This window comes from Phaethon aethereus (genome assembly GCF_964289735.1).
Source record: "Phaethon aethereus genome assembly, chromosome: 6".
NCBI classification, from domain to species: domain Eukaryota; kingdom Metazoa; phylum Chordata; class Aves; order Phaethontiformes; family Phaethontidae; genus Phaethon; species Phaethon aethereus.
The window spans coordinates 20964369-21036457 of NC_138580.1; the positions used below are offsets into that span (position 1 = coordinate 20964369).

At 34.5% G+C, this 72089-nt stretch overlaps 1 protein-coding gene across 17 annotated transcripts; it reads right to left on the reverse strand.

The window, feature by feature from the left end:
• Positions 1 to 730: 730 nt before the first annotated feature.
• LOC309406180 (sodium channel protein type 2 subunit alpha) lies at positions 731 to 60313 on the reverse strand (the record flags this gene model as incomplete). Of its 17 annotated transcripts, none has more annotated exons than XM_082001247.1 (26): positions 731 to 2153; positions 3051 to 3321; positions 4430 to 4554; positions 6183 to 6324; positions 7536 to 7589; positions 10840 to 11121; positions 13086 to 13208; positions 19558 to 19731; positions 20752 to 20906; positions 21480 to 21600; positions 31436 to 31921; positions 33976 to 34332; positions 35596 to 35769; positions 38716 to 38954; positions 41578 to 41710; positions 43543 to 43890; positions 47767 to 48060; positions 50879 to 51085; positions 51238 to 51379; positions 52174 to 52237; positions 52540 to 52812; positions 53689 to 53780; positions 54479 to 54607; positions 56132 to 56212; positions 57121 to 57257; positions 59731 to 60313. In XM_082001247.1, the coding sequence occupies 26 exons, from the start codon at positions 59995 to 59997 to the stop codon at positions 961 to 963; spliced, it is 6063 nt and encodes a 2020-aa protein (XP_081857373.1). In that variant the 3' UTR covers positions 731 to 960. The 17 variants fall into 17 exon arrangements, with proteins under 17 accessions (XP_081857373.1, XP_081857384.1, XP_081857386.1 ...); XM_082001258.1 differs by having other exon boundaries at positions 47767 to 48066; XM_082001260.1 differs by having other exon boundaries at positions 6183 to 6320; positions 7532 to 7589; positions 47767 to 48066.
• Positions 60314 to 72089: the final 11776 nt, after the last annotated feature.

Genomic DNA, 72089 nt, shown 5'->3' on the forward strand with positions numbered 1-72089 from the left:
CAGTCTAGGAAAAAATCTGAGCTGTTTAAAAAAAAAGAAAAAAAAAACCCCTCCCAAGTATATTTCAGTGAAGCTATTTTTCCAGTGCAGAAACTGCACAATATTTTTTAAACTGTGAAAATTTTAACAAAAACAAGAACTTGTTCATGTTTAATGATTTGCATAAAAATAAGTCATTGCAGATTCCTGTAAATTAGAGGAGACTTTCCAGGCACATTAATCTGAATGTACATAATCTGGATGCAGCCATACAAGTAGTTATAATACCTCAAATTTAAGAGCAATCCTGAAACGTGGAAGTTCTTAAAATCTTTAGCTTTGTGCAATGTCATATTTTTATTTACACGTGATTGACAAGTGCAGCATGCCTATGCAAATCACTTCTATCTGTACATTATAGAGAATCTGAGAGTAGAACACCTGGTCCTCATACCTCTTTCCCCAACATAAAACCTATTACAAAAATAGTCACATATAATAGTAAAGAACTTGTGAATTAAAAAATGATAAATAAACTAATACTGATTTTGTAAAAATATGATGAATGTAGCAGCTGCATGACAAACAGTGAAGAGAATTACTTTTTATGTGTTTTGCAGTATGTGAAACACAAAAAAGCATCGCCTTGCACTCGTTCCATGCTCCATATTCTCTGTGGAGCCACTTTTTCCTTCATTCTTAGCAGTGTCAGCTGTAGTGAAAACAGTAACCTCTTGTCAAGTTTGTTACCCTGGTTCACAGAGTCACAGTTTGATGATGAAGGTTCACTGTTTTGTTATAGGCACTGACCTTAAGTATATATATAATGTATATATATGCACACACACACACGCGCGCGCGCACACACACATATATACGTAAAAACTGTCAGTTTGGCATAAACCTCCTGCAGGAGTCCAGTTGATGCTTCATTCTCAAAGACTGTAAACTAGTTGTCCCACAAGCAGAATACTTAGATCTTTATTTTTTATTTTCCCTGACATCTTTACTTTTGTAGTTCTTTTCTGCTTTATTTTTTTCATATTTTTCTTTGTCTGGCTTTGTTACACTGTCATAAGAAGGTGGGGAAGTTGTAGAGGAACTCTCATCCGTTTTTTCTGGAGTGGAGTTCCCATTTAGTTTGTCAATAATTATTTCTTTTACAACTGGTCCATCTCCTTCTTTGTTTTTATTTCTGTTATATATACTAGACACCTTTTTAACTTTTTGCCTTAAAAGGTAATGCCTGTAAGCACGCTGAATAATGACAGCAGATACCTCCTCCTGTTTTCGTTTTAATGTGGTTGTAATTGGTTCATAGGAGACTTTAGAAGGATTGGCTGCCATAAACCGATCTTCCATCTGTATTCTGAGGGCGTCCATCTCCCCACTTTCCCCCAAAACACGCTTTGTGAAAGCAAACAAGATGTCAAGGCAGTGAATTCTGTCGCCGCTTACCATGGGTAGATCCATTGCAATAAGCTGGACTTTGTTTGGTTTTGCTATAAGAAGAGGAGGATCTAAGGAAGCTGCAAAATCTGACAGCTTACTGTATTCTATGAATTGTGTTGCATCAGGATCAAACTTCTCCCAGACTTCATAGAACATCTCAAAGTCATCCTCGCTCAAGGGTTCAGCACTTTCTTCAGTAGCAACACTGAAATTCTCCAAAATCACAGCAATGTACATGTTCACCACCACCAGAAACGATATGATAATGTAGCTGACAAAGAAGAAAATCCCAACGGAAGGGTTGCCACAGTCTCCTTTCACAGAGCTCCCCGGATGGTCTTTATGGGGGTCACAGTCTGGCTCCCCACTGTTAAGAATTGGGGCTAGCAAACCATCCCAGCCAGCAGATGTGGTAATCTGAAACAGGCAGATCATGCTGTTGCCAAACGTTTCAAAGTTGAACATGTCATCAATCCCAACTTCCCTCTTAACATAGGCAAAGTTGGACATGCCAAATATCGCATAGATAAACATGACCAGGAAGAGCAGCAGCCCAATGTTGAACAGAGCAGGAAGAGACATCATCAGAGCAAAAAGCAAAGTTCGGATTCCCTTAGCGCCTTTAATGAGACGCAGGATTCGACCGATTCTGGCAAGTCGGATGACTCTGAATAGTGTGGGGGACACAAAATATTTCTCAATCATCTCAGCTAAGAACATACCTAGAGAAAAAACAGTGAATATTTAAAACACCCTTTTAAATTTCTTCATTAATTACCTATAGAAAGATTTATTTATTGCTGTCTCCAAAGCAATCAGTGTAGGGAGTCTATGTTACAGCAAAAGATAATAAAAGTTATTACATTTTATTGAAAGCTGTTATTAAGGCGAAAGCACCTTCCTTATGTTGAAATGCTATCTCGGAGAAGGGAAATAAGTAAAAGAAAGAAGATTGTGGCAAAGTAGCTACTGTCTGTCTAAGCTTTCAGCTATTCCTAAAACAGCCTGAAAAGAGAACTGTCTGTCTTAATTAGTTCTTGAGGCTGCGCCTATTACTACTGTCTTTTATGAAGGACTATATTGGGTTAATTTCTGCAAAATAGTGGGTTTTTTTAACCTGAGGATCTGCACTGTATCAGCACAGTCTCTCTCAGGTGTATCACTCTTTAAGACTTAAGTTTTGTCACATAACTGATTTATACCTTGGAGAGTCATTAGCTCTTAGTTGACAGAAATCTAAATATTCACCAAGACCTTAGTTAGCAAAACCAATTAAAATTCTCACCCCCTTCACATACTTTTCAGTTTTAGCACTGAAAGCAAACTTGTGATTAGTTTGTATGTACCACTAAACATTCCTCTTTATATTTGTACATGTTAATCTAATGTGCCAAATAGTTCCTTTATGTCTTTTGATGTGGAAGACGACAGTGAATCTAATGGGAGAGATAAAAACCTTATATGCAACATTTCATATATTGTATGCTATAAAGTATGAAGATCTTAATCAATATATGTCATATAGGAAATGGAAAATGTCATTCAGTATCATAACATTCTTGAAACAAATGTTCCCTTTTCCTTCCATTAGTTCTTTCTTGAAAGCGAATTGCTCTTACCTACTATGGAGAGAATCACAACCACAAAATCAAAAATATTCCAGCCTATAGTGAAGTAGTAATGGCGAAGTGAAATCAATTTCAGGACACATTCTCCAGTGAAAAGGATAATGAACACAAGGTTAATCCGGGATAAAATTGTTTCCATTTCTTTACTCTGGTCATCTGTTTCTACCATCATTGTGACCATGTTAAGGCAGATGAGTATCATGATGCTGATGTCAAATACTTGTTTGGTTACAAAATCAAAGACCATGCCTTGGAATTTGTTCTGCAAAAAACAAAGATGGAATAAGTTTATACTGTGAAAATATTTGTCTTTACAAATGCCAAATGGGAAAGCAAGTCCCTGCATGATTTAGGAGTGCAGAGCAAGACCCATTCCCAATACATCTCTCAATATACACCAAATCCATGCTAGCTTGTGTCTTTTCCTGTTAGAGTGGATCAAGAAGTGTACCACTGTTGGCTGAAGGGACGGGAAGGGGAAGCAATGCAATAATAATAACATTGACAATTGACATTATTGGTGTAAAAAAGGTGGTATAACTTGATACTCAGTAAGACTACCAGCCAAATAGAAACTTACTTTCTTATCTTTATTCTTAGCTGGTTTTAGAATACTAACCCCCACAGATGTCTGTCTCTTCCTTAAACTAATTCTGCTTGCTGAGATCGTTGAACCGCTGAAGTTACATTTCTCAAACACACCATGACTGCAATATCCTAGTTTTCCTTTAGGACTTAGCTAAATGTTTATTGCCATATGTCTCTCCTTAGAAAGGCTATTTATAAACACTCAGTGCATAAGGTGCAACAAGTATTTTATTTTTTCCAAACATTGTAGGAGTTCAGTAAATAACAGAGTAGTTTCTTCTCTTAGAGATAAATTTATTGTAGTTTATGCTTTACTCCCTAGGGCAATTTTTTATTCTGTAAGATTATCTGCATCTGTCTTTCTCTTTCACATTAGGTGACCACTGCCCCCTTCTGTCTTCAGCAGCAAGGGCCAGTGCATCCCCATTTCCTACAGATTCTCTGGAAGGAGAAAAAACAGAAAATGAAATTTATCTGTGGATAGCAAGAACCAATAAATGATCCAATCAACTGTACTTTTCTAGGACCTAGGCAAGGAATTATGTAATTTATCACATTAACCTTATTAAATCCTACAGTTCATAATTCAGAGAGTATGTTTTTAAATGAAACATGAACAATCTAGTCCGCTGAATTAAAAAAAAGGAGGGACAAATTCTACCTTTACAAGAAAATAAATGGAAGAAATATTTTCTTTCCAGACATACGTTATCTTGTTAGCTAAAACCATATTCCCAAATGAGTGTTTAATATTAGGAGTATTAAAATCAAATCACTCTTACCACTGGCCTTGGTATAGGTTTCTGTGGCTTTTTGGATCCCAGTTTTTTCATTGCATTGTAATATTTCTTCTGTTCTTCTGTCATAAATATATCCTGACCTCCAAAGTAAAGAAATAATATCAAAACTAATTACTATCATGTTCACACATACAACATTTACATACAGTATGTCTGCCTGTAATATAATACTACATTTATATTTGATTTATATAACAAAAGTTATTTTTTCAGGTATTTATAGTGTGGATGCTCATATGCATTCCTAACACACACAAAAATAACCCTTACTGCTGCCTTGTCAGGCTGACGGTTCAGTTTTTCCAGTGTCTTCATGCTCACTTTGGCTGACATGACTAAATTGGTTCTTACTATACTGAAGAATAACTTGCTGATTAGGATATGTTCAGTGTATAGGAGCCTGACTGGTGCCTTACATGTCCTGAATTCTACATAGACTTTTAGGATTATAGCTAGCCAGGTCTAAAAGTGGGCTAGCTTTGAGGCACAAGTTGTGTCAAGGGAGAGTATTTGGGTCTAATCTGAGGGTTTTAATGACAGCAAAACCCCCCTTTGATATAAATTTAAGAAAAGTAATCCAAATAATGCCATAGCAAATTATTAATTAAAACACCACTGGAACCTTGACTAACTCAAATTAGCCTTTGTTTGCAGATGCAAATGCTGCCAGTCAGATGTGCAACTGACTGACTGAATTTCAGTATAAAGTAAATGACCTAGGTCAGGTAGAAGCACAATGTCAAAGTCACTGTCTGTTAAACTGGATATTGAAGACCAAAGCATAGCTCTTTTAAGAAACTAGAGGATATCTTCAGAAGGAAAAATTTCTGTAGTTCACAATTGACTTTTTAACCATAGATTCTGTTTGGTACTGCTGCTTTTTATTTGGTGATCGGATAAAACCCAATCATATGAAACTGCTTTTTCACAGCATACGAAGACTTAGAATGATTCTGAGGTTCTAGTTCTTTCTGGCAGTTGAAGGCTAAGAATTGTGAGGCTTCAAAATATTTTAAATGTGGTTATTTGTATTTTTATATTGTTTAATTTATTTTAAATAAAACTATATGCATTATCAGTATAATTATTTTAAATATACTTGTATGTCAAATGTATACAGAAAAAATTCTTCTTCCTTTTATACCTTTGGTTTATTATTGCTAATAAATTATAGATTGTATTTGTGCCTAACAAGTTCATCTCATTTCTCACAAAAGTGCCAGAAAATTAGAGATTTTTTTTCTTCTCTTATTTGTGTGAGGTCTGTTTGACTTACTTTTAACCCACTGTTTAATCAGTTTGCAGAACTATTATCTGTATGAATGCAATGCCATATTGTACCTTCATTAAGTGTCAAAAGTTTATAAGATTAATTAAAATTAATTTATCTTAATTCTTTAAAGTTAATTAAAAAAGAAACTCTTCCATGGCAAATAATACTATATATAGTCAAAAGAATAATGCACATTCCCTTTTTGCACCTTCATTTTAGCTCTTTCTTACACAATTTGCAAATTATTATGAATGAACTCATGATTGTCCCTCTTTGCTTGTCAAAATGCTGAAATCCAAAGGTCAAAATCACATCCACAGATTTAACACAGATTATGATAAAAAATTAGACATTTTTATTCAAGGACTTGAAATAACTTTTGATTTTTATTAGCTTTACATAAATAAGTTATTGATTCATTGTAGCTAATAATTTATAGCAGTATGGAAATATTTTAAATACTTATCTTCTTTTTTTGTTGGTTGAAGTTGTCTATAATGACACCAATGAAAAGGTTCAAGGTAAAGAATGATCCAAATATGATAAAGATGACAAAATAAAGATACATATACAAGTTGTCCTCATACTTAGGTTGATCTTCTACCTACAAAATATTATAAATTTTATTACAAATGAGAATACTAGATGTAAAAAACAATGTATATAATTTATGAATAGGTATATGCTATCTTAGCTAGAAAAGCTATAAACTGCTCTCAATTATTAAAAAGACCCAACATGTCCATTTGAATCAATATTTGGAGAAGTGGAAGCTGACAGAATGATAGTTCATATGGAATTTTAAAGTAAATGCACACATAGATATGTTTATGTATGTATATACACAAAGTTCCTTGTATACAAGGAAGAAGCAATGTGGGACTGAGAGCAGTTATTAGTACTTAAAATTTTAACAGCACAAATCTAAATACTTTATATTGTGTTCAGTATACTTTCATGCAACAGAATCAATCAATTTTAATGTCACCTAAGTCTCCCTGAAACTCTTTTGGTCTCACATGAGTGTCCTTACGTCCAGCTAAGAACAAATGCTTTCAATAAATTTCTAGTCAGTATATATTTTGTGAAATCCATTAAATTGAGACAAATTTCCAAGGAGGATTTTGTTATTGTCTCGATTCTTCTGTATTCCACATCTCAATGCCTGCACCTCTACTGCACAATGTGCTAGAAGTGTAGAAATGCTGAAGTTAACGACACAGGATGTATTACTCTGGGAGACAAATATCACTGTGTGATGACGGATATCACTAACGTGAGTATAACCTACGTTGTATGGACCTAGTTCAGGCATCTGTGTTGCACTTTTTTGTACAGGGTAAACGTAGTTCTAGTTTTGTAGCCAAGATAAAATTCTAATCCCTAGAAAATTTAACAGATTATATTAAACCTTAAAGAAACAATGAAATGTACAGTTACAAATTATAAACCAAGATTAATATATTAAATATGTAATGATTACATTATATAATCTTAAATTAATTCATACTCATGATTACCAAAGGAAGTGGTTAAAAAACCTCTTTGTTTTTTTCATTAACATGAACTTTTCCAAAAGAAGTCCAGTTAAGTTAAACTTATTTGTCCAAATGCAAAGGAAGCGGGATTAATTTTCTCCACTACGAATTCTAAGATTCATGACATGCAAGTTCCCCTCTAGCCTAAATATACCTGGAAAAAATATGTATTGGTGCTGATTATAATTCTTAATGTTATTGTATGTGTAGCTGTGTAAATTCTGTATTCTATATCAGAATATAACCAACAGAAGATCTTTGAAAGTCTTACACTTACATCTCGTGAATCGACAGCAGCATACATAATATCCATCCATCCTTTGAAAGTAGCCTAGAAATAAAATACAGTTGTTTATCTTCCCTATAAAAATTCATAATGTGGGAAATAACTAGGTCACAGCATTTAGACCTTAACTTTTAATAAAATCATATCTACATTTATAAACCACATTTAATAACACAGGCATAATAAAATATTTTTCATAGTAATACTAGGTTTTTTAAGAAATTATTGTTTAGGTATTCAAAAAAATTTTAAAAATCAGATTCTGAAGGTCTCGGCAAGGGCACAATATGTTTGGAGCTGCAGATGCTTACTTTGCAGGTGAAGAATGGTAGACTGAGATAGACATTAATGCTGGAGATGTTCAAGTAGAATCTACTAAAATCACTCACAGTGACAGCTATTTTATCAAGTTTACAGCATGAATTGATGGAGTTAGCAATACAACTTCTGGACAGACAGCAACATGCATCTGAATGTTTTTGCTATGGCTAAACTGTCATGGTATTTTTAGAAATGTTTTAATCCCACATAACTAAAAGGAATAGACTCTGCTCATAATAAAAATATACATTGGTTCTTGACGATTAAGATTTACAGAAGACCAAAAACTGAACTGTGAAATAGCTGTGATTAACTTTTGTAAAACTTTGGGCTGAGTTCCTATAGAGTCTTTGTCTAGGTATAGAGTAAAAAAGATCTGCCATCATTGCTCTAAGGAGGTGATTTTCATGGACATGGAATCTAATGAGGAACACCATGTTCTAATGAGGAACACCAAAGGGTTGGTGTGACATGCTAATTGAAGTTGTGAGTGCCTGCTCATTAGACAGGGTTTCCAAGTTTATTCACAATAAAAAAAAAAAAAGAGCTAAAAAGCCTGTGAAATGAACAGATAAAGAGCATCCCTCCTGAAGAGATTCGGGAGAGGAACCATCCCAAGGAGTGTATTTGCATCTGTGCTTGCCAGAAGTAGCTCTGGCACTTTGGTACAGTTGCTAGTTTTCACAGCAGAAAACTTGCACTCTGGGACTGTTCATGTCCTACTGAATCTTGCAGTGCAATACAGATTTTCTAAGAAGGTATGCTTGGAGCCAGGCTTCATAGATTATTCTGTTTCACTTGACAATTGGCAGCCATTTGGTGCACTTTGCATAGCCATTATTAGAAGCGGAGCAGAGTTTGATAAGACCAATAAATACAGGAGAAGAGTGGAGGGAGAATGTTAATGGAGACAAGCAGCTGAAGAGATGACATTATACATGCTCAAGGACCTCTTAACTTCTGCAGGAAAAGTAAAGGGCGGAACAGAATATTTGAAAAGGGAAATGATGAAAAGTCAGAACAAAAAGAAGTAAAGAAAGAGAAGAACAAAAGATCCACAGTAGTGATGTAGTAATTAAAGACCAACACTGTCTGGATGGGTGACATGGATGACATTCAGACACAGCTTCAAGACACTTGAAGTTTTCCTTATACATCTTCAGTGTCAAGCGTTGGTAAAAAGATGGTTCACCGTAATCTCTAGTGCAAGGACAGCAATGAGATCTGAAGTCAGAGGATTAGAATCATCATTCAGTACTACTACTCAGCACATAAGAGTCAAGTTGCCTTTAGAGGCAAAACGTTTTAAACCAGGTAGTTAATTTGGAAATGAAGGTCAGCTAGGGATACTGACTTGCTCTGGGACAGAAGGGACAAGCATATCATTCTTCGATAACTCGGTGATATCAGAGCAGTAACAATCCCCATGACATTTCTGACATCTTTTCATAAAGTGAAGATGTATGTCTAGTTACAGACAAGTGATTCTACAGAGCTCAATCATCTAAACATAGTTGCTTGCTTTCTTGCTTGTGTTTTCAGTCAGATATGAGCTATCAGAACCTCCACTCTAAGCCAAGGAGCCTGTAAAGAGCTAAGGTCTTTATTCCTCTGGCATAAATAAAAGGTATGCTCAGTACCTAGAACAAAGATGTTTCTGTACAACAGTGCATAGGAAAAGGACTTGAAGGGGAAATACAATTTACAGACTTTGTATAAGTAGCAGTAATTAATAGAATGAATATGCCATGCAATACAATAACATCTAATACTTCACAAGGATAATATTATAAGTAACATAATAATTATTTAGTATATTATAATGACTCATTGACAGTCATTAATGGAATATGATAGTTAGAAATCATGAATATTTTTTGAGATAAAAGTATTTTACATTTTCATATTATACCCACAGTTTAATGTCTTTGTAGTTTCATGTAATTCTTAATGAAATATATTTATTTTAGTAGCAAGTGCTGTTTATCTGAAAACGTCAAGAGAAAGTGTTATATGATTAATCAGATCTAACACTCAATTAGGATCTGTATATCAGTAACTATCCATATTCTTCCCATGTGCAGCTCCTTCTTTTCTCAGAGGATTTCAGACCTCTTACACAAGTATTATGATAATAGAGAAAGAATTAGCTCAAAGTTACATGAAACATTGAGTGCCCCAATCTCAGATCTTGCATTATTTATGATTCCTTTCCCTAAAGCCACTTCCAGGTCTGGAAAATCAAGTCCCTAGTAAAAAAAATATCTGCACTAGAGATACCAGGTTGATATATTTTTATCTTTACCATCTAACTTACAAACTGGGTCCTTAGATGAGTATAGAAATGAAAAAAAAATCCACTCTACCTTGACCGGGCTGTTGACAAAAGAAAAGTTATTTCACAGTGACAAAAATGCCTAGATTAATGGATTTTGACTGTGAAAGAATGTTGCTGTGGTTGTGTAATGATACCTAGGAACAGATTACGTGGGAGGCATTTAGGCATGAGGAAGTTACTTACTTCAGACCAGTCAGTGAGGATGTCTGTCCTCCTAAAAAAGCTTAAAAAAAAGCTGCTGTCTGCCCTCCTGTCTTACAAGGGAACTGAGCTTATAAAGGAAGCAGGAGACCTTTTTAATAATTAGAGGGACCTCTGAGCCTTGTTCATCATGGCAAGACTCATGAAATGCATTCCTGAAGTTTATATTGTGTACTACTAAAAAGATCCTTCTACTTTTTTCACTTATTATTTTCACATTATTATCATCATGATGAGACTGTATTCCCTGGCCTTGGAATAGAAAGTTACTCTACTGTCATTAATAGAAAAATTGCAGGAAACAATGCAATAGAGTTGTGTAAGCTGTACATCACTGCTATGAAGAAATTATTCCACTACTTAACAGTCTTAACTTGCTCATTTTTCCTAGACTTCTTCAAAGAGAGCAAAAAGAATAAATATAAATTTACTTACTACTTGAAGCAGAGCAAGATATCCAGCTCCTACATTATCAAAGTTTACTTTCACATTTTTCCATCGGGCACTTTGATTGTTTTTTATGAGTTCCTCACACTGAGTATAATTGTTGACATCACTGACATCAAACATCTCACCAGTTGTGGTGTTGACACAGTGATAGAATTTGCCAGCAAACAGATTTACTCCCATGATGCTGAAGATGAGCCAGAATATAAGACAAACCAGCAATACATTCATGATAGATGGAATTGCTCCTACAAGGGCATTTACAACCACCTAGTGTACAAATTAGACAAAATAGCCACTTAGTTTATAAACAGAAAAATAAAAATACTTTTAAAATGTTAAAACAGTATTAATATGGAATGGACAGTTAAAATATTACATTAAAAATTATGGGGGAAACAGTATTTAAGATTCAATAAAAACACTAATGAGATTGCAAAAAGCAAGAAATAAAATAATATGGAAACCAAGACAATGCAAAAGTCTGAAAAAGAACTCAAAAAGCCAAAGAAAACCTGTTAGTAGCAAGATGGATTCTTAGAATTTGTGTGCTCTAAAGAAAAAGAGAGAAATAAATGTTAAATTCCAACAAAACAAATCAAAATCTATAAATAGAAAATAAACCAGAAAAAGATCAAAGAATGATGATGTGGAAGACTGAATAAAAATTTCTGCATGTAAAACTACCATTACTAATTATTTTATTTTCAGAAACTATGTATATATTTGCATCAGTGTATTTTAGCATCTACATACAACATAACATAATTAAGCACATCTTATTTAGTTTTTCTTAACAGCAGCTGCTGTAGGTCTTGGTTTTAAATTGCCTGGCTCACTATAGTTGCTTTTACCGTTAGGTTTTTTTTTCATTGGCTGCATTTAATACAGTTGAGCTACTCTATATGGACAAGTGGCAGTAAAAGATCAGATGAAATCCCTTGACAAAAATTTTCTTTTGCTTATTATGACTGAACTAAAAGAAAGCTGCAGATATTCAGACAATAATTTTCTACCAAATCAGCAGAGACTGCAGTAGTTTTTTGTGTATGGATTTGAAAGTAGTAGTATTTTTCAGTTTACTAATTTGTCTGAAAGTAGTCTGAGATCAATAGAGGTTTTTCCCACATGTTAGATAGGGACTTAAGTGTTGTTTGCAATGCAAATTATATAAAACATAGGGGTGATGGTGATGTGCCACAGGACACACTTCCCTAACCTGGCTAGCCTGGCCACCTCTAGAATATCAGCAGCCTCAACCCAAACAGAAACCACACCATTTATTTGCAAACTTAAGACCTATGACCCAACTATAAACATGTATTGCAGTATCTGGGTATTTTGAGGTGAAAGACTAAAAGGAGATTTCTCAATAACATTACCTTGTTAATTTTTTATGCATCAGATTTTCCAGGAAATAGCCTAGTCTGAGTTTTCAGGAGACAGCTGGTAATAGTTTTGGGGTTTTTTTGTCAGATTGGCAGAATATGAAAATAGTAATTTCCTCAACAGGAAGGATTTAGCTGCGTAGGAGGAGAGGTAAGATGGCAGCAGATGCATTCATATGAAGTAAAAGACACAGGCTGAGAAAATTATTTCCTATCTCTCCTCTTCTATACTTCCAGACCCATCCTTATTTCAGGTATCTGTTCAGACAACCTTTCCCTAATACTACAGCATTTACTGGAGGATTTTTTTCCCCAGACAGGTAGACAGGGAGACACAAGGGAGGTTTTAGTTTTTGGTGTGTCACTGTTGTCAGCTTCTTCACCTTGTTCTGTCTTGTCTTGTTTTGTTTTGTTTTGTTTTCCAGCTAATCCTGTTCCATCCTTAACCACTGACAAACTAACAGAGAATAGAAGTTAGCTACAGAAATTCATAAAATAAAGTCCCCAGCCAAACTGGAGAAAAAAACCCCAACCCTCTATTCTAAAATTTCTCACGTTCTTTTACTTATCTACATAGGTCCACAAATCAGTGGAAATTTTAATAGCCAGGGGGTTGGGGTAACACAACTATGCAGCAGTGAGCAGGCAAGTTTAATGAACTCAAGGTCTAATCTCCAAATGTAAGCTGTACATGTCTTGTGTATAAGGACATGTTGGAAAGCCTTTTTTCCACACATTTTTGCATGCATTCCCATTCTGGGATTCTTTGCAGAAGGCATGAGCATCACACTTCTCCATTAATTTTTGTATGCATACATTAATTAAGTCTCATTCATTTTATCTCACCCTCATTCCTTCAAATCGTGACAAGGCTCTTAAAGGTCTTAAAGCTCTTAATGTCCGAAGAGATTTAATGGCACCAAGTTCAGAATAGCCCAAAGCGTTGGCTATTAAACTAACCAATGAGACCTATAAAATACAGAAGAAATATTATTCTAAAAATTGTTCTACACTGTTTATTTAAAAAGAATACAAGTTCAATCAACAGAAAGGTCAACAGTGACAAACGGAAGATCACCATTCTTGCGTATAGTGACATTGGAGGCACAATCCCAGAATTTTCATACTTGCTGGAAAGGCAAGAGATCATATGAAGGCATGTTTGAAAAAGGAACATATGCTATTAAATGTCTGTTATAGCTGGATATGGCTTCATAGTCAGATGGAAGTACACTGTTGGTGAAGGATAAAGTTTTCAGAAATATTTAAAGAAAAATAGCCATACTTTCAGTAATTTCATTAAAGTTCAACCTTCCAAGCAATTTAAAATTCTGAATATGTTAGGATAGTTTATTAACTGACATTAATACTGACAATATTATTAATATCTATAATCACTATTTATATGCTAAGTAATGTAGTGGTTAATCAGCTTTTGTAATTATATAAATATTACTTCTAAGTCAAACACTCAGTTCATAGCAACAATAGCCAGGGTATCTATGAAATGTATATTGACAGAGATGGTACATTCTCAGTTGACTGACAATTCTCTCAATTTTTTTTTCATCATCTGAGTATAGAAAAATATTATGGGATCTGTATGATAGATATGAAGAGATGCTAGCATTATAACAATAAGTGCTTTATTATCTACAACAGTAGTGAGCTCCTGATTCACATTACCAGGATTTTATTATAAGCCAATCCACTTCAGGAAGGAACAATTAATTTGCTTCTCAAATGGAACTGAGTTTTAAACAGTGTTAATGTGGAAGAATTTATTTTACTTACTTTGAGCAGTTTTGGAGACAGGAGTGGGGAAATATCCTACCTTACTCATATTTTATTTCAGTTCTACCACCAAAAGCATAGAAGACACACAGGTAAACATAGGCATATTTCAGTCCTTGAAAAAATCCCTCAGATGTTCATTTCTGTACTTCAATCTAGAGAGTTCTTCAAATAATTGGCTGTACAGAAATAGGCATTCACTGATATGGGGGTAAGATTTTGCCCATTATATGAAAAGGTGGTTTCCTATGTTACTTGTATCCATAAAGAACAATTAGATGAATCACAAACACAAGAGTTACAAGATCATGTCTCATGACAATCTGAGACCAGATAGAAATCAATTATTCATTACTATGTTGCTATGTAAATTAATCTAACAGAAAACAGTATTTTAGTGAATTCATATCACTGTACGTTTTAACTGGATTACATATCAGGATGTAATTCTTTTCATCAAAGGAAGAGCTCATTTTACTGCTGTAATGGATAAGTTTGTAAAGGAACTTGCTGTGATTTATAAGCATATTAAGAAGAAAATCTTACTGAGTTTCTGTAGTCTGTAACTGAAGTCTGTTCATTTAATTTACAAAGAAATAACATTATTGTTTCTGCCATTACATTAATTATTGTCATTAATTGTTATTAATAATTTTTATTAATACAATATATTTGTCCTGTGGTTCTACAGATTATCCTTAGCCACTGTTAATATATTACAGAGATAACAAGACATGGAACTTTCTGTATTCTTCATAGAATATTCATTGATTCACTCACATCAACAAGATCCCCAGACATGACAATAAACTTTACTGTAAAGACAGCACATTTTATGGATTAAAAATAAGCTATGAAATATATTTTAAAAATATGCCTCTTACTGGGAGAGTGGGACACCTCTTTTAAAACTGAACTCACATTAATTAATTGGTCAAGCATTGGAACAGGCTTCCCAGGGAAGTGGTGGAGTCACCATGACTGAAGGTGTTAAAAAAACAAGTAGATGTGGCACTTTGGGACATGGTTTAGTGGGCATGGTGGTGTTGGGTTGATGGTTGGACTTGATGATCTTAAAGGTCTTTTCCAACCTTAATGATTCTAAGATTCTAATGGCTTCTTCATTTTATACTTTTCTCCCCAAACTAGCACTGTGCCTTAGTTACCTTTTGCAAACAAGATTCCATACAAGCTTTTTACATAGCTGTAGCTCCTGTACCTTCAGTGGCACTTGTGTATATTGGCAGTTTTTAGGTTCTGATTCTAAGTCATTCTCCAGCCTAGTGTGTGCTTTCCATTTCAACCTATTTGCAGATTTCTTGCCAGGGTGCTAGTGCTCTTACATCATAAACCTGAAGCTGTTTCACAGAGAAATACTTCATGTATTGTAAACAACATGTTTTTCTCTGAAGGACGGTTCAAATGAGAGGCAAAGATTTGCTTGGAAGTCTTTGATATTAATTCTATTGTATATACAGCATAAGTATATACAGCTGTTTTCTACTGTTCTGGTTTTCCCAGTCTTCTTAGCTTGGCCTTCTGTCATCTCTTCCACCTGTTTTGTTGCTAGTAGGCAAGAAAACAAATGTCTCTGTACACTGGTAGATAGATTAGTTTCTTTCTTTTGAGACAAGAATGCATGCAGATGCGATAATTTTAAGAAATTAAAATGGAATCAAAATGGTGGAAAGAATTTTTACATTTATGTCCTAAAAACTGGAGGTTTGTGTGTCCACATTTTTATGTACAGATCTTTTAATGTAGACGATCTATTGCAAAAAATGTTTTGAAACTTAGCTGTCACAATTAGCCTTGCTCAAGATCTTTATCCAGGGTTGTCATCTGTCTGAGATCGATGGTCATACAGCTCCACACTGACTTTATTTCTACTTAGGCCTAAAATTATAATCCATATAAATTCTGTGTTACTTGCTGAGGTGGCTAATTTATGTGATTTGATTCCAGGTCCTCAGTGGAATATGGCCCTTCTCACTTCCAAAACTGCTTATCCTGTCTTTCATGTAGTTTAAGTATTCAGGTATTACACTTAACTAGGAATAAAAATAAACTGCAAGATTTGGAAAAAAAATCCAAGTTAATGAGAAGTTAATGATATTTCTTATTTTTTGAAAGATAGATACTGTATCATTGGTTTTCCAGGCAGGCATTTTTGACACTCTTGGAGACAGGACATTGGACTCAATGTAGCCTTTCTTATGCCTTGTGTAGCCTTTCTTATGTTATGGTCCTGTGCTAAGATAATATAACTTTCTCTGTATGTACTTGGTGAATAATTCTAAATTTATGGTATTTTACTGGCAGGTATTCAAAATTCATTTTGTTTAGATCCATAATTGCAATGATTCAATTTCAATTGAACTATGATTCTGTTCCCTAACTTGCTGAACAAGAGCCTTAGCTTTCATGCACATATCACCTGAATATCTCTTTGAATTAATTAATGAATTTTATTAATTTCAGGATTATCCAATGTTGTCATAGTATACCATGTTAGGATACACATAGAGACATATGAGACTGTCTAGGAAGACAAAGTGACTTCTCTTTCTGCATCTGGTTTCCCAAAAGATCAATATACTCATCATCTTATTTCTTCTTATTTTTATTCTGAAGTTGTCAGGGCAGCAGATGCCTCTCACTCTGTGCATACAACATGCAGTGTATTAGCATAATGTGACCCTGATCTTTTCCAGAATGTTGCTGCTGAGATAATTATTCTGAAAAACTAATAAAAAGGTTGAGAGCACAGTTTAATTAAATTATTTAATAGTTTTAACAAAAAGCATGAAACATTTTTAGCTATATGAAAAAATACATAAGCCATCAATATGACCAACTTTTAAGGTACTATACAACCGGCCCAACTGGAGGCTTGTTTTGCTACATTTAATTGTTCAAAAACTGTACCCATTGGAATTTTATCAGGCATGAATTATTTCAGGAAGGTCAAAGATTCATTACTGCCCCACAGTATTTGGCAAATACATGTTTTGTTTTAAATGTTACTTATTTCCACTTCATTCAAGTACAATTTAATAACATAATAATTTAGAAATAAGGTGTCTATACCAAATTACAGAACTATTTTATAAAGTTTAAAAAATATACAGCATAAAATGGCATCCACTTAAATTTATCTAAGATTACATATCATAGCAGAAAACTACACAAACGAATTTAACAACTGACAAAATCATTGGGTATTCCCAGATTCCCTATCTCTTTCCCTGATATCCTATCTCCTAGCTTTCCATGTAGCAAAGACAACTTAGAATCATTACAGCTGTACCTCAAAACCTAGACATAATAAACCCATGACAGATGGCTTCTGGAAGAAGGGGTAAGAGCAAAAACTAAGGTACAGGATGACATGGTCTATAGCATCTAGTTTTACTGGGTTAAGATATTGCTGTCCCAAGCCTTTACGGGATATCTCTGCCAGAATTAGTGTCACCAAAAAGTCTCACGCAAAAAAGTGAATATGACCCTGCTTCTCAGCTGCCTGCATCCAAAATTCAGGCTCTTCACTTAAACCACTGATATATGTGTTTGAATTAATTTACCAGATTGTGATTTTGGGTAGATAAGGCGCTCCACCCAAATATCGGCTCCTTGCCACAGATATTGTTGCATCTAGCAGAAGAGTGGGGTGGAGAGATGGCATGTTAAGGTCTTAAACTGAGGTAGCCAGATGTACCAAGGGTCATCTGTCATGGCTGTAAACTGACAGAGCTGAAAATGGGCATTTCTTTGTGTAATTGTTAAAATCGAATTTGGTCACAATCACTGAGAGCAACTACAGCTATTTCTCACAGAGAGAGACTCAGGTATGTAAGATATTAAAGGTCAAAGTCCTAAAGGACTATCAGTGTTTACTCTTGAATAATTTTAGAGGATGGAATTAAACAATTTGATTAACTTTAGTCACTTCTAATGAAGAAGGGCTCACTAGTGTTCTCACTGGAACAATGCCACTGAATCACACCTGTTTAAACTGCCTGTTAAAGCATTGGAGATTCTCTGCTTTTCTTTAAGAAGATAACATGAGTTCATATATTTCTTTCCAGTGCTGTTTGGCGGTACTAAAGGAATTGCTGAATTAGTCTTAGGCACAGTAAGACAGTTTTTGCCGCTTTCTGGAACATTGAATATAATTCTTCAAAAGTAGAAGATTCCAATCTCATTTAGTCATGCTTTGTTTATAAAATTAAAAATTATGGGTAAAAAGTTGGCAAAATAAGCTGCTTTACTTATGATTATGTTCTTTATAATTCTGAGAGCCTACTCAGATAACAGTATCTCTGAGGCTAAACTATTATTAAGAAACTATGGAGTATGGCTTAGAATAATCAGTTTAGGTTTATGTTACAAAAAGAATAATTAAAACATGAGTTGTAGTTTATCTTAAAAAATCCATTCTTAACATAATCCTGGAAGGGAACATCTGTCTTCTGCCTTAACATCCTCTTAAGAAAAACATTCACACTGCTCCATTCTAGTGTAGATTTTCAGGACAGAGCTAGAGATTAACTACAACAAAACTAACTTGGGCAGGTAAAAAAAAAGAGAAGGTCTTCCATTTTGAGTTATAGGTCAATCTAGCTAGGTTTTTTTCTCTCTGGGTGTCACATTTCTATTATATATTCATAAGGAATAAGTATTTATGGGACCATTTATTTCTATTCTCTAGAAATACTGTAGCCTGGGTAGAAATTACTATAAATGCACATTTGCTCTGAGATGCCACCTCTCAGTTCCATGCTGAGGACATGTATAACCAATGAACTGGGTCAGATAATGTGTGAAGGCAAGAGACCAAAATATTCTGGGAGTAAAACCATCTTTGATCCCTTCTGACAACGTAAGCAAGGCCTTTGCATAGAAGTATATCACAGCCAGGAAGGCAGCCAAGAAACCTTGTATTCTCTTCTATCATAAACCCTGCCAAGTTATAGCTGATTTAACTATTGCAGATTGTCATCCTATTAAAACTAATTAAGTTTTAGACCAAATAGCCACTGTCTTTCTGTTTTACTAAAAATGATAACAAGATAGTTTTGGGGGACGAATTTCTGAGAACTCAGATGACATCTGTACCAAATGTATTGTTCCACTTGCAAAGCTGCAGTGTTTGTAGAAGAAACTTGCACAAGGTAGTGTCTTATTTGCTAAGGAATAAGGTAGCATAATAAGAGTCCATTAAAAACAGCGTGTTTCAAAATTAATTTTTTTTCTCATAAAATCTCAACTTTGATACATTCTGGGTACAAAATTATTAACCATGAACAATGAACAAACTGATGGCCAGCCATCCTTTTCCTTCTGGCATATAAATGTACTTTAAATAACACATTCAGGTCACTGCAGGCTATTACTAGTGCTGTATAACTATACAATGTAAATTATTTTTGCATGTTTATAAGATTACTTAGTAGTAATGAGTTTTCCAACATAAAGGACTTTACCATAGTGAATTTTACAATATTAAAGACTGTGTACTTACATCAACAATCAGGAAGTCCAGCCAGCACCAGGCATTAGTAAAATATATTTGAAAACCGTATGCTACCCATTTTAAAAGCATTTCCAAAATGAAAATATATGTAAAAACTTTGTCAGCATATTCCAGCATGGTCTTGATAGTTTTGCGCTGTTCAATATATATATCTTCAAAAGCCTATGAAAAAAATATATTCAGGTATTACTAATGTTTTACAGGATATACATGATAAAAATAAGGCATAAATAATAAAAAATAAGTAGGTCAGAACTAATCTTTCCCCTTGTTCTTCTGTATCCTCTTATTTTACATATTTCCCATCTTTAACCATACTACAAATTGGAGCAACTTTATTATTCTGCCCTGTCTGGGATTGAATATATATATATATATATCCTATTTTACTAATGAATGAAAAAATAAACTCAAAGCATGGATTTTCATCCACTGTGGTATTAAGAAACTTTCACATAGACACTCAAACCCTTCCTTTTCTTATACAAAACCTGTTCCAGATATGTATATTCCATTCTAAAAAGCAGTAGGGAGATGACATTTCTATCCTCCACCAATCAAACTTATGTCTAAAAGTCAAATTAAAGAGCACTGTATTTGCTAGAATGTACACTGTGTGTGCACATTGATACTGTAGCAAATGTTCAACTTGAGTAAAGCTGGAAAGGTGGGTAACATAAATCTTGTTGTAAAGTGGTTGTTAGGTTTAATTTGCTGTCACACTCTTCCCTATCTCCTTCCTCCAAAAAAGGAACAGAATGAAGTAATTATTCCATTTTTTGTGTGGTCTTTCATAAGCAGAATCCAAGAAGTGGCTGAGCCTAAAAGGAATTAAGGACTTAAAAGCATACATTCAGCTATATATTCACAGTTAACAGTCCTTTGTACTCAAATCTCTTGATGAGCATGCTGAAAATTAGCAGACAATTTAAATCTTGAGTAACTGTGTTGGCTTAAATAAAATTGTGCCAGCTTTACAATGGTAAACCAAAAGTATCACTAAAAAAGTGCATGCAAAATTAAACTTTTTCAAGTTTGGGCCAAGTTTCATTCCATCCTGAAATGATGGAACGCAGGTAGTTTTCAGAGCAAAACAAGTCTTTCTGAAGCAAATTTGAATTTTGCTGTTGCTTCTAAGGAGATATCTAAATATTTCAGCATCTGCAATTTTTTTCTACTTACTAGTGCTCCACTGCTGAGGAGAATCATGAAGACAATGAAAGTCTCAAACCAGTTGTGCTCAACTATGCTGTAGCAGGTTTTTCTAAGATTCCACCAAATTTTTCCTTTGCCATCCTCTATACTTACTTGACAACATGGAAATTTCTGCACACAACCTGCATTAGATTAAGAGATATTAGGATTCAAAAGCAAATTATTTCAAAGTCAATATTACTGTGGTATCAACACTGTTAGAAGCTTTAACAAATTTTATAATATTTAAATTAAACACTGGAATCCTCTTTTATAGGATGCTGAATATCTGAATTTAGATAAGTAATTTGGAGAGAAACCAGACAATAGTAGACATAATTATAAATAAACTCAATCCAAAAAACATTGATCATTTTGACTGTTGGTGTGTAACTGTTCCATTTGTTGATGGAGCCTCAGAAAAATTAATTTGTTCCAAATTTCAAAGGCCAATTCAAATAACTTTTAAGTATTGAAAAGTTAGTGAAGTTTCTTAGTTACAAGATATATGCAGTGGCCGCGCAGATAAAATTACTAAAAGCCTAGGGAAACCTTGTTTTGGCATCTGATTTCCGGCATTCTAGGCTAAGAGTATTTTCTTTCAGTTGTTGAGGTCATGAAGGTCCACCAGATTTGAAAGTCTCAAGAACTTAAATATGCCTAGTAATAATGCCATTTTACTAATACATCTCTTAAGTCAACAGTTATTCTACAACCTTCTGTAAAACAGGCTTCTGGTTCAAGAGCTTCTTCACTTTCAATTTCTGCTTGCTCGCCCTCTCCAGGAGGAGCAATATCGACTGTGCTGCCTTCTGATGAACTGGATGCATTTAGTTTCTGCAAGTAAAGTTCCACACAACAATTTTTTCTCATTAGTTACATATTCTGTAAAAAAATGATACTGAATCAAATCATGACAGTCTGACTTTTGAAGAATGCTAAATTTATACTGATAAATATGCATCACCATAAGTAAAAACATAGTAATGACATGTACATTTTACAGTTCTGTTTTCCAGTTTATCTTCTCATAGGGAACAATTAAATATAGTTTGACTACTAACCTGATCCACATATAAGATTTCTGAAGTATTCTCAGTAGTATCAAAACTGGAGAGCTTGCATGTACCATACTCTCGAGTTATTTCATTTTCTTTACTATACTGGATTACACTGAAAATGTGTCTTAGTTTTCCCAGCAAAATGAACTACAAGAAAGCTCCAAATATATCTTCATGTCCACTATAGATGGTGTTTTCACAAACATACACCGTATCTGGATTAAAAAGTTGTAAATTTAATGGCATTTAATGGCAAATTTCTGCACAATTTAATTTCTGCAGAAAGCACAAATTACCAGATCCGAAATATCTTCTTTGCATTCCTGTCTCCTGTGCATATTAAGAGATCTCCTGAGGTCCTTTCCATCCTGAATTTTTCTATCATTCTAATAATTTTGTGTATAGCGAAGTATTATAGTCCTTACTATGGTAAAAGCACTGCTAGATCTGAAAACTGCAAGAACTGGAGAGTGATATAAAGCAACTGAAATTAAATAAGTTTTTACGAAGTACATTGAAATTTGGATCAGGTCAAGCTGTTCATGCAAGACTGCCCATAATTTTGTCCTTTTAAGAAACTATCTTTTGAAAGGACAAGACTGCTAACGATGCACACAACTAATGCAATAATTGGACATAGAGTTTGTAACTTGAGTTTGTATTGGCAATTCAATTGCCAATGCTGTTTGCGTCTTTAATTGTTTTCATCCAAAATACATTCTCTTTTACTGTGAAATAAGGGTTGTAATCAGAAAGCAACATTTAAAAAAGCATGGCAGTGAAATAGTTCTGGTTTATACCATGTAACAATAATACATAGGAATTTCAAGGGGGATCTAGAATCCATCTCTAATTTAAATGCTTTAAATTGTACAGGCACTGATGTAACAAAAGGTCATTTGGTCACAGACTAGATTTGTGATTTCAGCTGAGCAGATCCAGTCATGCCCTTTGACCTTTCTGAAAACGTTTCTATACAGATTTTTTTGGTATGCTTAATACCAATTACTTCTCACATTTAATTTTCAAGATAGTGACATTTTTGATGTGATAAATAGATGATTTGAATTGTTTTGCAACAAATAATAAAAAATAACTTTTTAAAGAGGCATTTCCATGTATTCTGTTCTTCAGAGACACTGCTGCAAATTAAAACTAGTTATTTAAAACTTCAGTTAAAACGCAGTTCCTTCAGGAAAATGCATTGGGAGCTAAGGGCTTTTTTCTGCCAGAAATTAAGTAAATGGCACATACATCTTTATATAGTTTGTTACACAATTCTTTCCTCATATTCAACTCTTACATAAGATGAATGAAGTTTAAAAAAAATCATGTTGGGTGATGGATAATCTCAGGGTTATGTTTCAAGAAGCTGCCCTTCAAACACACGTGCAAATGTAGTCAATATAGGGTCACCCAGACCTCAGGTTGCGTGGCTGTTACTGCATTGTGACCAAAAATAAAGGACTTGTTGCATAATAGAAAGGATTTCTGACAGGCACACAGGTATGAGTTTAAAACCCGTTCTTTCCCTTTTTAAATATCATAATTTGTGGAATGGAAATTCATGGAATTTCATGGAAATACATGGAAATACATGGAAAATCAAGATTTAAGAAGTATGAAATATGTCACTGAAATTATAGGCAGTTTCTTCATGAAATAAAAACCAAATATTGTGAAAATAATAATCTGTCACATTCAAACTAGGAAAATTAAAACTAATTCATGGCCTGATCCATCATCATTAAATCAATTACTGGCTTAATAGTAACAAGATAAAGGTGCATAGTAAGCATCAATTATTAATCTATATGAGTGCCAATTAAAAGGCAGTCAATTTTTTTAACTGCATCTTCCCATCTGAACTCTGTTGCAGATAGTCCTGTCAGCATAGCTGCTAAAAAACAAGTGACAGAAGTGCAATTTATAATCAGTACAAACAAAACCTACTATAATTCTCTGTATTATTTTTCACATAAAGCATTCACTTTATTATTTTTCAAAAAATCTCAAACAACTGCATTATTAAAAAACCCTCATTATGTTAATAAAACTCCTCTTCTTTGCTTCAAGACCTTAAATTAGGAAAGAACTGTTGCATTTTAAATAAAGTGAGTTTAATGTCCTTTCTTTTTTCTAGCGATAAAACTAATAAAACTAATAGGAAACTCAAGATACATGATGGATTAACACAATCTTCTTTTCACCTCATAAATGTTGATCATCAGCTTCTAGAACACGACATGCCCTGTAAATACTTATTTGCATCTTCAGTGACATCACATTTTCCTTTACAAGGATATATTTGTAAGCAATTGCTTATGATGCAGCATTCTCAAGGCCTGAATCAGCAAAACAACATGCTTGACTAGAGCAGAAGCCTGAGCAATACTGTGGAAATCACACACAAAAATAAAATAAAAAATAAGACTACCTCAATGGGATTATACTTTTCTGAAAATAGTATTATAAATATTAAAGTATAGGATATAACATAAAAAAATTCTTCATAACCAACCCGAATACTTGGTTAATATATGTATAATCAGCCTCCATACTGTCTTTTCAGAGCAGTGCATCTCTTTTCAACAGCTTAGATCATTAAAACAAGCTTTGACCAACAGCATGTTAATGTGCCCATTTACAAGAAAATGCATTCACTTAAGACCCAGTCTTGCTCCCATTTGGTTTTATTCTAGATTTCAATAAGAGCAAGAGCAGGCTACTAAAATTTTAAGCTTTACAAACGGCTTTATGATTCAAGTGACAATAAAATAAAGGGATTCAGCCATTACAAATTGCCTTTAGTAATTCAGCCATGTGGTTTTATCCTTTGAATCTTGAAAGCTGCACTGTAATTCAGTGACAAATTATAAAATAATGGGGATCAGTGTTTCCAAAGTGATTCTAAACTGACTTTAGATCTCAGATCTTATGATATTTGACTTTTATATAATATTAAGAAAATAACTTTAAAAATATCTTTCCTTAGAGTTTTATTTGATGTTTGAAGCATATCTTGGTTTAAAATTTAATCAGTAAAATCTGAGAGTTTTCAGAATACACACCAATATGAATTCCTTTTGGCATCTCTGGACAATTTATACTATGATATAATATAGGTAGATACTACACTATAATCAATAGTACAAAACAAACTATTTGGTTATCCTTTTGAAGCCAGTGAGACTCTGCCTGAAGGAAACCGCTTTGAATCCTGCTATAGGGCTGAAATCTCAATCCTAACAAAATTTTGACACCTAGTTTTACTAGGATAATTTGACCTCCTTAGTTTCATGTAACTTCGGCTCCTGTGCGACATTTGCTGTCCCTATTCCTGAAGGGTCTGCCAACTCTACATCAATGGAGATTATACTTGCCTATAATGAAAAAAACCCTAGGGTAAATACACATGGAATTTTATAAAAATTATGCTAACTACTCCATTGTCTTTCTAATTTACATCAAGTCAAGTCCCCCAACTCAGTCACAGACTGCTATCTTGAAAAATGTTCCGAAATACCACTATTTATGAAGGAGTTTAAAGTTTAGAAGAGAGTATTTTCAAAATGCTTTGCTTTGAGAGTTTTTTAAGGGGGGTTATTTGCTAAATGTAATTTTAGCAATGATGAAACTGTTTGCTCTGTTTACACTTGACAAAACTCAAGATATGCACTGCCCAAATGAACACAGAATGTAGTTTGTAGCATCTTGAAGATTTGCATTACAGTGCATTGTAGATTTAGGAGTATAACAGTGTAATTTTTATGCAAGTAGCTACTGCAATAGTTTAAATGTTATTCATTAAAGAGCTGAAGTTGTGGTAGTAATTATTACATAAATCACTTAACACATTTCATTAAATATTTACATTTATAAGGGCTGAATCAAAAAGGGTTGTTTTTATTTTTTAAAAACTATGCATGCTCCCTTTTTCTTTGGCCTCTTTAACGTATAACATTCCAGTACTTTTATGATCCATACTTCAAAACCTGTAGAGCATGCAGTTATTGCTAAAAACTGTATTAAAATATCCAGAAAAATCATTAGCAGAGTCAAAAAATCTATGTGGGGGCCACCAATCCAGCCTGACCATGCTGTGATGTGAGTCCCATGACTCAGCAGAGAGCAGCTGTGCATGTTTCTACTGTCTTGCAATGGGTAGGGAAGGTACATAGCTGAATAGCATGCAGGCCAGTCAAAATCCATTAAAAAGTGATTATATATATATATACATATATATGTATAACTTGCTTAGGTAACCTGTGTGAAAGTGGTGACACGTTGCTCTACCTGGTTAAAAAGCACCAGAGCTGCATTCTTGATTGCTCCAGCTTGGTTTTACCCCTGTGAGAAGTAAGAATGGTACGTAGTGAAGTTCAAGACACAGGATCTCTAGTTTTCCTCTTTTTGGAATCTCTAATTCAAACATGGCTTTAACACAATTAAAACATAATTATTAAATATTTTATGATCGGTTGGCAAAAAGGGAAATACATACCACCTGAAATGTTCAACAAACTTTTCTACAGAACTTGTTAGTTTATTTTAAAGAAATAAGAAATGCAGAAGCTAGACCTAATAATCCACACTCTGAAATTGTGATTCATAAATAAAAATACAATAAATTAAATTAGTAAAGACATGGTTAGCAGATTTGGAAAGTATTCCAGTATTTATGTAGTGCTTAATGCATATTAATGAAAATTTTAAGAGGTTTTTTTGTTCTACTCTTCATTTAACTGACTATGTGATTATCTCTTATTTGCAAAAAAAGTACATACAGTAAGCAAAATACTTTGAAGCTGTATATCTTCCCATTCCTCCTTCATCCTCTAATAATGGCGGTAGAATTTATAGATTTCAATGAAAATAAACCTCCTCAATTTCTGTCCAAAATAAATGTAAAGAAGTATCGTATTGTGTAAGTTTCTAGTTTAGATTTAGTACGCTTTATACTTCTGATGCTGTAATCTCTCTCTAATTGTTTCAAAAGAGGATTGGATCGGTGTGGGACAGTGGCTCATCAGTGTATCCAGAGATACGGTTTCACCCGTTAGTTATCCACAGCTAGTCCATAACTTAAAGAATCTGTGACTTTTGAAGATACTGTCCCAGAATTGGTCAGTTTTAGAAAAGGAGAATTTAGATTGTTGGATATTTTAAAAGAAATGTGATAAAAAAAATCATCCAACAAATTGGTCAAATCACTCTTGGGTATGTTTTGGCTAAGAAATTTATTGAAGCCCAATGGCAATGCTTAACTTTTGGGAATGCAATAATTGTGTTTCTGTCTTTTTACTTCACCTAGTCACAAAGGCAATAGTGAAGCCAAACAGAAAACTGAACTTATTCTTTGTTTTGAAAATTCAGTGGATTAGATGATGAAGGATGTTTTTAATTTTATTAAAACCATCTGTTGTAATTTCAGAAGTTAATTGAGCAGCCTTATTTCTCCAATCTGAATTTGTACTTACTGTACATATACTGTAGATACAAAGGCTTTTGGAATTCTGAATGATAGAGGCTTGTAGGTATATGTATTTCTTTAGTTGTGAAATAAACTTTGCATAGCTGATGAATATCTTTGAAATTACTTTTCCATGTTGAAATCCAAAACTTGACGAATAAAGTTGTGATTCAGACATAATGAACAGTTGTTAAGTGGTACAGAAATACAGGTTAGGAGTCTTATGTTTGTTAAGGTTAACATAGTCCATTCATTTCACTGGTTAGCAGGCATATTTTATAACAGAAAGATCATCCTCAGTGCTAACTTTAAAAACCACCAAATTATCTACGTTAGTTACTTCTAATTTTCTTATTATCTTCAAAGTTAATTATCTTTAATATCTTATTTTCAGAGCAGAAATCTACTATTTCTGATGGTTATTTCATTGGGTTTTGAAACTCTATTTTCTGATAGTAGGTATTAAAAAAATGCTTCTTCAAAGTATCAATGAAATATTTGCTTCTTTCAGATACTTTCAACCAACTATTACTCTAAAGTAGTGGGTAACTTTTAAATCTAATAAATGTTACTTTTATGTTTCATCCAAACAGAGACTTTCCCAAATTTCTAGTGATACTTATTAGAAAGACCTTGTTTAGGTCTGGAACTTGCAACCAGGTTCCAGAGTAGATTCTGGTAGATTTGGGAGGTTATTAACTAGGAAATTAATTAGAAAGTGTTTTTACGAAATGGAACCAAAAAAAAAAAAAGAAGGAACCAGCCTTCCAGAAGAAGGTGGCTAGAGTTATTTTGTACCATAGTATATCTGATAATAAAAATAGGAAAAATTACAATTTGTTCCTCACTTGCCCACAATTACAATTTCTATAACAATTACTTGCTCTTAGCATATTCCCCAGGAGCACCCTGCCCCTGCCTCACTTCAAGCATGACGTGTTATTGCTGATAGACTTTAAATAATCATTCTGCTCTTAACATCAGTGACAGTCAGTAAAACACCAGAAAAAAATGGTTCATTCTACAGTTCCTGGGCAGATCTAGCTTCCCACAGCTCTGTTAAATAAAAAGTTACTAAAGGGGATACCTCCTGAGGGTATTTTAAGTGCTAAGTACTGCCACAGACAAGGCAGGGAAAGGTCTGCTCCCTCTCTTACCCCTCCTTTTGTAGACCAGGCCTTCTCCTAGCAGGAATGTTGTCTCAGTGGTATCCCTTGAGGGGCGCAATAAAGCAAATGATGGTGTACTGTTCTCGAGAGGTAGCTTAAACACTGCACCGATACACTCTTTATCTTCCTCAAAATACAATCAGAAGGCAGCAAAAGATTCAACAGTACTGTTGAATTGGTAGGCGAAGATAGGGAATCTTCACAAATTCCTGTCACACGTCAGAACATCTGTTCATGTATTTCCAAAGCAGGTGGATTTTTATACACACAATAAAAAACCCCACTTTATCCTTCCCCTAAAAATCATCCAGAAAGAATCGAATAAGGAATCCAGAACAGAAACTGCAATTAATATAGAATTAACAATTCAGGGCACTGGTAAGAAATTCCTGTCTTATTAAATACCGTTCACAATATACACACTTGCACTGTACGAATACATGTCAACCAGTTATACGCTAACAGTTGTGTGTGAGCAGAACTTGAAGGAAGCACTATTGCTTCAGCTTCGCAATGGTAGTGATTCTTACATTCTATGGAAATCTTGAGGCTCCACAGAAGTCTTAAACTTATCCTATGCCCATTGAAAATTTATTCACAAGTTCTTAACATATACACCATCCATCATTTACTGGCGGATTTCCCACAGTCACCTGAAATTTTCACTTTCAAATTGCTTGTACAGACTTTGGGATATGATTCTCTTCCTGAAGACATATGGATACATCTAACATCCATAGAAAAAGACAAAATCCTTTTTGATTTATTATAGTCCTGAAACTTCAGGATTGCCTTAGAAGCAAAAAGCATGATGCCTGAACCAAGCAAAGGTGGGAATGAACAGAACAATTGCCTTGTGAAAGTCACCCTGAATTTGGTATAATTTGGAACTTGCCAGCACAACAAAGGCTCTTACTCCATTTCCTTGGCTTGTGCTTACATCACGTATTCACTTGGAAAGCAGAGGAGTTTCTGCCTTTGCATGGCATTTTGTTTTGTCCTCAGCTGTCCTGATAGGATATAGGGCAGTATAATGCAAACTGAACCATTCAATCTATCTTAAAGAAGAAATAAACAAGTAATACCTATGGGGTGATGTTATTTAACTTTCATCACTCCAGTGACATGCTGTATAGTACAGACCCGCAAGCACTGCAGCAGAGAAAGTGGTAAAGACTGCCAGGGGATCAGGAGCCAGCTGTGGATGGGAACTTCCCAAGCCAGCTCTGCTGCTGAGGCTAACGTGTCACGTAACCACACATTTAGCATCCGCGCAGCTTATAAGCCTCCCAACTTCCTAATGCATTTTACAATCTTTTTAAAAAGTAACATATCCAGGAAATTTTTAGGTATGTAACTTCATAAGGTGGAGTTACTAGGAAGGCACTCATCACTGTATTTATCAAAACTAGCCATAAGGAAAGCAGAAAATTTATAGTAAAATGTAATTTTAAAGAACATCAGAGTATATGAAAAAACTTAGAAGACTTCAGAAGGTTCATTGGAAAAGATAAATAACTTTTATTAGATCAGCTTATTTTGAAAATACTTAACTCTCAGACCCAGAGTCACTTTGAAAGCTTGTTTTTTGATACTAGTTGATGTCATAAATCATATCACTTTACACTTCCTGAATCTCTTATATTAAATTGCCATGGATAAGCACTACTGCAATACTGTTTTACACATCTGCATTGAAAATGTTTGTCTCATAACTGAGCAACTCAAATGATAGAATATCTTGCTCTTAATCTTACTATTGTTATGCAGAGTAACCTTCTCTGCAGTTGCAAATAAACACACACTCTTTATGTTCCTTTATGTTCTTTAGCAAAAAAAACATACTGTGGTTAAGTGGATCATGGCTATCCATTGTTATGTGGTATAGTTTGGTATTGCTGAGGAAGACAGCATTATTTGCAAATATGGCAGCTATACAGCTATGATACAGTCAGGAATGCAGGGCTTCTTTATAGAACTTTATGGTAAACAAACCCTTTTGTATTAATGAGGTACCACACAACATCATAGTTTCTATCTCTAATCAAAAACATATTTATCCATGGTTCCTGATCCCTTAAACATCACAGTTCCTACATTTCTAATGGCATTGAATATAATTATATTCTGCTAATACATTTATTATCTTGTCATTGATCATTACTCCAACATACAAAATTTTCCTTGAATACCATTATCACCTGTTCATGATCACTTCTGGTATTTGAGGCACTTAGATTTTGATGCACATGGCTTCTGGTTTTTAGACCAACTTCTGTCTCTTTGCACAATAACACTAGCATAAGGCTTTCAAGTAAACTGTTTACACATACGTCTATATAACAAGATTATTCTGCTCTCCAGAATAACTTGAGATACTGCTTTACTGTGATATCGATTGGTATCTGGATTACTTCAATTCAGCCAGCCATAGTCTCTAAACCCAAAATCTGTATGAATATTACTCACAAAACTTTTTAGATAATCCAGAACACACCGCTGATTTATGATGTCTCAGGGTTCATTTTTAGAACTACCCTAAATATAGAAAAAAATTTTTTTTCTCCATTTATGTTTGATTTAGTATGCAAAGCAGTATCCTCTTGATTGTTCATTAGCCTTCTGCAATACTCTTATTCCATAAACCTTGATCACATTATAGGTACTACGGAAAGAATGCTTTATGAAATGTCTGCTAGTCCTAAAACCTCATAAAATTGTGAAAGACATAATAATATTTAAAATTATACATCTTCCAACTGCTAATAAACAGTGTTAAAGGTAAACTCTAAGGACCCCTACTATACCATCATGTAAGGTAATTTTTTCTTGTATTATAATTACATGCAATAATAAAATATAAAATATATTTACATGGAATAAGACAGTTTTTAAACAATTTTAAGTATGTAGTTAAGAAATATACATGCATGACTACAGTTTAATTGTTAAGACACAAAAAATCCTACCTGTTTGCTTTCTTCCATATCGGATTCGCTGCTAAATTCTTCTGTATTTAAATTTTCAAAATCTGATTCTCCAACTGCAATTGGCACTGTCACAGTGAGGCCTGGGTTGTTTATGAATGACATGTAATCATTTTCATCGATTACATATTTTTCCACACTGCTGCCTGTGCCTACACCACTGGTGGTTCCATTCCCGTCTTTAAGATAATTCAGATCTTTGCTTATTTCAACAGCAGTATGATTGGAAACGCAGCTGTCTTTCTTGTTGTTTAGCTCTTCAAGTGCTTTGATTTCCTCTAAAGCTTTCTGCTTTCTAACAAAGGCTTTTTGGATGAATTCCTGTATCTTTTTTTTAACATAGTCTATTCCCTTCTGAATCCTTGCCACAGCAATCTGGAGATTGTTCATTTCATTATCATCATCTGTAGCAGCAAGGTTGTCTGAACTAAATGAGCTCAGCAGCAAGGCCAGAAACAGGTTCAATACCTAAAAGATGAGAGAATACAGCTGTGTGGTAAATACATACATATAAGAAGTGAGTATTTTTACAAGATACTGTCAAAGAACACACATTGTTTTGAAAAAAAAATTAACTAATTTTAGACAACCATATAGTGCCTTAAATTACAATAGATCTCCTTACTTGTTTTGATCAGTATTCACTCAGAAGAGGAAAACAGACAAGATAGCACCAAATTATTTTAAACTTTTTGATCTTTGTTTGAAGCAGTATGGTTGCTTAGACTCTAAAATAAAGAAAAAGTTACAAAAATTCTAGCTATACACTTTCATCATAAGTTTGAAAGCCTTCTGTCTGAATATCTTAAAATATCTTGGAATTTAAGGAGAATTAAATAAACATGATTCATAAAATTAAATGGTTTTCTATGATGCAGATATTTTAGAAACTTATATCAATTATATGCTATAATAACCTACTTATACTTTCTAACTACTATTTGGAAAATTATACCATGAGACTGTGAGTTTCTGTTAATCCTGGACTTGTCTCTTAAATTCTATAAAGCTTGTCATAAAAGGATAAAAGGAATAATTAAAATTAATTTTCAACTTTAATCTCTATTATTTATAATAATACTATATTATTTGTAATTGCATTTTTTTCCTTTTTCACTTGGCAAAAAATGAGTAACTTGTTTGCTGTTATGTAGGAATTTAAAATAAAATGGACTTCTTACATCAGCAGGTAACAATCTTAGCACCAGTACTGCCTGAGAGCTGTGGTTTATTGCCTCAGAATTCAAACATCATTATTGTTGTTTTAATATAATCTCCTATAAGCTGTAGCTATTTCACTAAAGTTTACAAGCAATTAATCATTTCATACTTTGTCTGATATAGCACCAAGCATCCAAAAGTTGTCGTGATATGGCAAAATGGCATAAACAAACTTCCCTGTTGTTAAATGTGTTAGGTCTCTCATTTGTACTCTTTATGAGATTTAATTCTGCAGACTTTCATAATTCCAGAAAAGAACCCTGGAGGTAAAAATACATTTGGAAGGAAGAAGACGATATGAATCTGAAACAGTATTTCTATGCTGAAGCTAATGCTAAAAAAATAGTAGAGCAGGTTACTGATCCTAAATAACTTTCTGTTACTCTGCACATCTCTGCTGATATAATATCAAGATTGCAAGGTCATGTAAATGACTAGGATATGAACATATTGAATTCTATTTTATAAAAATTTAAATAATTTAAAAATATATCACTAAAGAAAGATAATTTTGACAGGTAATGAAATATAGTCTTAGGCGTATCAGAATGAAATGCAAAGATTAACAGTAAAAGAAACAAAAATAAAGTAAAAGTGTAAATGGTGCATTCCATTTACAATCTTGATTTCTCAGAAGTTCTCAGCAATTCAATATTCATCAGTTGAACCTTTGGCATATTAACTTGTCGGTTTGAATTAAAATTTTTCTACAAAGGTTTCTTCTATAATTTTGATCTTTCAAACACATTTTTAGGATGAATGTCCAATCACTCTCTATTTTGTTTTTGGTTTTTACACCTAAACAGGTCAGAAAGTTCAGTATTTAAATTCAAGATATTCTATGTAAGAACAGCTACATTATACTTTATTTTTATTGTCAGAAGTATTAATGCTGGAATTAGCTGTAATGCATGTAAGAAAGTCTGTTAGATTTTTTTTCTCCAAAGAAGCAGCTGCCCAGGATCTGGTGCAGCGTAAGCTTTATTATTTCAAGAGTAGTTAGGAAGACATTTGGATTTAAACAGCACCTCTAAATTAGCTGCAGCACTCCCATGATACAGTGTTTGATTTGACATTTTGGTGTATTCCTAAATTCCTGGGTGCATGGTGAGAGTACTTTGGTATATGGAAATCAGTGAAAAGGGGGAAAAGAGAATGTTCATATGTTTTTACAGAAAATTTAGCACATTCAGATTTATTTTTTAATTCTAAATGGAAGTATGACAAACATTCCCATTGCCTAGCTCTAAGTTATGTACATTTTGTATCAGGGTTAATGTTCGAAAATGTTCATCACGTACCACTAGGTTTCCAATCACCATGACCAGCATGAAAACAATAAGGCACATAGTTTGGCCTGCAACCTCCATGCAGTCCCACATTGTTTCTATCCATTCTCCACACAGCACTCGAAATACAATCAGGAAAGAGTGGAAAAAGTCATGCATGTGCCAGCGTGGAAGCACACAGTCACTGGAGATCTTGCAGACACATTCCTTGTAGCTTTTCCCAAACAGCTGCATCCCAACCACAGCGAAAATGAACACAATGATGGCCAGTACCAGGGTCAGGTTACCCAAAGCCCCCACTGAGTTGCCAATAATTTTAATCAGCATATTTAGAGTTGGCCAAGATTTTGCTAACTTAAAAACTCGAAGCTGAAAAACAAAAATGCAGAGGAATCAGTGTTATGAAATAGAAGCTAGGACCAAGTTGTGTAGTAGGGCATATCAGTTTTTGTAGATCAATTTATTCTTCAGTAGGAACATATTATTATTTTAATGGAAAGCAGGGAGCATGGATATTTGCCTAAATTGCAGCATTCAGCATTTCATCTTAGTGATGCACATAGAAAAAAAACCATAATCTGTGTTTGTACCACATTTGATTTTAATATTTTAGTGAACAATCCTTAAAGACATTTTAGAAGTTTGTACTCTTCATCACCTTCACTACATCCTCTTTGCTGGCTTGGTTGCACATTTCCCTCAGCACCATATTAGGTCTTCCAGGCTTAGTTAGAGGACAATTTTTGAAGCAACAATTTGATACTGATAGTGTGATGTCCATTCAAATCATAAACACTAATGTAAAAATAATATTCAGTAACCAAACTATGGTACGTGAAGTTGGGTACCATTGCAACTGGTGCTAACAAACTATGTCATTACTTCCTGCTCTATATATTTGGAAATAACCAAATAACCTAGGTTTTTAAGTAATGTGATGACTATTAGTAATACAGAATTTTAAATAATGAATCTTGTGCCTCCAGTAAACATACCTATAAATTAGTTTGTGTACAATCCTAATTGCTATAAAAAAGACATTTCTAGTAGAAGCTCAATAATAGTTCAATTTAAGTGTTACGCTAAAGTCAGATTGTTATGACTCTCTGTTATATGTAATGGAGTTAGTAAATGTTTATTATTGGTGCCTGTTAAAATAAATGTTGTGAGGAGAGGATCTACTTAGGGTCTTTATGAGTAATGCAAAGTAATGGTCACAATATAAAGGCTAAAAGTGTGACGATTTTTTATGCTGGTGGCAATATGTATGTTTTTACAGATATTCAGCTTTGATGAATCTTAATGAAATCAGTATAACAAAGATTTACAAAATTCTCAAAAGGTAGGCGTAAGTCTTATGCTGGCAAAGGATATCAGTAGGATAGGTATCAATAGGATAGGATATAATAGTAGGATAATTTGATACCAAAAGATATCAAAGGATATCAATTGAGGAACACCTTAAACTTATACTTATCAAATATGGCTTGCAAATTAGGCATATATGAAAAATAGAGCGAGGCATTTAAGAATATAATATGTCTTTACAGTACTGGTAATTATTACAGACATCAGCACATTCTTTTTGAGTGAGACAATTGCATGCAAATATTTAATTATCAAGGTATTTACCAATCTGAATGACCGAAGAACAGATAATCCTTCAACATTTGCAAGACCAAGCTCCATTAAACTAAGGCTAACGATAATACCATCAAAAATATTCCAGCCTTCTTGGAAATAATAATAAGGGTCCATGGCAATTATCTTTAGTACCATTTCTGCTGTGAATATCCCAGTGAATACCTAAAACAAAATGTAATTAATTAGTTGAGTTGTTATGAGAAATTTATATACCTGAGTAAATTTTTCTAATCCAGCTTGAGTTCTCATATCCGTTACTTGTACATGTTGCTATAAAAAACAGCTGATTGCTATCTCCAAATGTCATCTAAGTATTTCTAAACAGTGAAAACTCATAATTAAAACAAATTACTAGATCAGGAAAGTTATAGGAGGGCAGAGGTTTGATAAAGCTATAAAAAGCTATTCACCAGTCAGCAGCTCAGCTCTGGTTCATGTTTGACTGATATGTGCTGGATGATGTGATATGATCTGGTGTTTTCAGTCTTGTTCCTAGAGCATAGTCCCAGTAAAGCAAAAGAAAACTTGACAGCGATTTTTTTTCTTGCTCACAGTCTAAACAGAAGTGTTAGAAGAACCTCGCTTAAGGTCAGACTCTCTAAGGTCTGTCTTTTAGGTCAATGTTGAAGAATATGGGTGGAGTAGCCAGGGGAAGTTGGAGTTCCTTGCACTGGTCTTTTTGTAAGGATATAGAGGTTTCATGCACAGCTGCTATTCTGTGTGATAGCTATTTCCTGTTTGGGAAAAGAACTTAATGGTGATAATGTTCTTTGAAATATCTGGAAGTGCCAAATGTGAAATTATCAACACTCCTTGGTGTTTTAAAGTCTAGAATTTAACCCAACACTTTCTTGCAATGAGTAGCTATCAGTAGTTTGTGCAGTATAATAAAGAAGTTTTGGAGCATAATGCAAAACCACTAAAAACAGGTTAATATTCCACACAGCACTCAAAGGATGATCCAAAAGTCTACTGAAATACACCAACATACTCTGCCATTGCCTCGTGACAGTTCTGTACCCAGCTTATTCTCAGTCCTCCTACAGCAAGTTTTATGGAAGCAAAGCTGATGTCCTGGTTTTGGCTGGGATAGAGTTAATTTTCTTCCTAGTAGCTGGTATAGTGCTGTGTTCTGGATTTAGGATGAGAATGACGTTGATAACACACTGATGTTTTAGTTCTTGTTATGTAGTGCTTACACGAAGTCACGGACTTTTCAGCTTCTTATGCTCTACCAACTGAGAAGGCTGGAGATGCACAAGAAGGTGGGACGGGTCATGGCCAGGACAGCTGACCCAAACCGGCCAAAGGGATATTCCATACCATATGATATCATGCTCAGTAGCTAAACTGGGGAAACCTGGCCAGCAGCATGCTGTTCAGGGGCTGGCTGAACGTTGGTCAGTGTGTGGTGAGCAGTTGCGTTGTGCATCACTTGTTTGGTATTTATTATTGTTATTATTGTTGTTATTGTTATTAATTTAAATTACTAAACTATTTTAATCTCAACCCATGAGTTTGTTCACTTTTACTCTCCCGATTCTCTCCCCCATACCACTGTGGGGAGTGAGCAAGCGGCTGTGTGGTGCTCAGTTGCCGGCTGGGGTTAAATCACAACAGCTGATTTTTACACTATATAACTACAGTCATGATTACCTTTTAATTTAAGAAGATTAGGAGGTTGATATAATGCTGGGCAAACATTCACCATTTTCAGAGTGTAAATTTTAACATTTTAAAAAGTTTATCCTTTTGAGAAACTAGAAATATAGCAAGAAACACTACACTTAAATTGATTGTGAGAGATGTTGCCATATAATGAGAGAACACAAAAAGGAAGATTATTCTTGACAAAACTGTCATATTGTCAAAAAAATTTTAAAAAGCAATGAAAAACATTTTATTTTAAAATATTTCCTTCACAAAATAACCCATTGCATCCACAAACTACTTTTTCTTGAGTATAACTGCATCCCCACACAAAAATACATTTTAAGAGAAGTAAACTCAAGTTTTCTTATAATTACTTAGGACTTTGGAATACTGAATGAATTTTAGTATTATGAAAATGGATCATTGCATTTTAGAACTATATCTTCCTTCTCATTAAAATGGTACAGAAAAGGCACAGTCATATTTGTCATATTTAATTTACCCTCAAACAGACCGTGATGTCACAAGCAAAGAGTAAATTAACATTTTTTGAATGGAAATCACAAAATTAAGGTTAATAGATTAATACAGTGAGGAACAGAGATTTTAATTGAAACCAGCAGGAATAGTACTCACTGCAGATATATAGTCCTAATTAAGGTCACTGAATTGTTACAAAGATAGTTAAAAATATGACTGTTGCTAGCTTAGGTTAAAAAAAATAAAAAGATGAGATGGGAAAAGGCAGAAGACCTTGTAAGTATAAATAGTTGGAGAAAAATAATTCTAACAATATGACAGTATGTAAAAGTTTAAGTATTTAAATTTTTTTAAAATATTCTGTAATCTGTGATGAATATAAGAATATGCTAGAAATTAGATCTTTGTCTAGGAGAAAAGAAATGGTAATGCACACAAGGTGCTTTTTGTTAGAGAATAGATAATAGTCTTCCAGTTTTTAAAGTATTTTTTAGTGACCTAAAGTGGCAAGGACTCACTGCTAACAAGAAATGTGCCTTTCTTGGAAATGTTCTTGCACTGTCATGTAGCTGAAAAAAATTCAAAGCAAAATTATGACATCTGAATATTTTATCAATTTCTTATGGAAGGAAAATATGTTCTGTGATGGAATATCAGTACCATGGTAAAAATTAGATAATCTACCTTCACATTTTAAAGAAAAAACCCAAGGTAGACCTCAAGAAATCTGACAATCCAGTGAAGACTGCTTTTCCACACATAGGCAATTATTTCATCACAATACTTAAAAAATAGATTCATGAAAGTAAAAGGCTCCAGCAAAAATCACTTTATCTATGAAAATCAAATATACAGTTTCTAAACTGATTATAAAATCACACCTGGAATAAATTTAAAACCAATGCAATGCATTTATGCATTTCTTCTTTTAGAAAAGGATATTTTACACCGACTAGTACATGACAAACCACTTACCAGGTTCCCTACAGAAAGGACACTGCTAAACTGTTCTGTCATTGGGTAATGTTCCATGGCCATAAACAAGGTGTTTAAAACAATGCAAATAGTTATAGCAAGATCAACAAATGGATCCATCACAACTAAATTGACGACATGTTTTACTTTTAACCATGGACTCCAGCAATCCCAGATCAAGAAAGTATTTGCAAATCTGTACCAGCATGGTGGGCATTTCTGTCTGGATTCTTCAAGCTCTGAAAAAAGTAGAAAAAAATTATCAAATAATGAATATTCAAATTAGATCCTCTGGAAGTTCTTGTTTAAAATATATAAAAAGATTAAATCATTCAAATAGCTCACACTAACATGGGGTTTCCCTCACCTATGTTTAGCCATCTTAAAGTTAAGCATCTAATTTATTTAAGCTCCTCTACAACCCGTGGACAGTAAAGTTATCTATAAAGAATGAATCATCTCTTACATCTATCTAAAAAGAGAAATGTGTTTATCTCTTTCCCATGACAGCAGGGAGAGTCTGGACATTTAGTTTAGGTTAGTTGACTTGATTACAGCAGATGTCTTAATTTTGGATATTAAAAGTTAGCATGACTCCATTGTCAGTGAGCTGATATATATAATCTGTATAAGCTTCATAAAATAAAAAATGTTTGTGTTATGCATGTAACATGCATACATATTTTGATTTGAGCTACTAAAAATATTATACTTGCTACTACACTACAATAACTACTACAATATCATAGCAGATAAATGACTTGGTGCACATGCCCATCATTGTTTATTTGAATCAATATTTTTAATATACAGAATGCCTGTTTTCTTATTTTAAATGTTATCATTTGACTTTGAAAATGTCTTATAGAGTTGCACTGTCTATCAATTGAGAAACAGAACAACAATATTAGTATTAGCAGAACAACTCTGCTCTCAATTAGGATCTTTACAAACTTTTTATTCTTCCATTTCACTGTCAATATTGTCAAAGTTACAGAAGAATAGTAACTTCTACTGAGTATTATAATAGCACATCTAATGTGATGGGATGTTTGAGGACAGCCCAGAAGGAAGATTGATAGTTGCTTAAGTGAGAAAGACTACAAAATATGTAAGAAATGGCCACAACACAGTTTCAATAAAACTTCTGCATAATGGCATCAACCAAAATCTGAAATTTGCTAGTTTTCAGACATCCCTTAGAGCACAGGGAGGTCTCCATCATCATGACACTTATGGGTAATTTTGCTAAAATAGCAAACATGCTGTTTTACAGTATTTGCTAACAAGGATTTAGTGCTAAACTCTCCACTTTGAGGACCAGTGGATTGATTTCTGCCTCTAATATTGTCCTATATTGGTGGAATTACAGGAACTTAAAAGGTCAGTTGCCACAGCTCTCAAACTCATTGAAACTAACAAGCTCTCACATCGAACTCTAGCCTCCAGGCAGAAAAGAGTATTGTGTAGTGAAAATCTTCTTTAATCCTTACAAACTGTAACGAAGACAGTGCTTCTGAAGGAATATATGGATTGGGTGGAATAATGACATTTCTGTACATGTAACTCAGAATGCTGAGAGATAGGATGGGACTGGCCTTGGACAAAAGTGGCCACTCACACTGGACACTGAGTTGTCACAGAAGACTCCATTGCCTGCATTTAGCAAATTCAGAAATAGTGGAAACCAGATATAGGTAGGAGGTGACTATCAGGACAATATAGTTTACATTGACATGTTTTTTCTGGCCAGAAGAATTCAAGGACAAACTATTCAGCTGGAGGAAGAGAGCAGCATGCTCTAAGGAGGCATCCTCTCTACCTGGGAGGATAATTAAGAATTGCACACCAAGAATCAAGAGGTAGCAACACACTTGCACTAAAGTAAGAAGGTATACTCTAAAAGATACATGTTTGTGAGAACGTTTTGTGAATGCTTTTAGAAGAACATAGGCGATATAAGCCTTACATTTCTGACTACAATTATTTTGGGACCGATTTGTTTATCTGAGAGCAAAGGGCTTAAGAACTCACTTTAAAAAGTATATTTCAATTCGGACTTAAAGTAAGCTTAAGAACACTGTAAATTTTCTTGGTAATTTCTTGTCCTTTTAGAATAGGTTGCAGGACATCCGAAGGGGTTTGTCTGACTATGAGAGCTGTCACACTGAGCCAGTATCCAGCAGACAGATAGATCCTTTAAGCTTATGAAAATATTTTAATGGCATATGTATGAAGTATGAGTGTACTCAGTTTCCATTAAATATGCAAAACAATTCCAACAATGTATGCTTTTTCATACAGTAAATACAATTTTTTTTTATCTTTGTTATACTTACCTAGGGAAGTTTAAGAAATGCATAAGGAAGGCAGTTCATGTGCATTGGCATGGGTTGATTACAGTTGGTTGTTTTCTTTTAAACTATCTTTTTCATTCCAATTTCCTATTGTCCTTGGATTTTAAGTCTAAGGGAAATGACTGTTCTAGCACATCACTGCCTTTATTATAGCAATTCCTCTGTATCTTAATTGATTTTTCCTGTTGATATCTTATGGGAAGAAAATCCCTGTATTGTCTGTTTGGGGCTCTGTTCACCCCCTAGCTATGATTATTTTGTTTCTGTTATTCTGTTAGTCCACTCAATAGAGTAATATTTTGGAAGATGTCATGAAAAATAAAGGGCTAGGCATTTAGAATGTGTAAATAATCTTAGAAGTGCTCAAAAGCTTTTTGTATCTGATGTTCAGAGATTTCACATGTCCAGTTTTACATTTACAAAGGAAATTATGTAAATAATTGCTCTGTACATATATTTAGCAGAAATTCATTGAATTGCCTGTCAGATTAAATGCATCAACTACCTTCCATTGTATTGGTAAGTATGCTGGCTATACTCATTGCTCTTTGTCTTGCAGCAGAATCTTCCAGCATTTCCATGGAAATTTGATAAGAACTCAGTCGTCTTTTTCTTATTTCTGTTTCTGTAGTGGTGCCCTGTAAATGAAATACTGAGGAATTAAACCATCCTTTTCAACAACCAATTAACAATATTCCTTGTATAAATATTGTAGTGATAATCAAAATCAGCTTTGTGCAGCTTTCTAGAGTTTTCTCACACACTTAAGGTTTCTGTTCCTGTAGGAATTTCTTTGTTCTTTGTTGAGGAACTCAGTAGGAATTTTGTGCAGCGCTACAAATTATCAACTGGGAGACAAAATACCAAGGCAATGTGGGGCAAAGGTAGTTCTCATTTAAATGACTGAGTGAACAAAATTTTTGCTAGGTATCTTTTTGCTAGTGATTATTACTATTCCTTCAAGAAAAAAATTATCAAAGTTGAAACCTGTCACCTTAATTCCAGCAGCTAGTCATGTTAAATAATTAGTGTGTGTGTACAGAAAGAAGTGAACTATTATTTAAGAAAGTAAGTTTGATACAAAAAACATGAGTATAATTCTAGGAATTAATTATCTCTCTAATACTAAATACATCTAATACTCTCTAATACTATATAAGAATGCATCCTAACCTGATAGCATGGTTGGAAAAATCTATATGAGAAAAAAAGTCACATCTTATTTAATATTTCTTCTACTTAATTCTCACCCACTGCAATGCTTATACAGAATTTGTGATATATTCTTGCAGTGAATATGTTTTGTATCACTTCTAAGCATCTTTTCAAACCAATAATACCTGGTTCTGATTTAAATGTGCCTAACATGTCACTACTCTGTAGCACATAGGTGTCCTTACAGTTGCTTTGCTTTATCTTCTGGAGTGTGGTCTAGGGATCTAAACACAGGAGTGGGATTAAAAAATTCCTAAACCTTGGTTCCTGCTCTACCACTGATTCTGTGATTCATGGAAACCACTCACTCTTTTTTTTCATTATTCTGTCCCCATTCAGAAAAAGAATAAAAAAGCTTGCAGAACTCATAAGGGATTTCAAGGTTATCTTCGTGTGAAGATGAAAAAACATTTTCAAGCATTCACTAGTACTATTCTTTAGAGAAGGCATTAAATGGCTAAATCTCTTCTCAAGTTGATGTATTTCTGAAATAGAAATATATACGCATAACCTCTGGGGTAATCTAATCAAATTTCTGGTATGAAGGTCTATATAAAGATAGGAGAGAAACAAAAATAAAAAGAAATGTGTAATAGTAGTAATGAAATCTCAATACTTATTTATAATGAAAATATTTTTCAGGTTAACTACAATGCTATTATAGCCACCAAAATACCACACTGAATCCATATTGAAATACTACGTATGAAAAAAAATTGCTTTTTTTTAAAGTTTGAAAGAACATCTTACCTTACAGAAGTCTGAAACAGAGACTGAAATATAATGTAATTGCAAAGGTACATAGGAATTGTACATATTTTTCTCATGAAAGTTATGAGAAAAATGTCTTAAAGATAAATTCAGTAAGATGTATTTCTATATGTCTGCAGTAGCTGCATTCTGCTTAATTTTGCAGGTGTTTTCCTGTACGTATTTCCAAATTATATCCTTAGTTATATATCAAATGTCTACCTTTCTTGGTGAGGTGCAACTATGTACAAATTGTCAAAATCCATTTATGTTTTCTTCTTTCTATGTGTAGCTCTTTTGCTGAAGGCAAGGAGAATATACTACTTTAGTAAGGCTCAGACATAAGATGTTGAGGATTTTTTTTCCCTTATGTTCTGTTATTCAGAAACTATTGCAAGTTATTTCTCACAGGTCTAAGGAATGACAAGGCATGCAGAGGTGTGCAGTAAGAAAAAATTCTGTGCCTGAACCAAACTGTAATAATTACTTGTTTACTTATAATTACCTCTGGTATAAGCTGACCAGTAGGTGAAGTTAGATTTGAAGGTCCTCCAACCAAGGAAACAACCCCATTGCAATCCACAGTACTGTGCATCTTCCCATTTACTGGAAGGGCCGGTACCATTCTAGATGACACACTCGCCTGACTAATATTACTGTTGCGCCGTTCTCCATGTCGATTTGGAACAAAGAGAGAATCTCTTCTGCTTTCATTGTCTTCAAGAGTGCTGTGCTCATCATCAGCAAAGTCGTTTTCAGATCCTATGTCTTTTGCACGACCTCTGAAGCTGAAAATGCTTGTTTTGCTGTTGCGTCTTGGTGAGAACAGGGAACCGCGAATGCTTAGCAAAGACTGTAAAAGATTTAAAACAAACCACAAAACAGCATTAGAACTGAAGTTCTGAGTTCTTGGCTTTTCAAAGAATAGTTACAGTGCTGGAGGAAGGATAGTCACTTTTTTCTTCAACTGTATCAGTGTGTCCATTTGGGGAATGTGCTTATTAGGGGACCTGAAGTAGAGGGAGAAAATTCTTTCTAAGTTAATGTAGCAGGACTGAGGAAAAGTTGTACAGAAGACATAAGTAAGGTTGGACAGTTTTGAGCAAAGAAGGCAGGTTGAGTTGGTATGGACCCATGACTGCGCTGGAGACAGTTCTTAACATCACTATCAAGATTTTGCAGGCATTTGTCTTTTATTTTTTCCCTTCTTCATCCACTGGATTCCTAGGAATAACAACTGATAACGCTCACTTATCATTGTTTTCTATTCTATTTGCTAAAGGCAGAAATGGCCTTAAGTTTGGTATTAAATTCACTTTAAGTTGATGTAAAGAACTTGGCTGCCCTCTTCACAACAGGCTCAATAGTGTGGGAATAACATACACAGTACTCTAAAACTAGAAGACAGAGGCAACAGCTTGGGGAAGCTCTGGAGGTACAGTGTGAACCTGACTAGTAGCACTCTTAGGCATAGCACTCTGGGGACTACAGCAGGCTGCACACCTACCAGAAGGTACCACTTGGCCATCAAGCAGCTCAAAGCAAGCATTCACCAGGGACACAGTTACCTAAAGATATCCTCTTACAAATGAGAAAAATAAATCAGTGGTTGTTGGTAATTCATCTTTTAATTAAAGTAGAAGTTACCTAATGGAATGTTCTTCTCCCTTGCTACATATTTTATTAACAGCATTCATGAATAAATAAAATGAGTACTAATTGTGGAAAAAAGAAACCTTGCATTAAGCTTTTTTCAATTCTGCATTTGTACAAATCTTCACATTCTGGTACATAAAAAACCTGATTTGAAATTATTCTCAATTTTTCACTCAAGTTTTGCAGGTGGAAAGTGCTCATATTTAACAGCAGTGTTTTTTATCCCAGGATAATTAAAGTGAAAGTTACAACTGCACTATAATATATAAGCCTGTATTAATATTGTGAAAACTGAACACTGAATATATACATATATCAATACATATGTATCTCTGTATATGCATTCTCAGATTTATACATACATACATATAGCATGTATGCTGAACTGGTCATACTGTCTGTGATAAAGGTTGGCAGGTGTTTACCATTATGAGATGTATTTTCTCTGCTCTTACAGCTATAATAAATTTTAATAATGTGGGCTGAAATTTTCTATGCTGGCTATCAGCCTCAGGCTGAGTTACTTGAAGAGTATCAGCCAAATGGTTTTGCGATCCCATTTATGTAAAATTGGCTGGAGAAAAAGTGCTGTTTTGCTTATGCTGAAAGATAATTTTATCTTAAAAAAATGTCTAACTGCTATAGAACATGATACTGAATTCTGACAAAGTGGTAAACTAATTATTGCACCCTTTGTACATTTCTTTGTAAATTAATTTGGCCAACCTACAGTCCTTCCAAAAATCACATGATCGCTAGGTTTCATCTGACTACCACTGCTACCCTTGTTTTTTTAGAGAATGTTTCCATGGCTGCTATATTTTGTTTGTTGTCCAATCTTTCCAATACATGTTATGCTCTAAGCACAGCTAAATGGATCAGGCCCCTCAGGAATTTAGGAGTAATGCCTGCTCTGAAAATCCCTGATGGATTGAGACAAAAGATATAAGCCAAAATGGCTGCAGTTGTAACACATATAGAGACAGAAATATGTGTCGACATGCTCCTGGAAAGTAAGGTCTGAAAGGAAAGCTTGGCTTTTCTTGCAGGCTGCATCGTTTGTTTGCACATGAAATATTGTGTCAAAGGACAAAACGTCTACAGGGGCCAACTGGGATTATGTCCCCTTACCATTCTACCGCGTTGTTTCATGCTCTGCCACCCTGTTTCTCCAGGGAGCTAACTGCATGGCTAATGAAACAAACCAACTCTTCCATTACCAGTTCTACTTCCTGTAATCCTTCCACTCTTGGAACATTAATTTTAATGTTATCAAAAATAATTTGAAATGCCGTGCTTTCCTAAGCTTCTTAAATTTCTGTGGAAGTTTCACAGTTCTTCATGACAATTGCAAGGATGAAAGCTTTCTGAGAGTTTGGGAGTATGAACAAATACATGCAAGAATGCTTTACTGTATGCTAATAAAGCTACAGAAAGTTTATTATCTACGGAATCTCTTTGTCTCAAATTCTCCTCCCCTTAGTATAGATGCTTCTGTAGTAAGTATTTTTTCTGTGCACCAAAAATGTATTTAATATAATATATACGTTAATCGGTCTCTTCACCAGAAGTATATAAAAGAGCAGCAGGAAATTTAGACTAGACAGTGGAGAGGCCTATTATCAAATAGTTAAAGCACAGGACTAACAGAAATTCCTTTCTGCTCAGACTTTGTCAGTGACCCTTCTTTATTGTGCTCAAGTCACTCACCATCCTCATCTATGAGGTACAGACTCCTATATATATATCTAAGACAGAACTGTGCAGTCTAAGATGAGATCTTTGGCTGCAGCTCCTTTGTATCAGCCTGACTCAAAGCCCATTCCAATTAATGACAGATTTTTTGGAGCACCTTTGGCCCAAAACTAATAGTACATTTTATTAGATTGGAAATACACTTTTACAATATTGTAATATATGTGATATATGTGTAATATTGTAATAAATGACATAGATTTAAGGATTTGTTTTTCTTACATTTTATTTATTTCTTATCCAGAGAACAACTTGGTCATTCTTCTTAATTATAATAAACGTTACTTCACTTCCTTAGAAATGCAAATTTTTCAGACCAGGCATCATCGCTTATACTTGACTAATTACTTAAATTAAGCTTTCCTCCCCTCAGTACATATATTTCAGAGTGACGTATTTCTGCCAGTGAATCTCATATTTTACATCAGTCTGTAAACTAACACACTTGATACGAATATTAAATAGGATAAACCTTGGTAGTTAAATATAGCTCTTACTGGTAGCTAAATGTCATCTGTTGGCTGAGACGAGACATGATCATTTTGAAGAGATGGATTTTGAGTGATTTTTCTACAAATATCGTAACTGTGCGTAGACTTGAAATAAGCAAATGTATCCTTAAGCAACAGAAGAGATCCTTTGATTTAAGGGAGTTGAACTTTGAAGTTGGGACTAAATGATTTCCAGAGGTCATTCCTAAGCTATTTTTTCTATGATTTCAATGATTCTCCATCTTGTATAATGAATTTCTAGTGAAAAAGAACAGTATGACTAGCTTCTTATAAATACAGGCCCAAACGATCCCTTATGCATTTTGTCATTATTGTAGAGTACTACAGCTACTTTTCGCATTATCTACCATTTAAAGAAGCTAATTAAGGAAAGCAATAGAAACTAATGGTAGTGTGGAATTTCCTATTCAGGGTATTTTGATGATGTGGTCTTCTAAAAAAGAAAACATACTTGTATAGTTTTGAAATAGATGCAGAACAGAGAACCTATGGTTGATTAATGCAAATATATGAATACTAATCAAAGAATCTTTGTTTCTTTCTCCAATCTACCAGATACATCTTCAGAAATACATTTTCAGAAATGTTTTAATTAAGTTTACAATTATCCTTGGTATGTTCTTTTTATCCCTTTGCTAATAGAATGGATCAAACCATGTCAAACTGTAATACAGTTAACAGTACTACTGCTGGTTTTTTTCCTTCACTCATCTTTTACGTAACTTCCAATATATAAAGCTTCTGTAATGTCAGTCAAAATCTAATTAGAGTAGACATACATAATTTAATAAAAAAGAGTGCTGTACCTGGTGGGGAGATGTGAACCTTTTTTCATATGTCAGTTGACTACCTTCTGTGGAGAAGCGGAAACTTTTCCTTCTGATACTGTCTTCTGACTCAGACTTGGGGAACTTATCAATATCCCCTTTGTCCTCTGCTTCAGACATTTCTTTCTGTCTTCTTTTCTTCCTTCTGTTTCTTCTTTCTTTAGCACTCTTTGTGCTCAACTTTGATGCTTCTGAAGAACTTTCCAAGAGTTCTCCTAATCCCCCTACACCACTGAAATCTCTTGATGCAACTGATGCTGCTGCTACTGCTGCTGTTGCCTGTCAGGTTACAAAGCAAGGTATTCTTAGTAGGCCAACAATGAACAATTTTATAGGCTTTTATCAACTGCTTTCATTATCACTGTGGTAATACTGCTCTTGTATACCTTGAGAGTGCAAATATAAACAAACAGATTAAACTGAAGATAAGCTGTTGAGTTGTATAGCTCCTCATTGTTTAGTAGCATGACCTACTTGAAGCATCAACATCAGCAGAACAGTAGCATCACTATTCCTTAAAGACTTGCTGCACAAGACACCAGTCTAAAATTAAGGTAGTCAGAAAAGTATAAACATGGGGCTTTTTCATGTATTCCAGACCTGTTTCCCCATTTTCTCTTGAGAAAAGCCCCACATCGTGTTCTAATTTGGCTAGTCCATTCCGAGTCCCTACAGAGAAAACTAATCCCTAACATCCACCATATGAGTTAATGTATCACAACCTAACTAGCAGTCTACAAGCAGTTGAATCCAGCCTTTCTTCACTGTCTTCACAGCAAGAACACTCCCCTCACTTTCCTTCTACCTTCATTGGCAACAGGGACACCCTCTAGACATGTCTTCAAGCTTTCCCACCCTCCCATATGTCCCACTGTAACAGCAATTTAGGTCTTTGTTACAGATAAGAAAGGTACATTTATTGCCTGTTGCTGCTGCGTCCAGAGAGAAGAAAAAAGTTTAGGTTTTTTCTCTGATGGAAAGGCATGAGATGACTTGCTGGAGTGAAGAGCCATCCCAAAACTCAGGACCTGGATCTTCAACTACAGTGGTCAGCCTACCTGATTTGGTTCATTAGGGAAACTGGTTCATTTAGTCATCAAATAAAGGAATAATTGAGAGTATATCCAGGATTCTTCCTAGAAAGAACTGTCTGGGAGATTGCTATGAAATTCTGCAGTGGAAAATATGTTTTGGAAGCTGACAGGCTTCAGCTTGTGATCTTACAGAAAAGAGTGGTGTAAGAAATGGCAAGAGACTAGGGTTACATAACAAAGATGATGGGTAATTATTCAGAAAAACTTACTGTATTCAATGCGAAATATTTCAGGAATTATGAGAATCGCTCTACAGCAGAATAGTTTGAAAGCTCATGGTATAAATCAATGTCTTTCTGCACCACAATGTACAACCCGTGGTATGCAGGTTGATTTGATGCATAATTTTTCTGCTAAATGGAGTATTAAAAAGATTCTGAAGTGTTTATCAATTTAAAAAAGTGATACTTCAAATTTTGTCATACTGGTTGCAGAATATCATCCTTCAAATGCTGTAACAGAGACAAAGGCAGCAGATACTAAGTCACCACCCATCTACTTCATAATACTAACACCGAAGGTCAAACGAGTGCAGCAATCCAAAGACTGTTGTGATAGCTTAGGTTTGTGGATGAATAGGTTCAGTGTCAAGGGAGTGAAGAGATGGGTCCCACACTCATTTCAGCAACTAATTCAGCAGCTCCGTGATCCACCTTGTAATGCATACTTTCTGCTAATATTCTCACATACATCTTGACTGTAACACTGCTTTTCTTCTAATGAATTGAGTGGCCATTCATTTAAAAAAGTAACGACTTCCCAGGGCCTTTATCCAACCTTCCTCATAGTCTGAGTTTCATATGGTTCTCTTCTTCTTCCTAATCCTGGATCAGCTTCATCTCTGTCCCCACTCCCAAACACACAAACATCTAGATGAGCCTCCTGATATCTTTTGATGTAATGTGATTTAGTGCCTTTTGTGGATGAAAATAATAGGGAAAAAAAAAAAAGTACTCTCTGCTGATATTTATCTTTTTTAAAATTCAAATTTTGCAGGAGTCTGCTTTTTTGTTAGTGATTTGGAAGTGATAAGGTTTAAAGACTAAAAAAGAGATATGCTAATTAGACTTCACAGGTCATGCATAAAGATTTCTTTTCAAGAAAAAGATAGAGTTTCACTTTCTATTAGCACTTTATAGAATTATTTTAACTTAGTGAAAGTAGCTGTAGAATACTACCAAAACTATAGTTTCATAGGTTCTAATTTGCTAGCATTTTATAAACATTGTCCTGTTGAAAATGACAATATGCCAGATGAAAAGCAACAGAAAATCAGTCCAGAAATTATAGATGTCTGACTCAGCTGAATTCCTGCATATATTTTACTTTTAGATAAGAAAACCTCACACAAAATTATCTATTAAAATGTCTTTTTCTCATAAAACTTTAAATAATTTTCTTCTCTTTTCAAAGAAAACATAGATTATGCTAAAAGAATTCTGAAGTAATACCTTTGTTATAAATGTAAGGATATATAAACTTCTGATTGACTTTAGTGTGCTTGAATTAGGGATATACTTAAATAGCTTGCTGGATAGAAACCTAAAAGAACACTGATTACAATCCTTCTCTCTATTTTCTGAATATTGGGGAAGAACTATTAAGTATAGCAAGCCTGGCAATTCTCACTCAGACCATAAACCAGAAGTAACATCACTAGACTTTTTTCATGCTGTTCATAAGATCTGTAACATAAAGCATCATGAACTATGACTACTAAAGTCAAATTTCTAGGACATTCTTATCACAAATATTTTGCTTTTACAGTCTTTTGGTGAACTTAGTAGCATTCTTTTCTGTACCGTTAACTTGCTTTATTACTATATGGTTAGTTCCTGATTTTCATAGGCTATTTCCGCTTTTATAACTTGCGTGGTAAACAAGACTTTTTTCTTTTTGTAATTCATTGTACAGTTTATACATGTTCTAGTTCATAAAAGATTATTATCATTGTTTGAAGAATAAGGCTGTTCAGAAAGTACAATTTCCATCATTACCTGAGCTTCTTCTTGTTGCTTTTTCAGTTGTTCCAGCATTTGTTGAAATTCTGCCTCTTTCTGCTCTGCTTCTTCCATGGTTGCTTGATTCTGTTCTTCGTAGGCCATGGCAACCACAGCCAGGATCAAGTTGATCAGGTAGAAAGAGCCCAGAAAGATCACCAGAACAAAAAATATCATGTATGTTTTCCCAGCAGCACGCAGGGTCTAGGGAGTAGAAAGCATATCTATATATTATTCCACCACTTACCTTTGTTACTGCAACAGCATTATGCTTTCAGCTCAAGTACAAATAAGCCTGTTTATATAATTTTGTATGTCACCCACAGTTCACTTTTTATATCATAAAAATTTCTTACCAGCTGATACAGGTTTTCCCAGAAGTCCTGAGTCATTAGCCGAAAGAGTGACAAAAAAGCCCAACTGAAGGTGTCAAAACTTGTGTAACCATAGTTGGGGTTTCTACCAGCTTTCACACATATATATCCCTCTGGACACTGCCTATGTGAAAACCAAACAGGAGGTACTTAGTCATACCTTTTATTTTCTTCTAGAACATACTTATTTTCTTTTGGAACGATATGCATTATTTTTTCCACAGGAAATCCATGAATTACAATTTAATTAATTCAGAAAAAAAAGTCCTAAGAAACAAGCTAATAAGAGAGTAAATGAAAGGTACCCCTTCCATCCATTCACTGGTTGAAATGACCTAAATATTTAAATTGTCCTCAGTTACATTTTGCAAATGGAATCTTTATTCCAAATTAATAATTCCTGGCAGAAATAATTGCTAAAATGTTGTTAAGGTTACAGACAGATTAAACAACTCAGCTGTTCAGCTAACAATTCCAGCTCATAATTGGGCAAGTGTGTATGGCAGAATTTGCCAGTAATGAAAAAGAGTTAGGCTTTGAAAAAAAGATTCAGTCTTGAGCTATGAAGTCACTACTGTGCTTTCATAATATTTTACACATTCTTTTTCGCAGTTCTAACCTTTGCTTTCATCCTACTTTCTTCAGTCAGTACATCTCCAAAATAGGCTTTACAAGAGTTCAGATTTTATCATTAACATCAAAATCATTTTCCAGTCAAGCAGGAAGAAAGGCTGCTGATGAGTATTTCATTTAGCCAGAGAGTAAAATATTTTGATTTAAGAAAGAAACCATTGTTTTGCAGCAAAACTCTGTAAGTTCTATAGCACTGCTAAATACAGAGTTGCAAATGCTACCGTTAGTTTTCATGTTATTGCTTTTTCTACAGAACATAACAGAGGATTTTTGAAAGGGTCTTACCCTGCATCAGAGCTATTTCCACAAAGTAGGGCATCTCTTTGTCCTTCCAAAATGTAAAAATGGGCTGTGTGGAAAGCATTAGAAATATATGTGAATAAATCAAATTAACCTGAAAGTACTACAAAGGAAAACAAAAATAAATTGTAAGAAAATCAAAGTGACTAGCTGCTGATCACTTTGTAGTTTGTTTAGGAACCCTTCTGGTTATTGTTCTTGTTTATTGTATGTATTTGATCTCTGTTAGTCAGTGACTGTAAGCAGTTCTACATAAGGCAGAAATAGAAACTGTTCAATATTCTTTGATCACAAATAGTTACATACTATAGCCACAAATGTATTAAAAATAGTTGTATCAGTCATTCTTACTTTCATCCTCAATGTAATCCTTCCAGTTAAATGTGCTCACTGTCATATTAACAAATGTACCATTTTCATCCATTGTGCTATTAAAGTAGGAAATAACATTTATTTCAAAAGTAGAGTTGTCTGGAGGCCACTGCAGGCATTTATTCCTCAAGTTGCCCATGAACAGCTGTAGCCCTATTAGTGCAAATACACTCAGACAAAACACAGTCAGGATCATAACGTCCGAGAGCTTCTTCACAGACTGAATTAGGGCTCCCACAATAGTCTTTAGGCCTATAAAGAGAAAAGATCCACAGATTCATCAAAGAGTATCTTGGCACTTCCCATATAATTAAGATGTCATGCAGACACTTAAAAGAAATTATTTTTTATTTCTCAAAAAGTAAAGCTTCATGAACAGCCTCAAAGCTTGTGAAGATGAATGAAAGAAAAAGATTCATTTTTATGAATATGCAATGTACATATATTCCAATAAATTGAATATATAATGTATTCTCAAGCAGGAAATTTTATCGATCTCTCTTTCCTGTTATAGATTTTATTTTATTTCTTATTTTCTCTCTGCATTTAATATTCTGCCAATAATTCAGTATCTAGTTAATATTAAATATGACTTCACAACAGTATGAAGTATGTGAGTACTATGAATTAGAATTGCAAGTGGTTTGAGTAAAAAAAATCATTTGCGTTTGATAAATTTTCCTGTGCAATTTTTATCTCCTTTCTGGTAGCTTTTTTGTTGTTACTTGGTTGTCTTTAAGAATAATGTTAATTTTAAGTGGTAAAATAAAGGAGAAAATTCAAAATCAAGAAAGCCATAGTGCTAAAGCTTTTTCAATGTAAAAGAGACAACTTTGTCATAATAAAATGCAGAAAAAAAGCAAAATAACCCATAGGCCTCATATTTGATGTTTCATGCAAGAATCTGTTAAACTCAAAGGCTGATTTTGCAAAATAAAAGAAGCTAATGCTGAAAAGGCAGAGAATCATAAGCCAGGCTGATGATCCATGACTTTTTCGTTTGGGTTTTCTTTTTTTTTTTTTTTTTTTTGGCAACACAAGCAGCAAACAGCAAGACTTATGCTCAAAAGAAGTGAATTCGACTTCAATGGAATGAAAGTCAGCCTCGGTGTTTAACCTCGCTCTCACCTGGAATGACTGATATTGTTTTCAAAGCTCGGAGAACTCTGAATGTTCTCAACGCTGAGACATTGCCCAGGTCCACAAACTCTGTCACATATCTGTAATAGGGGAGTTCACACACAAACACAATGACAGCACACAAATAACAATCAGAGTTACGAGGGGCCTAACACCTTACACCAACTACTTCTTACCTGGGATTACAGAAATAGTTTTCAAAGCTCTCAATACTCTGAAAGTTCGAAGAGCTGAAACATTGCCTAGGTTTACAAATTCTGTTACATACCTGTAGGATTAAATCACAGTTATTCAGAATTGAGGCAGAGCTTATACTAATTATGTGGGTCTTCAAAACCTCTGTGGCAACATTAGCAATCATATTGCAAAATTTACCTGTCTCTTCACTACACCTTGCTTTTACAATTATTTATTTTCAGCAATTTTGCTTAAATTGCATTGAAGTTAAACTCACTGATTTGTATTTGAACAGCTAATCAAACTAATTAGCTTATAATAGGACGGTGACACGAAGTCAAAGGGATGGCTTCCATTCTGGTCAGCAGAAAAATGTAGGACATGAAATTAGTGTCCCTAAGCAGTAACCACAGTAGCGGCTGACACTCTGTGCTGGCTCCTGCCATATTTTACTTTGATTCATGAGTACTAAAAGTGTGATATGGCATCTAAACTTCACAGGTTGCAGAAATGAAATACTTTTAAATCAATGTATTTATTATAATAATATTTGCCACTAATTTCATGCCCTAAAATCTTAAAAAATTCTTGAACCACTTACGCCATTAAAATGACACTGAAGTCAAGCCAGTTCCACGGGTCTCGCAGAAAAGTAAAACCTTCTAAACAGAAGCCCCTTGCAAGAATTTTGATAAGTGATTCAAAGGTATAAATTCCAGTGAAAGTGTACCTGAAAAGCATCAAAGCAGGAATAATGGATGTTTGCATACTTATGCTTATAGACAGTGCCCTTTTTATCAAAGATAACTTGCAAGAAAATAATTTAAAAGTGAAAGGAGAAAATATGCTATAGATACAGATATAGATCTATATCTATAAAATAGATATAGATATTTTCTAAAAGCTTAATTTAATCTCAGTTTTTGTGCTTGCAAACCATTTCAGACTCTAGAATTTATAGATATATTTCTGACTTTGATATTTATATGTACATTCTCTGGCACTCACAGGGCTGCCTCTGCATTCACAAATAAGGTAGATGTCTAAATGTTACCAAAAAAAGGGATTTTTTTTTAATGTCAAAACCAGAGATTTTTTGTGAAAATCAGTTCTGGATAATAACTATACTCATGTTTATAACATAGGTTATTTTCATAAATAAATAGGTTCATAGGTTTATTTCATAAATAAACATTAAATACGAGAAAACACGCCCAGATTGTTCTTCTTGAGGATGTGGAGCATGATTACCGATTTACCTGGTGTAGGAACAAGCATTCATTTATAAACATAGAATAGTCAGTTATAACCAGAGTAATGCAGGGACTTCCTGAGGCCCACGTGGGTCTGTGCAGACCTCCAGAATAAAGGAAATCTACCTACAGATCCTACTGCTTTTCTTTCAGACTCGGCAACCCTAACAAGCCATAGCCACTGTTGAGCATCCTGGGAATGGGTGAATACCAGTGCAGTTCCTAAATATATCATTAAGAGTAAGATTCCTTAATGCAGTGAAATAAATAAATGGAAATCAATAATGGCTATTGAAGAACATGAGGGAATGAAAGAAACCACAAGTGGTTAGAACTAGGTTTTTCATGAGTAGTATTATTTCAGAGAAAAACATAGTATTTCAGAGAAAAATGTGTATCTGTATTTTATTAGAGAATAAACATGCACATATAAGCATGAACAAGAGAGAGAAACAGAAATACTGTGTAGTTTCCTTACTTCTGTGAGTTCTTTCTTGATCCTTCATAGGCAAGGCCCTTTCCTCAGTGGTTTGAGCTTCTTTTGGTTTGGGTGTTGTGTGTGCTTGCTGTGGCTGGCACTTGTGAGTCCACATCAGTGAGCCACAATGAATTTGTCCCACTGTGCTAACATCATGGATACTCAAGCAATATATCACCGGCCTCACCAAAGACATGCAACTATTTTACATGCACATTGGAAGTTCTGGAGCTCCTTTTCCAGTTTACAGCTCAGAACACCCAATGACAAGAGCTCCTGTTCGTACTTCACGGCAGAAGTTCAAATATTCCTCCAGATACAGTTTTAAAGAACAAGGCATTACTCTTAAACCATTGAAATTATTCATAAGAAAACCAGAATGATATTAACGATCTTGTGAATTCTAGTTCTTCATGACTCTGGAAAAGCCCATCCTGACATGCAACTTCCCAAAAATGCTTCTTGTTTGGAGCCACACGAAAACAAAGTAGTAAATACAAAGAAGTAAAAATGTTTAACTTACTCTACATTCTTTGTCCAGTCTGGAGGGTTACTCATGGTCATAAATACGCAGTTGGTCAAAATAGTGCACATGATAAGCATGCTGAATAATGTAGATTATAGTCAAGGGATGTAACACAGACAAACATGACAGTTTTATAACACTGAAATAATTTAAAATATTAAGTGTATAAAAATATGTACAAATAACATGACATCTTAAATGAAATATGAAAATAAAGCTTTGCACATAATTTAATCTGTTTGGAATGGTATGCCATCTGGCATGTTATGGTGCAGTTACTGTAAAACAACGCATTACTTTTATAATTACGGCAGGTTTAGGATTTAAATGAAACTTAAATACATCCTTAAGTCTGTAATATACCCTTAAGTCTATAAACATATGAAACGAGTACGCAGACATAATTACGCATTGAAGCCAGCGGGATCATTCTAAAAGATCTTGAGGCAGAGGTTGGTTTTTTACACCCAAGTCGTTCTTTGGACATGATGGAAATAAGTTTGAAAATGTTCTCTGTTATTCTGACCTGGATCTTTTATAGGACACCTACCCCAATGCTGAAAACACAATGCTGAAAAAGTATGCCTGAAAAAGCTGCTCTTCACTCATGCTCTTTTGTCCTTGCTAAGGGAGTCTAGTTCATGAATAGTACTACTGGTCTTGGTAAAAGTGTGACCTTAGATATGTTCAAGTGCAATGGTTTGTTACTAATTTGGCCTTAGCTGCAGGGCTTAGTAGGGGATCAGGTCTCCTTTTGTATATAAAGCCTGATATTTAAACTCTGACAGCTTCAGGTGGTTCAGTAGAGAATTCTCTCAGTAGGAATGAGGATCATACTGCAATTCACATGTGATATTGCTGCTTTTTAAGTGTGATCAGCATATGTTTAGTTAGCATAGTATACCCACATGGACATAATTTGTATATCCATATGAAATGCATTATTTCAGTAATTAAATAGTTTAAAAGGCAACCCTTAAATCAACATTAAGAAAAAAGGATATGAATGTACCAAAATCTTGATAGCAATTTTTCTGATGGGATTAAAAGGAGTTAAAATATACAAGGCAGATGTGGCACTGAATCGGAAAATTGCCTTTCCCTTATTCAATACTATGAAAGTCTGGAAAAAAGAAATGCAAAATTAAAATACAGTGTTGACTACATAGATGTCTTTACCTCCTCCTAAAGGTTTCCATTCTCCGCCTGGGAGGTTCAAGTTCCGTTCTACTGTCTACCTGTGGTAGGAAAACAACTGATGTCTATGAATACAGTGGATTAAGCCTTGCACAGCCAATTCTCCAATTTGCTAAATTTCCCAGCATGTGGACTGAATTCTGATATTATTAAATTTGGTGGAAATTATCATCACCAATGTCAGTTCATCAATAACAGCAAAATGCGGCATTTTATCACTAAAATATTTTCAATTTTGTTTTTAACAAAGTCTTTGATTAAAGTCAGAGTTTCAAATTAATAAAATACATTCTACCTTGTGAGCAAACAAACAAAACCAAAACAGCAAAAGGACAATTCTAAATGCCAATTTGTATTTAGAACAAATACTTGACAGTTTTATACACATATATCTGGTGACAATGGCAAATACCTGTCACTAAACAATTAACCATAATTTAAAAATAGTTTTGCTTTCATTTTAGTTTTTTAAGTACTACCAGTACCAATTATATATATCTTCTAAAAATGTATCAGTGAAAAATGAAAAGGGATACATAAATTGCCAGCTGACATCATTCTGAGAGTTCTGAGACAAATGTATGCCAGAATTTGCCACCCTATAACAAAAAATATTTTCTTCAAAAAAAAGCTGTTTTCATTTTTAACAATATGCTCTTATTTTCCCTATATGTGACCACCAAATTTAGGTAGTTATTATCTTTAAAAATTTGACCTGATGAACCTACAGTTCATGTTCACTTTCATTCTGTTCCTGTTGGTGGTCATCGCCTAAGTGTTTTCATTTTTATTCCAAGTGCATTTGTGTGTGAGGTTTACTTGCATCTTTGATGTTGTTTGAAATATCTTCAGGACACAACTATTCTTCATTCCTTTTCCTCTTTGTCAATGGTAATGGCCCTGCTTTGTGTTACCATAACAGAGTTTTTGTTATGCTCTCAGCAGAGCTATGTAGTATCACTGTTCTTCATGTTGATTTCCATTCTCCGTAAAAACTTGGCTGTGATCAGAAAAACGCTGCCCTCTCCGTGGCCTTTACTGCCTATATGGTCTGCTGTCTCTGAGAGAGAAAGCAAACCTCTCTACAGTGGGAAAGAAAACAGGTAAGGAGGGTTGCCTGTTCACAGAATAACATCAAGTGTATCACTGAGGATGACAGAGGATGGACTCACACACATTGGCATTTTTCTCTGCCTACAGCCCTTCCCAGCTAGAAATGCGAGAAAGATGTTGCCTGTCCCAAGGTCACTGCTGCAGCAGAGCCTGAAGACAGACTCCAATTCACATACGATTTTCTCTGCTTTGACAAGTTGTTGATTAAGAGCAGTTTCTGCTATTAACTGGCGGAAAGATGACTAATTCATTGTTTAAGACGTCCATTTGTTTTCTGTTGAGCGCATTAGGCTGGGATGTAATATAAATACAGATGCCACCTGTGATGAAAGAGTCTGCAGTTTACTCTTGTAGACTAACAAGTCCATCAGTAGTCTGAGTTTTTACACTTTTGTTCCAAAAAATCTGACTACTTTTTTTGATCATTGGAGGTTAGAAAGTATAATTCAGTACTTCACAGGTTTTCTGATACTTCATTTGTAGAAGACTTGTTTAGAAAACTTTATTCCTGAACTTATTTATGCAACTTTATTGCTGAGGTTTTTTGCAGCTAGTCAAGAAAAGGTCTTAGTGCACAGAATTATATTGTAAATAAGAATCTGCATGGAACTGTTGATATAACTAAAACCATATAAATGAAAATAACCCTTGGCAACACTCCTTCTCTGAGCTTTCATTTCTTTAAGTTTCTTTAATAATGTTAATATTTGTATTATCTATAGCACTGTGTATTTAAGTTTGGCAACTGTTAGGTTATGCAATTACATAAGGATTCTGCTTTACTTGCCGTTCCTATTACTGAAGCCATAATTTTAAAAACAGTTTTGCGAACCAAATACATTTTATACATACATAGATAGATGTATGTTCATATACGTTATATAGTTATAAAAGAAACAAAGAATATGGTTACAGTCCTTTATTTCACTAAGTTGGATGGATGCTACCTGGTTATCTACAACCATCTCCACTGCAAAACCATGCTTGGAACACCTTGTTTGTCATATCCAGTCAGTCTTACTGGTACGCTGAGATCAGGAAAATTCAGTCATGTTCTCAAGTTCAGGCAAATTCACGGAAGCTATATCTTCTTTACACTGAGATAAATAACAAGTAACTCAACTGAAGTTGAAGGAGTCACAATATAGAAGACCATAAATCAATTCTGTTAAATGAAAGCATGTTTATGTATATTTAGTGGCTTGGTGGCTCTAACCATCATATTTTGTGATTAAACTTTTCTAGTATAGAAAATCATATTCTATTTTGTGCAAAAGATAACTCACTTTTTTATTGATATAATATGGGTCCAGGTCTTCCAAAGGTTCAGATACCATTCCTGGAGGTATGTCACCATAAATAAATGGCAGTGTCTTCCCTGCCTCCAAGTCACTGTTTGGTTTTGGACCATTTTCGTCATCATCATCTGTATGCTCTTGCTTGGGCTTTTTAGCTTTTTCTTCTGCAGAACGTTTTTCAATAGCTGCGAGAGAATCTCTAGTAAAATAGCGGAAGCTTTCAGGTCCTGGTGGTACCAGCAGTGCCTGTGCCATGTTTTCATCCTGCAAATTTAATTACTTTTAGCCTCTTGCATAAGAATGACCTATAAAAGAAAATTAGATAATTTAGTAAAAACAGATTGCACCAAAAGAAAAAAAAAACCAAAACAATTGCTCAGAAATCCTTTGCAGGCCTGAAATAGAAGCATCATATTTCAAGGCTGAGTGAAAGTTAAAAGCAACTGCTCAGAATTTATTTAGATATTTTATAAATTAATTTTCAGCTTGTTCCTGCAGGTCTAGAAAAAGACACTATGTCTGCCCACAAACACAGCTTTGCCTATGTCCTTACTCTCTCCCAGACAGAGCAAAATACTGATACAAGTGTTTTAACAGTATCTTTTTTTAACAGCAAGTATAAATGCATATGCTATGAAGTACTCTTGAAAATTGTAAACCTGTATTTTACTAGTTAATGCATTTTATCTTCCTGTATTTTTTCAAGTATTGGCAATCCTTTACAAATGTAAATACCTTAATTCAACGAAAAAGAAGTTTTTGTATGATTAGTGATGTTTAAATGACAGCAACTGAATTATGGGAGGAACAAGTATCATTTGTTCTTATTGACAGTGTACTGTGCTGAAGGTTAATATTAGATACCAAAGCAGGTTAGGGCACGTTTATTGACTGTCTGTGAGCTGTGAATTAAAACCACAGACCTTTTAAGTAAAAGGAAACAGGATGCACGATCAAGACTATGTGGGAAAAGAATGCTGCTGATGATTTTTTGCAAGGCAAGTGTCATAATATTATATCAGTCTAAGACTAGTCTGAAATCTAAGACTCTGGTTCCCTATGAATGTCTCTGATGCCGGTGCTGGATGATGTAGTCCCTGCTGCTTTTTCCTGCCCTCTGCACTAACCTCTCCACTGCACAACAGGTCTCTTTATGAAGCCCGGCAGTGCATTGGCTGAAAGTAATGTTCTCTTCTCTCTTCCAAGTCCTCCTGCAGCAGGACCAGTTGCTTAAACTGATGTGCTGTACAGCACAGTGGAGAGGTTTGAATGTCTGGAGGGAGGGAATGGTGGCAGGAAGGCAGATCTGGTTAAGGAGCAGTGCCACCAAGTAAGAAGAGATAGCCTTACTTGATGTCTACTTTGCAAAAGTTTATGGCATAGTGTAGTACTAATTTTAATCAATTTTTAAGAGTGAGTTTCAGTGCCTGAAACAAGTTCTAACTGTGTTTTCTGTACATGAAGTCATGAGCCTTCCCTACATTACGTCATAAATGTGCAAAATTTGTATTATGGAGTTGCCACGTCTAGATTTGAGACATAATACTGTATTTATGTGCATTCATTCAACAGCCGTTCTCCTAAAGCTTCTTGGCTGTCTGGAGAAGTTTGTAGAAATCACAGACGCATACTGTCCCGGTTTCAGCCAGGATAGAGTTGGTGGCGGCTGCGTGGTGCTTAGTTGCCAGCTGGGGCTAAACCACGACACACACACACAGTGCTACAATAACGATCTTATGAAATAATGCTTTCCTTTTCAAATGACCCCCAAAAATGCTGGATGAAGGTAGAAGGGGATGCTAAAAAGCACTCAAAGAATCTACAATAGAAAACTGTAGGAAAGAAATGAGACTTCATGTTCCTCAATCTGAATTACCAATCCAGTGACATGCTGGGTGAACCTGCTCCTATGCCACCTCAAGTCTATCTCTGGAGTAGGTTCGCAGCACAGCATCAATATGTACGATCAGCACTGAGAACACTGAAATAATTTAGTTGGTAGATTATAGCACCAGGCATCTAAGTAAAACAAGACCAGAACCAAGGTACCTGACAATAAATTTATGAATTAAATACACTGTAATATAAACGTGAAGAAAGCTTTTCTCAAGAAAGAGCCTGGAGGACCATGAGTTAATATAATGTCTAGAATCACAGAGATCTTGGAGGCACTGGAGGTACTGATGCAGCATAAATTGAAAAATAAATTGTTCAGCCAGTCAGAGTCTCCAGCAGGCAACTTTATCACATGTTGCTATACTGAAACTTCGGCTACTAATTTTTTGTTTGTACGAGATGGATGCCTTTTGCTGATACCTGTTTTTTATTAATGTAACGCCCAATTATAAGGATCCTAAACTCAAGATTTTCCTTTATTTGAGAATTAAAAGCACATGCATTCTCTGGATACAGCCCACACTCCTTTGATTATTGCTTTTGCCCATACAGGATTAAATAAACTAAGAAGATATTTGAGTTTGAGGTCCTCCTTTGGTCTTTCTGAATAATTGATTCTTTTATTTTACATTTTCCACATTTTACAGGTCTGTGATTTAAGTTGTTGACCTAGTTGCTTTTTCTATGACACTGGTCTTAAAAGGTGCACCCTCCTAGAGTCATCAGTGGGTCTGTCTTCTCTTTATAGTTCAGTGCATTTGGTTAGGCTGCTTTTCATCCGTTAACAGTTACAGTTATGAATGCTATAAAAAAAGACATTGTTCTCACTAGAAATATCTGTATTTGTATTGCTAGAAGTCCACAAAGGGGCCAATGACTGACTGGGAAAAGTACTATTAGCAGACTTGGGGTTTCACTATATTTCTCGGGCAGTCATAAAACATGCTATAAAGAAGTTTTCTTGACAAGTTGGAAACATTACTTGAGTCCTGCTTCCATTACTGTCTAGTACAGCTCTATCTTTCCTGGCTCCTGCTATTACACAAGGGTTTTCCTATACTAAATATACTCCAAGTGCTTTCATTCAGATTACAGAGCTTAATAGAACAACACACAAATAGGTATTTGATTACTGTTGCTACACATGCAGTAGTTTAATAGAACAATGAAACAAAAGTAATTCTGTTTCCTGCACTGAGCCCCGAAGAAGCTCTTAGCAGTACTTGAACTATGAACCACTTGTTTGTTAGTGATAGCTTCCTTCTTCCTTCACTGGTTTCAAAATGGCTTGTTATCCAGTAACTAAACTGCCAGGATATGAATGATATTGGGCAGAATTCGCACAAAGAATTCTGTATATCTAATCATTTCAGAGTAGCTTTCATTAAAAAAAAAATCTTTAAAGGAGTGGTTTCAAAAATACGTGTGTTCCAGGCCCCACAGCAGTTTTGATACTGCTTAGCAAAACGAACATCAAGTATTTGACATACAGTTTGGGCCTAGATACCATATGTATAATGGTCTACAATTCAACAGATTTCATTAGAAAAAAGAAGCTCCAATTTATTAAAGACATGTTTTTGCCAAGTAAATCCATTTAGTTGTATTTGTGCGTTGCATTCCATAAATCCTTCTCCAGTTTTTCTTCAGTCCCTTCCTCTAAATAATAAAATTGAGCAATAAACAGTATCCCTATGTTCTTAATTTTATGCATAATTCAGTTAATTGTATTATGTTCCTGGATAACTTGTTAAAAGTTATTTTTTAATATAATTATCTTCTCACCATTTGCACAGAAGATGACTCAGAAAGTAAGTAAAATAACTGTGCTAACAATGTCAAATTAATATTTGTGTGTCTCTGAAAAAGCCAGAAGTGGCCTGAAGGTATCTAGTTTTATGATCTCTTAAAACAGGCAAATGGTAAAAGTGAAAGTATCAGTGTAAGAACCAGTTGGATACTATGATTATTTATTAAAATCATCAAGTTATCTAACAGGTTATTTGCATTCTGCATGAAACTGTCCACATACACCCTTCAAAATTTTCATTGTGGAGAAAGAGAAAACCTTGCAGGGTTTCTTATGGGATATTTTTTTCTTTTAGAGCATTGACATTAGAATTATTTTCCTGCTAAAATCTTGAAAAAGCTGACTACTGAGATTTTCATTCTGTTAAAACTGAAACACTGGCACACAAACATGCATTTGATTAAGGTTGGAATAAGTGCAAAGAAAGCAAATGGAATCTGTAAAATGACCAGCTATCATACTTTTCTTATGTTAATCTTTTATTTGAGAGGCTGTAATTTGGACATAATACCTTCCTCTGTGCCAAGCACAGGAATAGCCTCTCAGATGCTAAAACCTGGATTAAAAACTCTGCTCTAAATCACTAATATTAATAAGACTAGCTGTCTCACATTAGGCCAGTAAAGATATTTGTCCAAATCAAAAAGGTGGGTGTCCTATAGTAGGAGACACAGAAACAACAGGGCTAGTGGCACCACTTCAGAACCAGCTAGAGATTATTTTCTGCAGCTTTAAAAGTAAAAAGTGTAGTTGTTGTGTGTTATATCACCAGAAAATTACCTCAACTCAAACTACCACTGTCCGGAGGAAGACAGGAGTACAGAGGGAGTGTATGCAGGAAGAGTCTAAAGAAATGAGTCATCATAACCCCCTCTCTTAGTATTTGTGAAGTTGTTTTGCAAAATTCACGTATTAGCTTTCAGAAAGTGAAGATAGGTTATGTTTAAGTTAGTATGCTCTAATCAAATCCCAAATTGGGTAATGCTGCATTCAATTCAGCCAAAAAACAAAAGGATGAGTAAATACTAGTTTGTTGTGAAGATGATCTAAAATGAAATATTTTTATTGAAATTTAGAATCATAGAATCATAGAATAGTTTGGGTTGGAAGGGAGCTTTAAAGGTCATCTAGTCCAACCCCCCTGCAGGGACTTCTTCAACTAGATGAGGTTGCTCAGAGTCCCGTCCAACCTGACCTTGAATGTTTCCAGGGATGGGGCATCTACCACCTCTCTGGACAACCTGTGCCAGTGTTTCACCACCTTCATTGTGAAAAATTTCTTCCCTATGTCTAGTCAAATTCTACCCTCTTTTAGATTAAAACCATTACCCCTTGTCCTATTGCAGGGGGTATGGCATTTCTCATGGCATTTGTGCACAGAGGCTAATTCCACAAAGAAAAAACTATTCACTTATCTGCTGAAATGATTTGAAGTATTTTTTTACAGTTATAGATTATTATCTTTTCATAACTGACATCTACCTTGATTTTCCCGGCATCTTTACAGTATTTTTTACTGCTTTAAAAGTATTTGAATAAGAAACAGAACTCCAAAACCAAAAAAAAGAGCCCCAAAATGTCACTTCTGTAATTCAAAGTGGTAAATGCAATGCAATGCAGAGTTGATTGAGATATTTAAAGAGATATCCAGTCAAAACTATCTATGGGTGATAAGCCAAGGACTCCATGAATGTTGGTTCCACAAAACTAGGTATTTTCAAGGAAAGGAGAGACTTCCTCAAAGCTGAAAACAGCCTCCAGCATTTAACACCTGCTCAGAACCTGCCTTTTCTTTAAACTGTAATCTACTAATTTAAACTATGCTAATTTGTGTTTAAAGGCCATAACTGACTAATATGTAGGATTTGTTTTCCTTTTTTCCATTTCTTCCAAGATTTATCATTCATCTATTGTGTCATTTTCCTTAGACTACACTTTATCTGTAGCGTTGACCATAATTTTTGTCTGGGTTTGTACCAGCAGCTTCAGTAGCCTATAGACATTATTGTTACATAACTATTCAAAATAAAAATAATTAATACAACCAGGTATTTATTAATAACATTAATAAATCACAGAAGACAAAAATACTTACTTGTTATGAGAATATGAAAACAACTAATAAGGGTATGTAGCAGACATAATACTTCCTTAATAAAACCTTACTTTAAAAGGCTTTAGAATGGGGTAGTGACATGTGACTGAATATGAATTGGTAGTTTACACTGGCTGAAACCTGAGTGAAGAACAGCCAATGCAGGAAATAATAATGAATTAATACTGATGTGGTGCTTCAGGGATGTTAAATGTAATTTTATTTAATGTCCCCAGTAATGACTTGCAATAAGGTGTGAAAGCATGTTAACTAAATCTTAAGAACCCCAACCTCAACAAAAGAAAGTACTGTAAGAGTTTGGAAATCTGGGCAAAATATAATACATGAGGTTCAGTCTGACTGGTGAAAGAGTAGGCAGATGGGAAAACACTCAAAATAGATTAGGTGAGAGACTTGGAAAGCAATCTCAGACCTGACTGAAAGATCCAGAAGCTGCTTCTTGGGACGTTATCTTTGGACACTGCTCTCTCTCACCAAGACATTGTTATAGTCTTTCCCCATGCTTGTTTGCCTGTTTGTGCCCACGCTCATCTCTTTTCTTCCCTCTCTACCTCACTACAACATTCACTTTTGAATTAATTTGTTCCTGTTTCTTCTTTCCTTCTGCCTAGGAGCGGAAATAGTGGATTAAGATTCGTACATTAAGGTCAACATATGCTGTACCTAGTAAACTGGAGTAATCAAAAATAGATAGGTTACGTAAAGAAATATCCTCAGATACATACCTGCAAGTTGTAGAACTCCCAAAATAAATTGTTGGACCTATTTATTTATAAAAATTGACCAAAACTTCTAGGAATTCTTTAAATGCAGGCCTGGCTTATATTTTGTTTAACACCGTAAGTTGCCTCTGAGAAGGTGTGAAAAGAGATCAAGAGTGGATCCTTGAAGTATTGGAGGAACCTGAAGAAGACCAAATAAAAACCATATGCAATTTAAGAGGAAGAGGAAGGGTCTCTTCCTTAGCCCATCAATCTAGTTGGAATAGAGTACTTAGTTAATATTTTGCAATTAACTTCCAAAGCTCCTTGCATTCTAATGGAAAATAGCTACAATACATATAACACAAATTGCTACAGCTAGACATCAATACATTTGTTTCATTTTCCCACTGATATTTTAGTGAAGATATAAAGGGCTGTATTAAATGGCCATATTATGAAGTGAAACTATTTCTGGCTAAGAAGAAAAGATAGTCTTACCTTTACTTTTCTAAGAAATATGAAATCTCAGAATTTAGCCACTAGATCTGTTGGTATCACAAAAACAAAAAGTCTGCATTTCTAGCAGAAAATAGAATTGGTAAGAAAAGTTTCTCCTTGGGTGCTGAAGTTTCTTCAAGACTGAAGTTTCTTCAAGACTCTCTTATTCTTTCTTCCTGTGTCCAAAGCTCCTCAAAATTAATTGTGGTAGACAGAGATAAGTCTACATATTCATATAGACACATTTTTCCAATCTAAGAGCAAAGATACATAGGAAAAGCAGGATGGAACATGGGTTAATCCACAAAACCTAACACAGGCCAAAAGTACATTTAAGAATATTCTTTAAGTGATATGAGTTTCAGACTAACAGGAATGTCCTTATCTGTCACTTAGGAAACTGCACAGCGTTTCACTATTCCCCACTGGATTTACTGTCTTTAACCCAGAATAGAAGTTAATTCAGTCTATATTTGCATGAAAATATGGATAATTTTCATGTTATTTATCTTAAGAATGTTGGTGTAAGTGTTTTTCTTTGTGTGACAAATTTTTATTCCATCTCAAGCAATGTAATAGCAAAAAAATACAATTTCTTCTCCAGGTTCTTTAATTTAAAGATTGCACCATTACAAGAGGTGACCAAAGGTTGGCTATAGCTTCCTCAGGCTTCAAAGCTTTAATAATCAGAATATCTAGTTCATTAAATTTAAATAGTCTACTTACAGCTTGCACACGTTAGTCTTCAGCCATTGAAACTGAGATGTCTTTGAGACATTTATTCTCATTTGAACTAGATACATTTCTGGCTCTTTTTGTACTTTTTAATACTGTTGTTATTTTGATTTTATTCCTAGAAAGGAAAAGAAAAAACATCCCTCTCTCTCAGGTCTCTGCTCCTGCCAAAGCAGCCCTTAATAATACTTTTTGCCAAATGTAGTGAGAGTGAGCAGCCACTGTAGAAACTCCGTAGATAAAATAAAGAAAATCTGTGTAGACACAAACTGGGTCAAAGAGAACACAGAAGGTGGGAAAACAGAAAGTAAAAGCTTTCTACTAGATCACTGCTTCTCCATTTTATAAAGATATAAGATGACCAAGTACTCCTACAGAAAATATATTTCAAAAACTAACCTAGAATTTACCTACTACTAGTTACTATTAATCTAGAATTACATTTTCCCAAAGATACAATAAGTGGTACCACAATTAGGGCTTCTATTTGTTTAATAATGTAACATGAAGTCATTCTGATCATAGCTAACAGCAGACTCTGGTCATTTTGAGTAAGGCACTGATTCAGCACGTCTTACTGTGGTGAGTCACTACTGGAGAGGCTCCACTGAAGACATCTGAAAGCTGTGTCTCCAGTACCACCCTCAGGGGAACATGACTCTCATACTGCCACCAATGATACTTTTCCAGCAATGCATATTTTCCACTGAATGCAGCTTTCCCTGAAGGTATGTAGGGGATTTCCCCATCCCTTTGCCTGTTGGGTGCATCTGGATTCTGCCTCTGAAGTAGCATTGTGGCTGAAATCTGATCTCATGGTCAGATACAGTGCAAATAAGCAAAATGTGTAAGTGCTGTTGCTTGCAGGCTTTAAAATAATATGAAAAGGATAATATAGCTTCCTAATAAAAGAGTAATTACTAATACTAAGCATTCATATAGCACTTATTTTTGAAAGAGGGGTTGTAAGTTCTAGCCAGTTGTTAAAATATTTGCCAGTCTGCAAAATGTTGAGGAATTAATCTTTATTGTGAAATTTGTTAATAACACTAGCAGTGCAGGTAATTTCAATAAATGTGTATTTTGAATTAGAGCACAAGGCAATCACAGAGAACCTTTTTTCACATGTAACCCCATCGCATAGTCTCCATCTCCCTATTAATTATATCCTACATATGTTTGTATTGACTGTATCTCCAATGGATAAGGAATGCAGCTTTCTATCTACTAATTCTATTCATCGTGGTAGTATAGTAGCATCAATGATAGTCACAGCAAAAATGGAAGGAAGGAGGTTGGCAGAATTGTGAGCCCTTTGACCTGAATTTGTAATAGGCCTAGGCCATGTCAGCGTGATTTCATTCCAAAATTTCAATTAATAACTCATATAGTTTTTAGCATCTTTTTTCTGTACAATGCAGATATTTGCAATACATTGAAAAAAAATGTTTACTTTTTTTTTTTATCTAGTGACTTTGATTCTCACCCCAAGACTAGAAATTTTCATAGGCAGGTCCAGATTATACCATTTTGATGTAGCTGAAAGTGATGATACAGTATTATTTTGGCTGGTATCATGCTGACCAAAATTGTTTTTATTTGGAGTAGATTATCCTGATTCAGCTTCCAAGAGTGAATCATAGGTAAAATGTCAGGCCTAGTCAGAGGTGATTCCTGATGGACAGATTATATATATTCTTTCCTGTGGGACTCTTTCCTGAAATCTTCTGCTTATATGGCATCAGCATTTATTTAAGAGTGGTTGAAATATCCTTCAAATTCTGAGACATGATGCTGCTTCAAAAGAAGTTTCAAACTATATCCTCATGCACTTGAGCTCCCTTTCAGTGTAATGACGAGCTGGAAAAGATAGTTGCATATTATTGTCACATTGTCCTGTGGCAAAATATGTGATTCCATCTGAAATGTGATTTAGAAAAGAAATGGGGTTATTCAAAATCAGATACTCTTATAAAGACTGTTATAGGACAATATGACAGTGATGGCTTCAACTAAGTGAAATCTCATGTTAGAGACAAATGCCAGATAATGAATGGAAATCGTGGGCAATCATACGGACATTTGAAGTGTTAAGTGATTATAGAAACGTTAACACAGTTTCAGATTAACAAGAAACAGAGTTATCCACAAAATTAATTGTTCAGATTCAGAATTTTGTTTCATGTTCCCCATAATCTAGATTCAACTAATTCCTAATATTTTTTGTACTCAGATTAAAATTTAAATGTGCTGACAAGTGAAACACTGGAATGTACACCAGTATCCATTGTGGAGGCGTTAAAGAAGTCACAATAAAACGTCAGTTAGCAATATCTAAATACATCACAGTATCGATTTTGCTTTGTACAAAAAATTGAAAGCTCTGTTTGTAATACTCTCTCCTACATTTTTCTGGGGAAACTTATGAAAATGTATTTGCAACAGAAAATATTCCTTATGAACCGAAAAAGAAATAACAAACTAAACTCAGAAAATTAACTGAATCATTAAGAACCATGCAGCTGGAACACTTACTTTCTTAGTCTTACTAAGTCCCAGAAACTAATCAATACAAAAAATGAAAGAATAAACTTTGTTATAGCACAAGGATAATGGATTCTATTTAGACTTTGACAGTTGTCTAGGAAACTGAAAGGGAAAAATCTGAACTTCTGGCTGAGAGGCTTACACACAATTCTCAGCTGAATGTAATCGTTAATACACAAGGAGGAAAATGCACAGAAAATCAACATGAAAATAGAGTGCTTTATACCTGTGGTTTAAAATAGCCTATGAAAAATGTACATGGATTTCTTCAAGGCATTCATTCTGGCATCATGGAAGTGCCCAATAAAACTTAACCAAGGCCTAAGTGTGGAATGTTTTCTGGATGGATTATGAGAGTACAATTTTGATCTAGTCACTACCTGTATGTAATAAAATCCAAAGGAGCAAAGACTATGAGGTACAAGTTCTACCACCTCTTTAGAAGGAGTCTCTTGTTGTAAAGTTGAAATTAAGTATATTAACCAAATATTGTACTTTATTTACCTATTTATCTACTTTAAATTAGAGACCTATAGCTTTAAGTAATATACACTACAGAATCATGGCCAGGTTTATAGCAGCTACTAGTATTCTTCCTATTATAACATAAACTAAAGCAATTTGATATGTACAAGGCAAGTAACTAACTGCCGTTAGTAAAAACCTTTCAGGAAGACTCCTTTAATACTCAGTTATAGTTTCACTTGGTAGGAAGAAGTTCCTTCCTAACACAGGTTGAATTTTTTTAATATTGCTTTTGGTCAGAACTTCTGTCTCAGGTCAGACTTTTTCATATGAATGCTTTGGCCTTAAATGTTAGTGACAGGCTTTTCTTCAGACATGTCATCCGAATGAAAGGAAACATTAGGATCGCCTTCTCTATTCTTGCAGTTCAATCTGACCTAGGACTCTCGGGCCCTTTTGAGATTAACTACTTATTTCTGTCACCAAGTTTATTCCACTCAGACCTAAGATAGCATCAAAAATAGATTGTCTGTCTTACTGTAAATCCTAGCACTTTTGCTTTCATCTGTTGTACAGAAGTTTTACAGATGAATTGGCTTTAAGTAAAAATAAAGTTAAAGAGAATTTTTAAAAAAAGATTCAAAGCTGTTTGTGATGAGTGGAATTTGCCTTGCTCCTTGATAGGGTGCAAGAGTGCAAGATAGGTGTATGCCTTCACTCATCATTTAATAGGGCTCTCTCTCTGTGTAACATAAAAGTTTTAAGAGGAAATCTGAATTTTTGGACACAGTTTAGATTTAGGGAATTCTTTCCCTCTAAAGAGTGCTTTTCAATGGAAAACACGCTCAAATATCTGTTCAAAGAAAAACAATTTATCTGTGGTGAAAAATGTCTTGTTCTCATTGTCACCATGGAGTTAGGTTAACTTTTCTAAAATGTATGGGGCTGCTTCATTCCTATGACTTAATATCCTGATTTTGTAGTCTACCAGCTTGATCATTATTACTTAACCACTGCACAATCACATATATATTTAAAAGTAAATGTTCTTAACACTAGTAATTGTAGAGAGATTTCACTGCTCAAAGAAATCAATTTGGTATCATGTTAACTGCATCTGAGAAAAAAAAAAAAATCCTGTGGTTTTAGGTGGGACAGAGGCAAATTCACCTTCAGGTTTCCAAGATTGCCACACATATATTTCAAATATGAATACAAAGGGATAAAAATATTCTTATATCAAAGTCTTGGTACAGTTACACAGTTGTACTCTGTGACTGGCTTTTGAGAAGGCAGTGAGGGCTGCTTGCTAAGAAAATGCAAACAATTGTTAACATCTGAAAACTACTTATTTGGATATATTTAAAATTAGGCCAAGAACCTTATTTTTTTCAGAGCATATTTTTACCCAACATAAATTTCAAATTCCTCAGTGTGTCTAAATATTAAAAGACAGTACAATGGCACATAAGAAAAGGCAGACTTTCCAGGATATTTGAACCAATGTAGGCAAGAATTTGGGACATGTGGGTCCAAATTCAGGCTACATGGGCTCAAGAAATTTCTATTCTTATCC